Below are 72,089 nucleotides of genomic sequence, written 5' to 3'. Positions count from 1 at the left end.
TTGCCAGTTCGAGACTAATATACTCGGTGTGCTATAGCTCTAATGACAAAACTGTATTGTCTTAATGTGTCTCTCTCTGATGTGTTGTAGTATAATTTGACTAATCCACTTTGTATTGTCAGTTGGATTTTTTTGTTCAATTCTTTTCGTTATATTGTGTTGGGTTTGATTTTATATTGTCAGAGGAAAAGGTTTTCCGCTTTCTTTTCCCCTTTGTTTTTATATTATTTGCAATATGGTATTACCATATTTTTTAACATGTGATTCTCTTTGTTTTTAACAATAACAATAAATTTGTACAAGTTTTTTACACACGTATTGGTTTGTTTTATCTTGTTCAAATGTCAAAGTGTTCAAAATTAATATGTGGGCTTAACGAATGAATTGTGCCAAGGGAAACACTCTATTTTACTTTGAATAAGTACCCTATTCCCCTGGTTTAAAGGGGTCTCTCTCATTTAAATCAAGTTGCAGTGTTGGCAGCCAATAAGATCTCAGCACGAGATCAGGAGGGTTCACGGATCCACCACATCCCTATATATGCAACTAAAAATTCCTTTAAATAACTCCAAAACGACTGAACGGATTTACCCCATTTAACAAAAAATACTTTTTCAGGACCAAGAGCTTTCTTTCTGCCAAATGTGGTTTAATTCCATTCAGCAGTGGGGGCTGTATCTGTGTCTAAAGTTTCCTATGGAAATTTACATGGGGAATACGCATTTTGGGACCCCCACCCCTTTTTCTCATTTAGCTGGCCTGCACTAAATCACAGGTGGTCCATTGGTGCTTGGATAGGTGCTACCGCCAGCTTCTTGTTACACACAAAACGAAACCTCTTGAATTACAGAGAGAGCCTGCACTACAAGCCGTGGAGTAATCCACCCAGGTCCATACAACAAGCAACACAGCAGAATCCATTTCAAGCAAAGCCTCTCAATTTCTTTTAAATCGCCATTATGAATGCCCTAGTGCATGCTCAATATATACTTTCCCTTCATTAGACATGAAAGACACATTCATACATTTTTCCCCATTTTCACAATCATACATATGTTTTAACCATTTCATTTAACAGCATACCTATAATCTGTATTCAACTTAATAGGCTATTTTCAAATAACAATGCACAATGTTTCATAAATTGAAATGTCCATGTTTTATTAATGCCATAGAAAACAGGATGAATAGCAACCTTGTCCTATTGTGCTTGGCTTAACCTTTGCTCCAGAATGTTGCCACAAAGGAGAATATGGCAAACAAATACTCTCAAACACTTTAAACATGCCTATCTCTAAGTGAAATAGTCTGCTAAAACAGTTTCCATGTATTTAGGGCTGAAAAGGAATATTTTAGAGTAAAACAAAGTGGAGCAATAATGCCGCACAATTTCAATTTTTGTGCTGCTAAATTTTTTAATCTATTCCTCAATATCCTGGGGTTCTGACTTCAATAGGGACTTATAGGGTGGTTAAAGTCCTTGCCAATTAGGTGTACCAATTTGCTACATCATGTTTAGGGAGAGAGCACTGGCACTGGGGCCTAGACAGCAGACTCCAGTGCACTTTCAGACTCATAACCATCAGCAAATGGGGCAAAATACTGTGGGTGTGGCCATACAAAAGGGCACTTTCCAACACCTCTATTTATACTGGTCTCAAGCGACCCCACTCCAATCCGTATCTCACTCATCCATTCAACTAGGAAAATGTGTAACAGGCACTCATTTCACATTCCAAACCTATACAGACACAGCACTCCTCGGACCTAAATATGTATTGCACTGTGTAAAATTCTAGCGTTTACACATAACTGCTGCAGCAATTATAGTCTTCAGCTCGTCACCAAACCAAACCTTGTGGCTCTCACGTGTTCAGATCGATTAAACATTTTAAGTTGACAGCAGATCTGTACAAACAAAGGGGCATATTTATCAAATTTTCACACAAGCCACCTTGCTGTACTGCGTTAAAGGGATAGGGCAAGAATGCACCATACTTAATATTATACGGCACATTCCTGCTCTCTGCCTGAATTGGCGCATAACTCAGACACCCTTACACCATGGTGCACGAGTGCCTGCATTGAAGGCAGGATTGTTTTTATGCAGGAAGGGATGCCTTCCTGCAGAAAAACAATCCTCAGAGGCATTTTCCTCTTTCAGAATGCAGCACACGGAGAAAGAGGAAAAAACTAGGCGAAATAAGCATATTTCTCCTCGTCATGCCCCACCTGGGAAGCTGTAGCATCTTTACACATTCATAGGTCTACTACTAATGGTAAATTTAGGAATGCACCAAAATACATAGATGATGCGTGGGTACACTCACCCTCCACCCATGGAATAACTCCCTGGGGCAGAGTAACGCAGCACAGCGACTTGCAGCGTTTTGCTGCATCCTGCATTACTCCACATTTACCAAGCCACACAAGGTGGCCTTGCATGATTTGGAAATTATCATTCTAGGTATTACGTCACCCATACGCCCCCCTGCAAAGCGCAAGGGCAACACAGCACAATGATAAATATGGGCCAAGATTTCTCTTGGTATATGCTTTTACAATGGACAAGTTGCTATAGCAAACATTTCTAGGTTGGATCAAGCTAGTGATCTTCTAAGGCCTAGGAGGTTGATCACACCCCCAGTCATCAAATCTGAGATGCATAGCCACTTCAGAGCCAATCTTGACATTCTCTTTGATGCACTGGAACTGTCACTCCAGAATCCCCCTCCTGGTGTGTGAGCGATTCCATAAGTACCAACAAACATGAGGGTCTGCTTTTAAAAGTGAGGATCCCTGGAAGTGGACTGCCGGTAAACAACCTTTACAACGCAACTTTTACCACGCAAACCATTACAACGCATTGCGCTGGGGGGCGCTCTAGGATAGGGAATGGGTTTAATGTACTATCCAACACCTTCCCTACTATCCACGGGGACTGGAGTTGGAATAGTAAATTAAACAATTCACTATCCAGCGCCTAAAAGCACTATGCGTTGTAATGGTATGTGTTGTAAAAACCGCGTTGTAAAAGCATGCGATGTCAAAGCATGCGTTGTAATGTCATACATCCGGACTGCCAAGTACAGATTTTCATTTAATCAGATACAAAGGATTAATTCAAGCTGTATGATCATGAATGGCAGTAAAATAAATTACATAGTCTGCCCCATAAAGCTGAAAGAAATGGAAGGTCAGATCTGGGGGTGTGTCTTCAATAAGCACTTTCATAAGTATACAGGAACTACTTGTCCTTGTTCCTAGAGAAACAGGGCTCCGCAGTGGTGTCTGTTGTACTTATACTACATGTTTTGCACAGCGCATAATTTAAGTGCTTGCAGCTCTGCAGTCATCAAAACGCACCTATTCCCGAAATAATTGTTCCTCCTCCCTCCCTCTCCTTACAGGATAAACAATCTCCTTACAGCGCGGGGATGCCCTTGGGTCACCAGGCGCTATACAAATCGCTAAAATAAATAAAAAAAAATCAAGAGTGTTAAAAATGATTCCCTTGCTCAATCCTTTGTAGCTGGCAATGAGCAGGCAGGCATAACTTAGGAGACAGGTGTGTAAAGCCTTTAAAAAACAACAATATATTTAATACCTAAGACACAACACACAAAATCCAACTCCAATTTATAAAAATAGGTTGTATCTTTATGAACAAATAGACACCAAAACCACAAAATTCCAATGTAGGGAACCGGAGATATTGGGGTAGATGTATCAAGCCTTTTGCGATTCGCAAAGGCCGAAATTCGCATTTTTTCACATGTATGAAAATTTCGCAAAATAAGGAATCGCTAAAATTTGCGATTCCTTAGTTTGCTTAAGCATTTAAGGAATCGCAAATTTTGTGATTCCTTAAATGCGATGTATGTACCTTTTAGAGTTTGCGAATTTGGGTTAAGAAATCGCAATTTACCACCAACTTGTAGTTGGTGGTAATTTGTGATTTCTTTTAAAAATGCCCTATTTGGCATTTGTGAGGGTGGCATGTGACACACATACATGCCCATAGGGCATGTATGTGCGCCACATGCACACACATGTACATTTCAGGGGTGCAGCAGGGTGTCTTTGAGACACCCCTGCACCCTTGAAATAATTCTCAAATTGCGATTAGCAAATTGCGAATTCGCAATTTGGGAATTATTTCGCAATCATTCCTATGGGCATCCTGGCCCATAGGAATGCATGGGAAATTATTCCTTAATTGCAAATTCGCAAAATGCGAATTCGCAAATAAGGAAGATTAAGAAATCGCTAATAAATAGCGATTTTCTACATACATTCCATTTTGCGATTTCTAAATAGCGATTCCTTAAAAATCGCTATTTATAAATCGCAAAATGGAATCTTGATACATCTACTCCATTATTTTTTAAAGAATAAACACTTTCTAGTGCTTCAAAACCTATAGTGCCTATAGTGTCGAAACTTTTGAAACTCAAGTTCTTCGCTGTAATTGCGCCTGGCTCTGATGAATTCCCCATAGGGGATTGCCCGAATTCGGTGGAACGGGTGAGAGCTTTCAGCATGTAAGATGGTATTACATGATGTTTCCTTCCTATGTAGTCGACTGTGCAGTGTATCTTACTTGATGTAGAGTTCCACATCAAGAAATGTGCTGTTAGAAAAGCTAGAGTCGCTTGTGAACCTCATGTTCATGTCGTTCGAGTTCAGATGTCTACAAAACTCCTCAAGTTTCTCTTGGGACCCTGACCATAGTAAGAGACAATCATCTATGTAGTGTCCCCAGTATATTATAGAATCCACCCATGCAGCCCCTTTCGGACTCCAAATCCAGTTAGATTCTAAAACACCCATCTAGAGGTTTGCAAATGAGGGAGAGAACTTAGAGCCCAAGGCTACGGCTTAGGTCTGTTTGTACCAGATATTGTCCTAAATAAAGAAATTGTTATTGAGAATGATATCCATCATTGCAATAAACATGTTGGTGTTTTGCCATAAGGTGGCTGGTCTGTTTTGTAGCAGGCTAGTGATTGCTTTGAGTCCTAACTCAGGTTCAATCGTGGTGTAGAGAGAGACTACATCTAAGGTGGCTAATATCATGTAGTGTAGTTCCTATATTCCCAATAGGCTCTGCGCATTGGAATAACATAAACAATGGTTTAGACGTAGGACTGAGGTCGACTAGGTCTCTATTGAATATGTTAGACTTAATTATGAATGCCAGCTAGCTCAGAGGTCACTAGAAACGTTCTCGAGTAAACAAGAAGGTGTTAACTTTCCTGAATAGACAAGAAGGTATTAGTTTCTGACAACCGCATAAACATGACAACTTTGCTCCCTCCAGAATAAGGAGTATATATCCAGAGTCGCGGAAACAATAGATAACTATTTTACTCAGTCAATTGTGCAGGCTTAGTTTCACCAGAAGCGCAGAGAAATAGAGAGAGGGCGTTTTCAATAAAAGTGGTTATTTATTGAACAGTCTTCTTTCTCATGAAAGAAAAGTGAGTTGCCACAATTGCAATACTTGTCATAAGGTAAAGTGCGTACAGTAAAAGGAGTATTATGAAATAATACTGTAAAAGCATGGTACGGTTTCTAAGCCATACCGTGTTTAAAATAGATAAGATATATACATATATAAAATCATTGACTAAACTTACTCTACTGGTGCTTCTAAAATACGCCTACCCCGGTGTACCTAACCTAAGCCTAGTACGTGGGAAGGAGTAAGTGAGCTGCAGTTAAGTTAAGGTAGTTTTGCCAAGAATCTGAATCAAGAATTCTCTAAGGGTCTAATCAGCTCCATACCTTGTTTATAGAATGAAGGAGGTCTTGTATCTCGTTCTCAGGACTTGATCTCCCAGCAACCCGCAAGGGTGACTGGAAACACTGGAGCTGGATTTCTCAGCAGGAGAAAAGACAGCGTCTCTCTCAGTGCGTCAATGGGAGGGTCGGCTTCCTTCGGCACTTGCCACAGCAGGGCGTCGGGCAAGTAGATAGCTGATCTGCTCCAAACCACCGTGTGTTTTGCTAGGGCAGCTGTTGGTATATTTATACCTGGAAGGTGCCGAGTTTGACGTAAGGTTGGACATAAGACGTCACTAAGAACTCGCAGTTCTTTCAGGACTCCAGGAGTTCTTGGACAAATCAAAACAGAAGCAGGGGGAATTCCCGGGCTGCTGGAGGCTTGGTTTGTTTAAGAACGCGTTGTACTTTCTAGGAGTCTATGGGAGTAGCCTTGCCGTATTTGGACTGCATTGGCTATGACTAAATATGGATATGATTCTTATGCCTTTATAAGGACATGATTTGTCATAACCACATAAGGGCATACATCGGGAATATTTAAATAGGGTCCTAGATACGTTCACAACACCCACTCCACGTATAATGTCCATTGTTAGAAGCGGCTGTCTCTAGTTGGCAGAGGTATACACTTCTGACAAATAGGGACACACCTTTTCTAGTCAGGGCAAGGGGATCACACACTTAGATAACCCCTGCTCACCCCCTTGGTAGCTTGGCAAAGCAGACAGGCTTATCTCAGAGGCAGTGCGTTAAGCATTTATGACCACATACAGTAATAAAGTGAATACACTACAAATGGACACGACACAGTAGTATTATAAAAATAAGGATTTTTATATAAGGCTTAGCACAAGACCAAATAACGACAAAAATGTACCACAATCTTAATAAATACTCTTGGAAGGAAAAATAATAGTTCAAGTACGGTTTCTTCTTAGCACAAAGTCTTTAGTATCAAAAGCAACTCTTCTTCTTTAAAACACAGTTCTTGGCAACAATGTAACCCACACGGGAGTCACACGACGTCGAGGCAAAGTTAATCCAAAGGTTCGGCGTCGACCGCGAGGAGCGCTACGTCGAGCCCGGAGTCGCACAGACCCCAACAACACAGTACCTTGGAAAAGTGAAGCACTCGATGATCAGCGGCGTCGAGATGTCCGGCGTCGCGTCTTCGGCGTTGATCGGGCCTCGGAGTCGGGGCGATCTGCAGCGGCGTCGACCGAAGTCAGGCGGGAGCAGCGCTCACGAGATGAAGCAGGATACGGCGTCGTCGATGTCGATGTTGCAAGAGTGAGCAGCGCTCACGGCGTCGAGAGGGCTCGATGTTGATGCGATCAGCAGCGGCGTCGACACAGGGTCACTTGGAGCTGGAGCCGAACTCGCTACTCACTGGCGTCGCTACTGGCGTCGATCGGGCCCGGCGGCCGGCGTCGAAGGTGCGGGACACTGGAGCCGTTACTCACGATGTCGAGCTGGATTCGGCGGCGTCCGTCGGCGTCGAGATTGCTGGATTCTTTCAGAGGTGCTGGATTCACAAGTTCCAGCAAACAGCACTTTAAGCAGATGAAGTCCTTTAGCCCTGTGACTTCAACAGGAGACTGGCACTCTTCCAGCCCTTGGAGATTTTCTTAGCAAAGATTGAGAGTACACACACAGTTCCTCTCTCCTGGTTCCTTGGCAAAAATAAAGAAGCAATGCAGGATTCCCCCAACAAACAGCACTCTGGCAGAAGGGGTAGGCAGTCCTTAGATCAGCAGGCTTCTTGTCCTTGGTTCAGGTTTCCTTGTCAGAAGTGATCTAAATTCTTGGTTCAGGGGTCCTTCTCTTATACCCCTTTTTGGCTTTGATCCCTTTGTCCATGCAGGGGAATTTCCCCCCATCTTGGGTTTGTTGTGGGTGTTGCCAGGCCGAAGCACCTGGCCTATTCACTGTGCAGGGCAGAGTCCTCAGCCGCCCAGCAGGAGCGGAGCCAGCATTGTCCCTGGCAGGGGCAGGGCCATCAGTTGCCCGGCAGGAGGTGGGCCAGGAAAGTCCCAGGCAGGCACAGAGCCATCAGTCGCCTGGCAGGGGGGCGGAGCCATCATTGTATCAGGCAGGGCAGGCTATCAGGAGCTACTCTTCCCCTACTCTCAATGCAAATGCCCCACTCACCCCACACTGACTCATTCAGACCTCTGGAGCCACCTAGCTCCTGTCACACGCACACCAGAACCAGCAGAGACCGGTAGACAGTTAGACAAGAAAATAGCTACTTTCTAAAAGTGCTATTTTCAAACACAGAGTCCAAAAACCATCCACACAAACGGATGCGTTATTAAACCCTGAGTTCAGGGATACCAAACTCGACATTGCACCATGCTCCCCGAGCCCGCTAGGATTATAGCATTAATAATCCTGGCAGCCCATTCTAACTGATGGAGAGCAGGTTACCTTACACTAGTGAAAAACGAATATGGCTGTAATTCACTATTAGGACATGCCAACCTTGTCAGGCTTGTCCTACCTTATGCTTACAATGCACCCTGCCCGTGGGCCTACCATAGGGGTGACTAACATGAAGTTAAGGGAAGGTTTAGGGACTGGCAAGTAGGTGTACTTGCGCAGTCTGCGTGACAGTACCAGACTGCACGTGGTCTAGCAATGGTAGACCTTCAGACATACTTTTACTAGGCCGCTCTTGTGGGTGGCACAACACGTGCTGCAGGCCCACTAGCAGCATTTGTATTTACAAGCCCTGGCACTCCTGGTGCACTCTACTAGGGACTGACAGTAAACCAAATAAGCCAAACATGGAATTCAATCAATACAGCAATTTCACATAGGGAGCACTTGCACTGTGGCACTGATCAGCAGTGGCACAGTGCCCAAAGCATTTACCAGCAAAAACATCATAAACAGAGGAGGCAAACAGAAAAAATGGAGGAGAGACTCATGCCAATGATGCCAGGTCTAACACGTGTCCCCTCCAGCTGAAATGTGGGGAGAACTACCCTTACCCTAGGGAGTCCTCATCACTAAGGCGGAAAAATCTGGACAGACCATCAGCATTGGCGTGATCTGTGCCAGGGCGGTGTTCCACCGTGAAGTCCATCCCCTGTAGGGAAATGGACCACCTCAACAGCTTTGGATTCTCACCCCTCATCTGCATCAACCATCTGAGGGGCCTGTGGTCTGTCTGAACCCGGAAGTGAGTCCCAAACAGGTAGGGTCTTAGCTTCTTCAGCGCCCAGACCACAGCAAACGCTTCTCTCTCTATCGCACTCCACCTCTGTTCCCTGGGAAGTAACCTCCTACTGATGAAGGCTACAGGTAAGTCTCGGCCCTCTTCATTCACCTGAGCTAGAACAGCCCCCACGCCATGCTCTGAAGCGTCCGTCTGGACAACAAATTCTTTAGAAAAATCGGGTGCCTGGAGTATGGGTGCTGTGCACATTGCAAGTTTCAGGGTGTCAAAGGCCGTCTGACAGGCGTCAGTCCAGATCACAAGTCGTGGCTGCTTCCTGGAAGTCAGCGAAATCAAGGGGTGCACAATGTTACCATAATCCTTGACGAACCTCCTGTAGTAACCCGTGAGACCCAAGAAGGCTCTCACCTGAGTCTGGGTTTTGGGCGGTGCCAATGCCAGGATGGTATCAATCTTGGGTTGCAGGGGGGCCACCTTGCCGCTCCCTACTTGGTGCCCCAAGTACACCACTGAACCCTGCCCAATCTGGCACTTACTGGCTTTGATTGTGAGGCCTGCTCTGCGCAGGGCCAACAACACTTCCTGGAGGTGGCGCAAGTGTTCCTCCCAGCTGGCGCTGAACACTGCGATGTCGTCCAGGTAGGCGGCACTGAAATCCTCCAGTCCAGCCAAGACCTGGTTGACCAACCTCTGGAAGGTGGCAGGGGCATTCTTCATCCCAAAGGGCATAACCCGGAACTGGTAGTGCCCATCTGGTGTGGAGAATGCTGACCTCTCTTTTGCCCCATCAGTCAAGGCGATCTGCCAGTACCCAGACGTTAGATCAAACGTACTAAGGTACCGGGCAGCCCCCAACCGATCTATGAGCTCATCAGCTCTGGGGATGGGGTGCGCGTCAGTCTTTGTGACTGAATTGAGTCCTCGGTAATCCACACAGAACCGAAGTTCCAGTGAAGCACCAGGCGCTGCAGCCTTTGGGACCAAGACCACTGGGCTGGCCCAAGGACTGCTAGAGGACTCAACCACCCCTAAGGCAAACATTTTGGAGACCTCCTCCTTGATGTATGCTCTGACCTTGTCAGTCACTCTGTAAGCCTTGTGCTTGACAGGAGTGCTGTCCCCAGTGTCCACATCATGGACACACCACTGAGTGACACCAGGAATCAAGGAAAACAGATCAGGAAATTGTCCCAACAGTTGGCGACAATCCTGCTGCTGTTCAGGGGTCAGTGTGTCAGAGAGGACAACACCATCCACTGACCCATCTTGCTCTTTTGCAGACAGGAGGTCAGGAAGAGGCTCACTCTCCTCCTCCATTCCAGCATCTGTAGCTAGGAGCATGCCCACTTCGGACCTTTCTAAGTGGGGCTTTAAACGGTTGACATGCAGGACCCGCAAGGGGTTCCTGGGAGACTCCAAGTCCACCATGTAGGTGACATCGCTCTTTTTCTCCACAACCTTAAATGGTCCAGTCCATCTGTCCTTGAGCGCACAAGGTTCCACAGGGGACATGACCCAAACTTTCTGTCCAGGCTGAAGCTCTACCAGAGTGGCCTTCTGGTCGTACCACCGCTTCATCTCCTCCTGGCTGGCCTCCAGATTTGCCTGAGCAAGATCTCTGAAGCGCCTAGTCTGGTTCCTAAAGGCCAGCATGTAACTGTATACATCCTCGGGAGGTTTCCTGGGAGATTGCTCCCAGCCTTCTTTGACCAGACTCAAAGGTCCTCTTACCGGGTGACCATACAAAAGCTCAAAGGGGCTGAACCCTAGAGACTTCTGTGGCACCTCACGGTAAGCAAACAACAGGCATGGCAAGAGGACGTCCCATTTACGCCTCATTGGTTCTTCAAGACCCATAATCATGCCTTTAAGGGTACGGTTGAATCTTTCAACCAACCCATTACCTTGAGGGTGGTAAGGAGTGGTGAACTTGTAAGTTACCCCACACTCCTTCCACAAAGACTTCATATAGTTGGAAATGAAGTTGGTGCCCCGGTCTGACACCACCTCTCTGGGGAACCCCATTCGGGAAAAAACACCCATCAGTGCCTGTCCCACCACGGGGGCCGTCACTGTTCTGAGAGGGATGGCTTCCGGGTACCGTGTGGCTTGGTCCACCAAGACCAGGATGAACCTGTTGCCCAGGGCTGTCTTGGGGTCCAGGGGCCCAACAATGTCAATCCCCACCCGGTCAAAGGGGGTACTGACCACGGGAAAAGGTTGGAGGGGAGCCTTCTGCTTCCGCCCGCTTTTCCCACTTGCCTGGCAAGTTTGACAGGTCTTGCAATGGATATCTGTATCCCTTCTCCTCTGAGGCCAATAAAAATGGGTGACAAGCCTGTCATAGGTCTTGTCCTGCCCCAGATGTCCAGCTAAAGGAACGTCATGAGCCAAACCCAGTAGGAAGGCTCTGAAGCGCTGGGGTACCACCAGCACACGGGCTGACCCAGGCTCAGCAGCCTTAGGCTCGCTATACAGGAGGTCGTTCTCCCAGTAAACAAAATGTGACCCTGACTGATCACCTGAGGTTTGGGCTGAGGCCTGCTGCCTCATACCCACAAGAGAAGGGCACACTTTCTGTTCTGCACAGAATTCCTCCCTGGAGGGACCACCATCCTGCTGCCAGTGGGTCAGCTCGGGTAGGTCTCCCAGTTCAGCAACTTGTTCACCTGTGGGTTCCAGGGCATACCCCTCAAGGTCTGCCTCCTCCTGGACCACGGGAACTACGGGGGACGGTTTCCCGCGCCCCCTGCCTCTTCTCTTCACAGCTGGGTCCTGGGCCATACTTTCAGGCTCCAGAACCCCATCAACACCCTTACTTGCTGTCATGGATCGAGTGGTTGCACACACCCACTCTAGCACACCCAACATTTTCAAATGTGTCTCCCTCTCCACCTTAGCCCAAGGGGAGTCTTCTAAATCATTGCCCAGGAGACAATCAACAGGCATGGCGGGCCTTACAGCAACTTGAAGAGTACCTGAAACTCCCCCCCATTCAAAGGAAACTTGAGCTACCTCCCACTCTCTCTGGGAGTTGTCAGCAGCTATCACAGAGTAGAATGCGTGGGGAACAACCTGCTCTCTGGACACCAAGTGACACTTGACAGCTGTCACACTCGCTCCGGTGTCTCTGAGAGCTTCCACTCTATGGCCATTAATGGTCACCCACTGCCTATATTTCTTAGTGTTACTAGGCAGCGGGGGTGGAGGGACCAATTCCATGTCTCCTAGAGAGACCAGGGACATCTCTGCGGGACCCTCCCCACCATGGGCAACCATCTCCTCCCCTCCCAGGGCTACACTCGCCAACTGACGGGGAGCTGCACGTGGTGGTGCAGTAGAGTTCTTCAAGGGACACTGAGGATCATAGAAACGGTGTCCCACCTGCTTACAAGCGAAGCAGGTCATGGGGCCCCTACGAACAGGTTTACCTGTCGGGGCCTCTGATTTCTTATCTGGGGAAGGCTGGGAACCCTTCCCTTGGTTCCCTTGGGGATTACTTTGGGGCCCTTTCTGGAACTCCCTCTGTTTACCCTTGTCCCCCCCACTCTTCTGCTGGGGACCCTGCCCACCTTTGGCTGAGTCTCCCACTGGACCCTTGTGGACCCTGGTACTGACCCAGCGGTCCGCCTCCTCAGCAAGTTTTCTAGGATTAGATATCTTGCTATCAATAAGGTGCTGGTGCAGCTCTGGAAAACAGTTATTAGACAAGTGCTCCCAAGCAAACAAATCATAAAGAGCATCATAACTTTCCACTTTGCTGCCCTTTACCCAACCATCCATGGCTCTGCAAAAATATGACACATATTCCACCCACGTCGTACCAGGCAATTTCTTACATTCTCTAAAGGCCTGTCTGTACTTTTCTGGGGTTAGGCCATACCTTAACATTAAAGCATCTTTCATATGAGCATAAGACATCCTATCCTCAACAGGCATGTCTAACAGGGTATCTCTTCCCTCATTCACAAAGCGACCCCACAACCCCGCTCCCCAATCCTTCTCAGGGACCCGGTGGGCCAACAATGCTAACTCATATGCTTTAAACCATTGACCAATATCCTCATTCTTCTGAAAATCTTTGATCACATCTTTGGGAAAATAAAACCTACTTTCTGCAGGCACAGATGGGATGCTGCCACCAGAGGGATTCAATTCTAACTCTTTAGCTTTGAGCTCCAACTCCCTCATCCTGGTATCACGCTCAAAAGCTAACTTCTCTCTTTCAAACTCTAACCTTTTGATCTCCATATCAGCTTCTCTCCTGCCTCTTGCATTCTCTATTTCCAACTGCCCATTTATCTTAAGTTTTGCCATTTCCATGTTGTAAGCTCGCTCTTTCTCCCTTTCTTCTCTTTCTTCAGGAGAAAGACCTTTGGAGGAAACACTGGTGCCAGGAGGGGATGTGGGCCCATTCACTGGCACCTCCTCCTCCCCTTCCCCTGGCGGTACCACCACCGCATCAGAGGGATCTCTGGCCTCTACCCAAGCCTGCAATGCTTTGAGATATTCTGGTTTGTTTTTGCAGCCTGTGGTAGGAACTTTAAATTGCTTGCAAAAGGATTTCAGATCCTTTAACTGATAGTCGTTGATCTTACTCCTATCAAATTCCTCCTCAACAACAGGTGTAGTGCCTCCAGCATTACTCATGGTCAAAACTGGCAGTTTCAAAAATCAAGCTTCAGGAAAGCGGAGAACAAAAATAGAATATCCAAACAAAACAGATTGTGGCTGCGCTATGGTCTGCTTTCACTATGTAGCGCACACTAATCACTGCACATGGGTCATAAATGCAAAGTTCAAATCCCACCGCTGACCCACCAATGTTAGAAGCGGCTGTCTCTAGTTGGCAGAGGTATACACTTCTGACAAATAGGGACACACCTTTTCTAGTCAGGGCAAGGGGATCACACACTTAGATAACCCCTGCTCACCCCCTTGGTAGCTTGGCAAAGCAGACAGGCTTATCTCAGAGGCAGTGCGTTAAGCATTTATGACCACATACAGTAATAAAGTGAATACACTACAAATGGACACGACACAGTAGTATTATAAAAATAAGGATTTTTATATAAGGCTTAGCACAAGACCAAATAACGACAAAAATGTACCACAATCTTAATAAATACTCTTGGAAGGAAAAATAATAGTTCAAGTACGGTTTCTTCTTAGCACAAAGTCTTTAGTATCAAAAGCAACTCTTCTTCTTTAAAACACAGTTCTTGGCAACAATGTAACCCACACGGGAGTCACACGACGTCGAGGCAAAGTTAATCCAAAGGTTCGGCGTCGACCGCGAGGAGCGCTACGTCGAGCCCGGAGTCGCACAGACCCCAACAACACAGTACCTTGGAAAAGTGAAGCACTCGATGATCAGCGGCGTCGAGATGTCCGGCGTCGCGTCTTCGGCGTCGATCGGGCCTCGGAGTCGGGGCGATCTGCAGCGGCGTCGACCGAAGTCAGGCGGGAGCAGCGCTCACGAGATGAAGCAGGATACGGCGTCGTCGATGTCGATGTTGCAAGAGTGAGCAGCGCTCACGGCGTTGAGAGGGCTCGATGTTGATGCGATCAGCAGCGGCGTCGACACAGGGTCACTTGGAGCTGGAGCCGAACTCGCTACTCACTGGCGTCGCTACTGGCGTCGATCGGGCCCGGTGGCCGGCGTCGAAGGTGCGGGACACTGGAGCCGTTACTCACGATGTCGAGCTGGATTCGGCGGCGTCCGTCGGCGTCGAGATTGCTGGATTCTTTCAGAGGTGCTGGATTCACAAGTTCCAGCAAACAGCACTTTAAGCAGATGAAGTCCTTTAGCCCTGTGACTTCAACAGGAGACTGGCACTCTTCCAGCCCTTGGAGATTTTCTTAGCAAAGATTGAGAGTACACACACAGTTCCTCGGCAAAAATAAAGAAGCAATGCAGGATTCCCCCAACAAACAGCACTCTGGCAGAAGGGGTAGGCAGTCCTTAGATCAGCAGGCTTCTTGTCCTTGGTTCAGGTTTCCTTGTCAGAAGTGATCTAAATTCTTGGTTCAGGGGTCCTTCTCTTATACCCCTTTTTGGCTTTGATCCCTTTGTCCATGCAGGGGAATTTCCCCCCATCTTGGGTTTGTTGTGGGTGTTGCCAGGCCGAAGCACCTGGCCTATTCACTGTGCAGGGCAGAGTCCTCAGCCGCCCAGCAGGAGCGGAGCCAGCATTGTCCCTGGCAGGGGCAGGGCCATCAGTTGCCCGGCAGGAGGTGGGCCAGGAAAGTCCCAGGCAGGCACAGAGCCATCAGTCGCCTGGCAGGGGGGCGGAGCCATCATTGTATCAGGCAGGGCAGGCTATCAGGAGCTACTCTTCCTCTACTCTCAATGCAAATGCCCCACTCACCCCACACTGACTCATTCAGACCTCTGGAGCCACCTAGCTCCTGTCACACGCACACCAGAACCAGCAGAGACCGGTAGACAGTTAGACAAGAAAATAGCTACTTTCTAAAAGTGCTATTTTCAAACACAGAGTCCAAAAACCATCCACACAAACGGATGCGTTATTAAACCCTGAGTTCAGGGATACCAAACTCGACATTGCACCATGCTCCCCGAGCCCGCTAGGATTATAGCATTAATAATCCTGGCAGCCCATTCTAACTGATGGAGAGCAGGTTACCTTACACTAGTGAAAAACGAATATGGCTGTAATTCACTATTAGGACATGCCAACCTTGTCAGGCTTGTCCTACCTTATGCTTACAATGCACCCTGCCCGTGGGCCTACCATAGGGGTGACTAACATGAAGTTAAGGGAAGGTTTAGGGACTGGCAAGTAGGTGTACTTGCGCAGTCTGCGTGACAGTACCAGACTGCACGTGGTCTAGCAATGGTAGACCTTCAGACATACTTTTACTAGGCCGCTCTTGTGGGTGGCACAACACGTGCTGCAGGCCCACTAGCAGCATTTGTATTTACAAGCCCTGGCACTCCTGGTGCACTCTACTAGGGACTGACAGTAAACCAAATAAGCCAAACATGGAATTCAATCAATACAGCAATTTCACATAGGGAGCACTTGCACTGTGGCACTGATCAGCAGTGGCACAGTGCCCAAAGCATTTACCAGCAAAAACATCGTAAACAGAGGAGGCAAACAGAAAAAATGGAGGAGAGACTCATGCCAATGATGCCAGGTCTAACATCCATCATTACTAAATACTAAGCAATATTAAACATATACCTATGCATGTGTTTTCCAGCCCACCCCAACATACATAAAATGCATTTGAAATGGTATGTACACGAAAAATGAGTAGTATACTGTACGCTTTTCAAGCAATGATATCATTCAGATTATGCATATATTGTACATTGGATGATGACTGAATGAATCACGAAAATTACATTTATGAAATGGCTCTTAATACAGAAGAGAAGGTCGAGACCATTTCATCACATATTTATACAATACTGTACATGTGCTAGAGGCTGTATCAAAATATTGTCTCTAGAGTTTTAAAATAGAAATCTTGTTCTCTAAGAATAGTTCTACTTTAAGCAGAGTATCATGTGCCAAAAAAAGTCAATATTTTTGGGAACGGGGAAAAATAGTTTCGCTTTCAGGAAAAATTAGTTTCACGCTTTTGTAGAAGTTTTTTGTTTTTCAAAAATGAAGGTCGAATTTAGAGTTCAGGGAACGCTATGTCCTCAAAAGTTATTCTCGTTGTTAGTAGAGAACATTAACTCAGATAGGCTGGCAAAGAATTTGTCTACAACAGTAGGTGAAAGTTGGAACAAGTCCGAAAAAGTAGAAATAGTGCATATATGAGAAGCATTGCCATCATTGGTGTCTAGATCAGCAATGGTCACAGAAGGTTGTACCTGTGTGCTGCTTTCATCTCGTACCTCACCGTCACCTAATCGTAATGGTGAGGTCTTAACGAATGCCGTCATCAGAATAGGTAGCCGCTGGGGACAACACGTTGCATGAGCCGTTACCGAACCAAGCAAAGTATCGATATCCATAGGTACTGCTGATGGTAGTGTGAGACAGACGTCCAACACGCATTCTTCTCCGCATAGCAGGCATCGTATGATGCAATCTTGCCAGATTGGTCTGAATGAAAGAAACCATGTGGTATTCAGATCTCTTAGCCGAGCTAAGCCGAGTACTTTAGTTATTCTTTCTCGGTATCTCATCGCTAGGATCATTTCTTCCATGGTTGCATGAGTTTTGTTTGTGGCTGGATTTGCCATATCGGAGCAGAAGGAACAAAAATAAAATTCCTGCTACGAGTCCCAAGATGAGAGGCAGGCCGCCAAACACAGAGTGCACGAAATCCGGGAAGATGCTCAGGACTGCTTCAAAGGGTGCTACTAGTCCCGACAAAAATTGTCTTAAATACATGTGTGATGCCACTTGTATCAGACATGTTTAAAATTTGACCTAACATTTCTACGAAATGCACGGGGCAATGTGTTGATAATAATGCATGTATCTCTGCCGCTGTCCTTGCAACTTGCAGATCATACGTTTCTTTAGACGAGGTTAAAGGCACAGTTGTTTGTAAAAGAATAGACTTCATTCTGCTTAAAGTATCAATTCGAATAGAAGAGATATTCAGAGAAGGCCATATTGCTGCCTCCTTGTCTGGTTTTCTGTTTGGATACAATACTTGCATACAGCAAATGACCCTGGAAGTAACGCTCACGAGATAGGCTGTTCCTGGCACCATGCCACAACAGCTGTGGTCACTAATTATAACCTAGCTGCCGTTGGAAAGTTGTCTGAAAAAAGGCTCTATCTGTGTAGCAGGGGTGCCGTGCAGGTGACATGAAAGGTTATTTGATGAACCTTCGCAGGCTCCATGCAAGTTAATACCTTGACACAGAAGTGTACCGCTTAGTGAATTTTTACAGTTGTTACCACTAAGAAATACCTCTTTTTTTTCCTTCACTGTAACATCTATGTGTATAAGGTAGATTCCAGGTCGACTTGATGTAACCTTTACCCAACCTTTCATACAGGCCTGCTGGTATATGCTTTTGGCAATATTGAAACTGAAAAGTCGTTATCGGAATTGTAATTGTACCATGTATTATCCATTCAATGACAGGTCGTTCTGACATTGTTAATGGTAATTTTTCTAGTTTCTCAATGCTCAGCACCGTATAATCTGCTCCTTTTTGTGCCAAAGAGATTTGTTTGTCTGTAAGGTTAAAGATAGAAAATAATGATGTTGTGTTGATTAGACGCCATGGCACGTAGCCTGAACGCAGATTTTGCAATGTTAAGCCTAACTCTACATTAGAACGTAATTGGGACTGGCTATGTTGTAACATTAGCATATCCTGTTCTATTATATCAATAGCAGATGATACAATGCTGTCCAGTGAATGCATTCTGGAGGACAGAGTCGTTAACCCATTGTCCACTACAGACAGTGATTTTTCCAAATTAATACGATCAATTTCTCGTATTTTTTCAGCAGTTTCAATTTGCATTACTTTCCAAGCTTCGTTGTAAGCAGCGTATATACCGGCGTATATGAAACGTTTTTGACACTGTTTGCGAGGTCCCAATATGAAATCTCGCAAGTCAGCACCTTCTTTAAGTAAAGTCAAGTGTTGCTTAATTTCAGGCAGTGTGGATTTCTGTAGCCATTCGAGGCATAGTTTTTCTGCACTGTATGTTGTAATTATCCCTGGATGTTGTCTCTGGGAATATCTTGGGTCTGGCCTGTTCTGTTTGAACCCCTGTTTGTTGTTCAAGAATCTGTCTTGACAGTTATTAGTGTCTGTGGGCCAGATCAACCATTTTTTCCAATCAGGATTTGTTCTGTTTTGGTGTAAAATATGGGATACGTCTATCTCCACATCCGTAGTGCTATTACTATCAGGTATGGGCTTTGGTATAGACGGTTTGTTTAAGTCCTTTATCTTGGCTAGGCCAAGACAGGTTGTTTGTTGAATGGTGTCATTCAGGAATATTATCTGTTCTGGGATGGTGCAGGCTCTAAATAATGACTCTAGACCTTGTACCTGCCAATCTTTTGTACCCCAAATGGTTTTTGTTTCAATGTTGTTTTTCCAAAATTCAAAACCAAATGTAGACATTTTTTCATAAAATGTTGTGGAATATATCAATTTAGTGTTTGTCAACATGTTTTTCATTCCTGTCTTATTTAACATTTTAAAATAAAACGTTTTTGGATCAGTTGTATTAAACCCTGAGAAGTATGGGAATTTCTCATAAAATGTTTTTGAGCTGCCTGTTGGCGGTGTTGGACAATGTTCCCATTGATTATAAATAAAAACATTTCTAGGATTAGCAGATTTATGCAAATAGGGATGACCATAATGATAATAGCAATACATTTCTTCATAATCTGATGAGCCTTCTAAATAATCATGCTTTGTGAATTTTGCTGACATTCCTAAATCTGACATCATATTATTAATATATTCAAAGTCCCAATCATCAGAGAAAGTACTAGGTGATACAAAATCACTTAATGAAACCTTGAACTGATGTAGATATTTCAAGAGTACTACCGGGCCATAAATTTCGTAATCAATAGCGTCCCATGCTACACCACCAGGTATAGGAATGGCTGTGATGTTCACTGATGATAGTTCTCTTTGTGTCAATGTGAGAAGATCTGTGAGGTTTTAGGACCAAGTTGATGTTCTGACTTGCTGTGTCCATTGTACTATAATTTCCATCAATTAATTTTCCCAAGCTTAAAACCAAAATGAGCCAGAGTAGGAGGAAAAGTACACCTAACACAATCCATAATTCAATCCATGGTGAAATCAGATATGTTTCATTGAGTTGATGAAAGAGTTCAGTCATTTTTTCTTTGAAAGTTTTAGTTGCTGGCGTTTCTTCATGTTCACTTGGATCATCAGAAAAGTAATCAAAATTGATGTAGTAGCCAGATGCAGTTCTGTCAATTGTTGGAATCGCTTCCGGATTTTCATTAATCTTCGCACTTGTGTAGTCAGAGGTTACATCATTGTAGATCGGTGTTTCTTGATGAACTGTTGCAATTTGGGTTTCAAGAGGCACAAGTTCCATGGCTTTGTTGCATAGTCCTTTTTTATTCACAGCAGGTTTATCAAATGTGATTAATCTCTCAGTTTGAACCTCTTGAATTGTTGCAAGGTTTGGTCTTCTGCTTCTTCTTGGGAGTCCACTGGGCCTACTACTTATTATTGGCCACATGATTGTGGTTTTACCAGGTCGATTGATACAACTCTGTTCTCCTTTTTACCAGCAAGGGGCAGTAGTACTACTGATCTTGTTCCGCTGACAGCTAAGACAGGTACTGCTTTTCTGTAAGAAGGCCCAAATTCCTTCTTCACCGCGATCTTTTCTCTGACCAGATCCCCAATCTTTGGAATCCAGACAGGTCTTGCTGGGACAGGTGGTTTTTCTGCAGTGGCCGTTGGCTTTAGCTTTATGTTACTTAGACTTCTTCTTGATTCATTTAAGTCCTGTAAAACAGGCAAACAATCTTTGATATCAAAGGTTTTTTGTTCCACCACTGAAGTCTGACAATCGAGGCCACTGATGATCATTCTAGTACCAAACAAAAGTTCATACGGAGTGATTCCCCCCAGAGAATTTCTTGGCAGATTATTAAGACTATGTTGGACACTTGTTAGATGTTTGACCCACCCGTCACCCGAACCTAATACCCTCGCTGTTATAGATTGCTTTATGTCACGGTTTTTTCTCTCCACTACCGCATTTCCTTTGGGATGGAATGGACTAGAGTAACGCAATGCACTGCCCAAGCTGGCCATGGCCTCCTTGTAAGCTCGAGAGCTAAACGCAGGACCCTGGTCAGAATGTAGCATGCCAATTGCGTATGTGCTGAAAAATACTCGCAAATCTTTTATAACAGTTTTGGCGTCAGCCAAGCGCTGGGGCCACATCTAAATGAATCTCGTCTTAACAATTATGGGATCGCATTTTTCCTTCTGGATGTCTGCGTATGGATAGCCTAATGCTGTCTAATAGACGTGTCTGGCTGGTGTCTGGTCCGGTTCACAACTGCGATCTCTGTTGCAGTCCTGACAATTCATTGCAAAGTTGTAAATGTGCACACTGATCCCCGGCCACCAGTATTGTGATTGTAATTCTATTAGAGATTTCAAGATCTCTTGGTGCCTCAGACCCATTCCCATGTGTGCTTCTTGAATCAAGTAAGCTCTCCGGTTCGTGTTTGGAATTACTCTGTCCCCCACTCCAGGAATTCGAGCAAACGTAACGGAGTTCGCATCAATTATGTATATATTTCCGAGTGGATAATTTAGAGGTAACGCCGCATAGTTGCCTTCCATTGAGGCTTTTACTGCTAGTAGCGTTGCTCCATCTATTTGTTTTTTAGAACGCTTTTTTGTAGCTACGGAAGCCGGTTTGACAGCTGCCGCTGTGGCTCTGTTAGCCAATGAATTCCCCGCAACGTGAATGCCATCACATTGATGACTCAGTGTATGTATCACGTGAGTCTTTTGTAGTTCTTTCTGCAAAAGAACTAATTGTTCCCAAAGTTTTTTATGCTTTATTGTGGCACCTGTCTCATCTTTGTAACTGCTTGTGATCCAGGTCTGCATGTCATTATTGTAAGACTGGACGCAGTAATGCGAATCGCACACTATTAGTGTGGGGAATCCGCGATTGGCATTTTCAAGCGCCATCTTTAAAGATCTTATTTTAGCTCGCTGAGCTGTACAGTTTCTGAGTGATTCAGTTTTAGTGACCAAGGGTCTAAATTTACCTAAGCGCCAGCGACCTTTAACAATCGCGCATGCTGCATTGTAAACTTGTTTTTCCACAACGTAGTGTTGTGCAAATCTGTCCGTGTATATTACACAGGTGTACTGTTCGAGAGGCAGAATTTCGATTGACAGAGGACAAGTATGTTCATATTCCAGATCTTCTAGTTTCTTCATTTTTGGATCAAATGAGTGTTTCACGTCTGTTGCAGTAAGAGAATTTTCCCATTGTATCCATTTTGGATCTAATTCCATAGCATTTGGAATGCTTGGTCTTGTTACTGCCTCAAGGGCTGATACTGCTGTTATAACAGATATGCTCTTCCCTAGGGCTGGGGCTCTTTCTTTTGCTACAGCAGTTTGAACCACAGTTAGAATTTTTTCAGTAGAACTGAATTTCATTTCAGCTTGTGTGTACAAGTGTGATTTATAAGCTATTGGTACCGTTTCTCCCTCATTAGAGGTCAGGTACGTAAATCCGCATCTTCCTGGGATGACTCGGATTACAAGATTGCGTTCGTTTGCACGTGTTTGTAGTTTTGTTTTAGTTAACATGTCTGTTTGTATTGATCTTAAAATTTTTGTGTGTTTCTGTGTCCAATTAATTGGTTTGAAATCAGGTTTTATTAATTCCTAGAGTGATTTAACCCTCTCTGCGTAGTTTAGAATATAAGTTCTTCCGAAATTCAGGAAACCTAGAATTTATTGTAAGTTTTTCAGCGTTTTTGGAGCTTGGAGTACTGCACACTTCTCTAAGAAGTTGTCTGCTAGGCTTTTACCTTCACTTGATAACTCATATCCCAAAAATAGGACAGTGAGGTGGGCAATTCGTGACTTCTTAAAGTTGAATTTATACCCTTCAGCTGCGAACCCAAGTATAATGGTGTTCACTCTTTTCAAGTGTGTCTCCAGGTCATCGTCTGTAAGATAGATATCATCGACATAAGATAATGCCTCATCATCATACATTTGTAGTAATTCTGTTACCCTGGGCTGTTCTTGAATTCCTGTGGGAGACGACAAAATTGTTTTTGGGCCCCCATACAGGAGAAAGCGGTCAAATACCTGCTTTCTGGTGCAATATTTTGACAAAAGAAACCATTTGAAATATCTAATGTCGTTTTATATTTCTTGCGCACAATGTTATTCATTAGTGCTGCACTGTGTGAGTTTTGTACTGCAAATGTTTTGCAACAAGAGTTTAGGTGTCTGTAGTCCAAAACTAGATGATATGAATCGTCTGGCTTGGAAACAGGAAACAAATGATTGTTCATTTGTGAGGTGCATGTTTCAATCACCCCCTGGTATTCAAGTTGATCTAAGATCTCCCTGACTTGTTTTTTAGCTTCTTGCTTAACAGGATACTGTCTTTGTGCAGTAGGTTGATTTTTTACCTGGATTTTATGTTGAGGAGAATCCTCATCCCATCCTACATGATTTTTATATAATGCAGGTGCTTGGGCCACTGCCCATTTTCTAGCATATGTGTATTTTTTATGGATTGGAATGTGATTTGAGAAGGCAGGCATAATCATTTCTTAGCCATGTGGGCACTCCCTGACAAACTCTGGTGGCCAGTCTTTCTCTGCTAGAAGGATATCATAGCCTTTTGATAGGTTCTCCCAAAAGAGACCTTTATTTTCCTAGTTTTGTCCCCTTCTATACGTAATGTTATTTCATATAATTTATGGGGTACACTAACCCTGGTGTCTGCAGTTTCCACCTGAATGTATTCATTTGTGTCCACTGTCTCCAGAAGATTCATCAGGATCTTGCGAGCTATGGTCACTTCTGCTGCGCTGTCTCGCATTGTCTGGGCCCATTCTCCGTTCTTGAGTTGTGTCCTCAGAATCCTCGGCATGTTTTATTTTAATACTAGCTACCTTCTTTTTTGGAAATTGTAATTTTTTACTTTGATGAGCAGGTTCATTGTCTTTGGACTTGACGTGCTCTTCTTTGTGTTCTGACCGTCCTCTTCTTTCCGATTTCTGTGAGGAAGTCTGAAAAGATCGAGAGGGACGTGTATCAATATCTTGATATCTGTCAGGTTTCCTTAATTTATCCCTATCTCTAAGGTTGTATCTTTTCTCAGAGGGCTCCCGTTGTGGAGACCTGCCCCCCCGTTCTGGAGATCTATTTCTTCGTTGGGGAGACCTTCCTCTGGACTGGAACTGTTTTTCTCTGGGAGTGGTTTGTTTGTTACCCTCCCACTTCTTTTTTGGAGTAATGAGATTATTCTTAATAAAGGTTTTTTCAGGATTTTCAGTTAGTTGTGGTTTTAGTGGTTTCCCACCCAAACTATCTCTACCTAATTCTTCGTAGGATTTTTCAATTATTCTGGCAAGTTCAAAAGATTGTTCTGCTATATCTGTTTCTTTAAATTTTTGGCGTCAGGTTGTACCGTCAAGTGTCAATTGAACTAATTGTCTATATTCTTTTGTTAATTCTTTTAGCTTAACTAAAAGTTCTCCGCTTAATATTTTTTCAATGTCAGGATGTGGTGTATAGCTGGCTAGAACCGGCCATGTGGCTCCTGGTCTACGTAGTGGACCGAAGCCTGGTGTAGTGATTTTGATGTTTTAGGGCGCCATTAAACCAGAGCTGGTGCTCTTGGTATGTTAGTGGAATTTCAATGTCCTCAAAAGGAATGTATTCTGTTGGAGATTCATCTATTTTGTAGTAGTGAAAATCGCATGTCACAGCATGTGCTGCTGGAAAATGTATCCAGGAATAGAATACCTCTGTCTGCCGATATTCATGGGCCTCTACCACAAATATGACTGTACCACCTCTTGATGATACTCCATTTTCTATAAGTTTGTAAGTTACACTCTTCCTTACATTGACTGGTATTAGTATAGCCTCCGGGTCATCTTGCCGGAGACTTGTGTCTTCCGCTAAGAGTTGAGCTACTATTTTAGCTCTCTCTTTTTTGTCGTCACTTTCTGACTTGTTTTCAAGGAAACAAAGATTAGGTGCACAATATTTTGGAACACTGTATCCTTCAACGTTGACTAAACCAAAAACTAATACATAGGATTCTCATCCTACTAAGCTTTGGCGGATATTAACCTTTCACCCACTCCAGACGTCTATTGGAGTTTTTACGGGAAAAAGGGGTCTGTGTGAAAAGCACGACTGAGTTACTCTGGTATCTAGCGTTAAATTATCGCCTTACCAAACGTTGGGCGCCATGTAGTGTAGTTCCTATATTCCCAATAGGCTCTGCGCATTGGAATAACATAAACGATAGTTTAGACGTAGGGCTGAGGTCGACTAGGTCTCTATTGAATATGTTAGACTTAATTATAAATGCCAGCTAGCTCAGAGGCCACTAGAAACTTTCTCGAGTAAACAAGAAGGTGTTAACTTTCCTGAATAGACAAGAAGGGATTAGTTTCTGACAACTGCATAAATATGACAACTTTGCTCCCTCCAGAATAAGGAGTATATCTCCAGAGTCGCGGAAACAATAGATAACTATTTTACTCATCGTCAATCGTGCATGCTTAGTTTCAACAGAAGCGCAGAGAAATAGAGAGACGGGCGTTTTCAATAAAAGTGGTTATTTATTGAACAGTCTTCTTTCTCATGCAAGAGAAGTGAGTTGCCACAATTGCAATACTTGTCATAAAGTAAAGTGCGTACAGTAAAAGGAGCATTATGAAATAATACTGTAAAAGCATGGTACAGTTTCTAAGCCATACCGTGTTTAAAATAGATAAGATATATACATATATAAGATCATTGACTAAACGTACTCAACTGGTGCTTCTAAAATACGCCACCCCGGTGTACCTAACCTAAGCCTAGCACGTGGGAAGGAGTAAGTGAGCTGCAGTTAAGTTAAGGTAGTTTTGCCAAGAATCTGATTCAAGAATTCTCTAAGGGTCTAATCAGCTCCATACCTTGTTTATAAAATGAAGGAGGTCTTGTATCTCGTTCTCAGGACTCGACCTCCCAGCAACCCGCAAAGGTGACTGGAAACACTGGAGCTGGATTTCTCGGCAGGAGAAAAGACAGCGTCTCTCTCAGTGCGTCAATGGGAGGGTCGGCTTCCTTCGGCACTTGCCACAGCAGGGCGTCGGGCAAGTAGATAGCTGATCCGCTCCAAACCACCTTGTGTTTTGCTAGGGCAGCTGTTGGTATATTTATACCTGGATGGTGCCGAGTTTGACGTAAGGATGGACATAAGACGTCCCTAAGAACTCGCAGTTCTTTCAGGACTCCAATAGTTCTTGGACAAATCAAAACAGAAGCAGGGGGAATTTCCGGGCTGCTGGAGGCTTGGTTTGTTTAAGAACGCGTTGTACTTTCTAGGAGTCTATGGGAGTAGCCTTGCCGTATTTGGACTGCATTGGCTATGACTAAATATGGATATGATTCTTATGCCTTTATAAGAACATGATTTGTCATAACCACATAAGCGCATAAATCGGGAATATTTAAATAGGGTCCTAGATACATTCACAACAATCATGCCCGGTTGCCCTTGAACATCAGCCAGGATACTGAGGATGGGTTTCGTGTCTTGGATATGAGATGGTACATTTTTGACCATCTATGCTCACATCCTTGAAATTTGATCTTAATTACTGTTCTTTTTTTGACATACCCTTCTCCAATGATTCTCTGGAGATTACCGACTTAGCACTTCGTGCCCGAGTAGTGTGAGTTTAATATGCACACGCTTTTTTACTTTAAGACAATTTATTTTTCCTTACAGGTCAACTGACCGTATAGGTCCTTTTCTAGTGTTTTCAGCCTAACAGGAATATGTCTCGCTTGTAACTTGTATAAAACATTTGTATTCAACTCAGAGATTACACTTTAGTGTGTTTAATACATACATGTATGTATAATTTTGATTGTACACTTCCATTCACAGTTTGATGTCACTTCAAATACTTTGTTTCACCATTTGCCAAGTTTGTCTCACCTCGTTGTCCCGCATTTGTTTCTTTCACATCCAACCTTGCGTTTTCACGTTTTAGACTCCATGGAACATGCTCCTGGAAGAAGTCACTTTTGCATTTATCCTGTGCACTTTTTCCTTATGGTTTCCACATGCCATTGGTGATTCTGACCCCCCCCCTTTTTTTCCTTTAGGATGTTTATTCCGATTGATATAATCAACCATATTTTTTTCCAGTTTTTTACTCATTGTTTTGTATCCTCCCCAGCCCTGAAGAAACCACGGGATACTTCCCGCATGTGATGAAACACTTGTCGACTGGTTGCTTTTCGTTGTTTGATTTATTAAATAACATTTATATACCATACTGGTGTTGAACAAAGATTTTCACTTTATACAAGACATTACCACTGTGGTTCTATCCTCATCACGCCATCATTGGTGTGGGTTTTTCGACTCACACGTTTGAAGGGTTACAGGGTACTTCCCCCAACCTGTTGGCACCCTAGATTTTTAGAGCATAATAGACACAACGCTAATAAGGTTGAGCGCCAATCTTCCTGTCTTGACTAAAAACCGTACAGAGATAAAGAACTTCTTTTCTGTGTTACTATAAATCTGACAGTACAATTTGTTGGATTTATCAGAACCAGCATCTTGATACCTTGAATGACATTGTGATCTCGCTCCTGTCAATAATTATACTTAAATAAAATATTTCTATGGCGCTCATTATCAACAATGGGGAAAAATGGATTCGGCAGTTTTCCCTCACCAGGGCTTACAAAACATCTTTTATAATATCCCTGCTTACAGGTACATGGTACCCTACGCCTGAGGTACCGGGGGAGACCTTAGGAGTGACATGTGTAAACAGAAGGTAGATTACTACATTGGAAGTTCCTTTAATTACAAAGTCGAATTTGCATATAATTTAACTTTAAAGACAGTCTTCAAAGCTAGGCTGCCTTTAAAACGACAGCAGGCAGCACAGCAGTGTACACTCCAGTGCAGGAAATTTGCTGGGCCTCTAAACCTCCCTGCCCTATTATAGAGTAGGGACTTATAGGTAGTTTGAATCCCCCTTGCTTTAGTATATACTAGAGACTTACAGGGGGTCTGTCATTGCCAATTGTAATTATACCTAACCACCATATAACTTTACGGCAGAGCACTGGCCTTGGCTTTGTTAAGCAGGACACAGTCAGAGTCAGTTATAACAGTAGCAAGCAAAAAATGGGGGGGATAAGGGCCAAAAGGATGACTTTCTCACACAGCCCACCCAGACGAAAGGTGATGGGTAACTAACCTACACCCTGGTAGTCCTCATCAGCTAAGTGGAAAAACCTGGAAAGTCCATCTACATTGGCATGGGCAGTTCTGGGACTGTGTTCCACTGTGAAGGCCATTCCCTCTAGGCAAATGGACCCCCTCAACAGTTTAGGACCCCCCTCCCCTTTATCTGCACGAGCCATCTGAGAGCTCTGTGGTCAGTCTGAACACGGAAGTGAGTGCCAAATAGGTACGGCCTCAACTTCTTTAGGGACCAAACCACAGCAAAGTCTTCCCTCTCAATGACACTCCATCTTTGTCCTCTGGGAAGACGTTGCCTACTGATGAAGGCAACTGGCTGATCAAGGCCCTGTTGATTTGCCTGTACCAACACTGCCCCAATCCCTCACTCTGAAGCATCTGTCTGAGCCATACATTCTTTGGTGTAGTCAGGGGCAAGTAGCACTGGTGCTGAACATAAAGCCACTTTCAGAGTGTGAAAAGGCTTCTGACACTCTGGGGTCCAAATGATTTTCCTGGGCATCTTCTTAGAGGTGAGTTCTGTTAGGGGATTCACAATGGTCCCATAGTTCTGAAAAAACTGTCTAAGGTACCCAGTCAGGCCAAGGAATCCCCTAACCTGAGTGCGGGTGGTAGGAGCTACCCAATCAACATTGTATGTATCTTGGGCTGGAGAGGTTGTACTTGACCTCCATCTAAAAGGGGATCACCACTGAACTCTGCCCTATTTTGCACTTACTGCCTTTAATAGTCAGGCCTGCCTGCTGCAGGGCCTGAAGCATTTCCTTCAGGTGGGACAAATGATCCTCCTAGGTGGAACAGTGAAAAGCTATATCATGCAGCAGCAGTAAACTGTTCCAACCCATACGGGACCCAGTTCGCTAACCTTTGAAAGGTGGCATAGGCATTTGTTTAAGCCAAAGGGCAATACTTTAAATTGATAATGTCCCTCTGGTCCGCAGAATGCTGACCCCTCTTTTGCTCCTTCAGGGAGGGCAATCTGCCAGTAGCCTGAGGTCAAATCAAATGGACTCAGGCACTTAGCAGCCCCTAACATATCAATGAGCTCATCCACTCTATGTAAAGGGTGAGCATCAGTCCTAGTAATTACATTCAGCCCTCTGTAGTCCACACAGAACCTTTACCCCTTATTTCCTGCTGGGATCAGGTGTGGGCACCTGCACCATTGAGCTGGCCCATGGACAGTTTTTTTTTGACAGGTAGGTTGTCACCCGTGTCAATGTCATATGTACACTAAATGGTAATACTTGGGGCAAAGAGAACAGATCAGTAACCTACTCCAGCACCTGCTTGCAGTCTCTGTTCTGCTGGTCTGTCAGTTTGGGAGGGAGTACAACTCCCGCCACTGACTCATCTTGCACATTGTTGGAGAAGGGGTCTGACAATGGCTCAGTCTCATCTTCTCCTCCCTCATCTGTGACCATCAACATGGTCATGTCTGCCCTGTCTTGGTGGGGTTTCAATCTGTTGACATGCAGGACCATGTTGGGGTTCCTGGGGGTGTTAAGGTCCACCAGGTAGGTAAACTCACCCTTCTTCTGTAGGATTGGGCAGGGCCCAGTCTACTTGTCCTAGATGGCCCACGAGCTACAGGCTCCAACACCCACACCAACTGTCCTGGAGAGTACTCAGGCATGGCAGCCTTCTGGTCATACCAGTGATTCATGAGCTCCTGGCTTGCCTCCAGTTTCCTGTTTGCTTTAGAATTGAATCTCTTTTTTATTGGCAAAGCCCTTAATAAAACCATTACACAGCAAGCCACCTACAACCCTGTTGGGTCGGCCGCGATGACAATTCCAACAAGGCCAGCATACACAGCAATCAATGGGTGTGTAATAATAAATAGGGGTTACACAGCATGCCACCTACGACCCATCATGAGCCGGCCGCGTCACTAAAGGAGCAGGAGGAGCTGATTTGATGCCTGAATACATTCAAATAACAAGCAATACCCATTAACATTGCAGTGCATCCCCAAGTAGGTGCCCTCGTACAAATATAGCTGCTAAGACAGCCAAGTTACCAATTTCAAACCTAAAACAAAGGAAAATACCCCAAAAATGAAATAAGAGTCTTGAGAACCCCCCATTCCTCTTCCCAGCACCGTGTGAGCGAGCCAAGATACATGGGATTGTTGCACCCAGGGAGAAAACAAGGTTACGGTGTTCATGCAGTGACACTAGTGGCTACATCCACCTCCTGATCATCTGGAATCAACCTCAGAATACGTAAATATTTTGGGCAGGTAAGCTCCTGAAACTCACAGGAGAGGATAGAGATAAAGGGGGCTCAGATTTTGGTGTAGTCTGATTTGTCGCCTAGGGTTGCCATCAACAATCGTTCCATACCAAGCAGAGACCACAACTTATGAAGCCACTGTTGGTGATCCAGACAATATCACTCGGTGGGCAGCGTTTAGTGCCAAGGCCATCTGCCTACCTTTTATTGAGCGAAGCTGGAATGTTATTGTATTGGGAAGTCCTAAAAGTGTATATGCGGGAAATCTAGGGATGGCAGTATTGAAGCCCCCATCAACCTCATCCAGGACATGCTCCCTGTACCTAGAAAGCTTCGGGCAGTGCCCGAAGAGATGAAGTAATGTGCCAGGACTTCCACAGCCCGGCCAGCACAGACCGTCACACTGAGAATTCTATTTCTGTATACGGAAGGGAGTGTAATACCAATAGGAAATAATTTTATAGGAAGTTTTGCCCCATTTCCTCCTCCCACTGTTTCTGGCCTGGGGATCTGCCTTTGTGTAACATCTTAGTCAAGTGTGAGTACATTTCCGAAATGATTGTTTTATCGTCTTTCTTGATGAACAACCATTTTTCAAATGCAAACATTGGTACACTTGCCTAAGGCCGCGTAGACGCGCTAAGCAACCAATACAACATTTGCGAATGGATACATTGATCCAATTCTGAAAAGCCATAATCTTCCTCAGGTTGGGCGAATGGCATAGGGCCATTGTGATCAAAGAGACATCCCAAACGCCTACACCCACCCTTCACCGAACGTCTGTCGACGACCTTAGCCATGCCCGGAGAAAAGTCCAGGTTTGAGAATAAGGGGGTCAAGGGAGAGGGGAATGTGGTAAGGCCTGCGAAGATTGAGACCCTATCCCAGACTTGGAATGGCAGGCGTGTTACAGGGGAAGAATAAAGCCCCCATGCTCTAGAGGACCTAGGCAGCCACCCCTTCCTCCAAATATGACTTCCCGCGACCGTCTGGTCCATGAAGACCCAGTGCTTTTTCGTGAGTTGATGGTTCCACTCCACCAAATATTGCAACAGCGCGGCCTGATAGTAGCGTGTCACATTGGGTATCGCGAGGCCACAGTTTTGCTTCGAGCGTTGCAGAAGTTGTTTCTGCAGCCTCGGTTTTATGGTCCCCCAAATGAAGCGATCGATCGATCTCCTGTTGGAGCTTATGGGAGGGAGGGGGTTTGTAACGGAAGGGTCTGAAAAATGAATAGGGCTCTAGGAAGGACATTCATATTCACCGCAGCGAGTCTTCCAAACCATAACAAAGGGAGCCGCTGCCACTGTACAAGTCCTTACGGATGAGGGCAAGAAGCCTGGAATAGTTCGGCTCAGCGGTCTTCAGCAGACTTCTGCTAAGGACCAGTCCGAGATATGGTAGGTCCTCAGTGACCCAAGCGATGCTGAACTGAGAGCGCAAGTTGCCATCTGTGTGCAAGTAGGAAGCCAGATTCAAAATTTGTGATTTTTGCATATTGACCCGGAAGCCTGAGATCTGCCCAAACCCGTGGAGTTCCACAACAATAGCCACGAGTGAGGTCACAGGATTATAGATGGAAAAAATGACGCCGTCCGCTTAGAGGCTGACAAAGTGATGATCTGCCCCAAAGGGGATGCCCTTAGGGTTAGGGTTGTCGTGGAGTTTTTGCGCAAAGGGCTCCATGTAAAGGGCAAAGAGGAGTGGCAAAAGAGGACAACCCTTCCTCGTGCCCCAACCAATAGGGAAAACGCTAGATCTGACCCCATTCACTCTGAACGCTGCACTGCGAGAACTGTAAATACTCAAGCTCCAACTTCGAAAGCGAAAGCCAATGCACCCTATTAAACGCTTTTTCCGTGTCCACTGCCAATAGCAAGGCTTCTTCGCGGTAAAGCTGTACTTTATCTAGTAAATGACAGAGGCGTTTAGTATTTTTCTCCAAACTGTCGCCCGGCGATGAACTCTGCCTCATCAACAAGACCGGGCATTAGGGGATTTAGGCGCGGGGCTAGAATGCTAACAAACAATTTTGCGTCAATTTTCAACAATGAAATCGGGCGGTATGTACTACAAAGCTTAGGGTCCTTACCGGGCTTCAGGATGACTGTAATTGAGGCTTGAAGCATTGTTTCTGTGAGCGTGCCTGTGTCAGCAAAGGAGTTAAACAAGAGTGTGAGTATGGGAGCTAATTCCGGACAGAAAGCCCTGTAGAAGGCGGCACTGAAATCATCCGGGCCAGGCGCTTTTCAGGGGTTTCAGACGAGCAGTTGCTGAGATCACTTACTCAGTGCAAATAAGCTCATCTAGGGCTGCAGAAAGGGGAGTAATCACTTGCATCTCTGACGAGATCGAAGAATCGGTTCTGTACAACTCAGAATAATAGGCCTGAAAAGTGTCTGCTTATGTTGCTTACTACGAAGGCGATGTGCCAGCATTCGCCCACCTTTATTAGTACCTACATAGTATTTATGCTTCAAGCGTACTGTCGCATGCTCTGTTCTATCTAGGGCAAGGCGTTTCAGGTGTAACCGCTCTCTTTCAAGTTGTCTCCAGATCCAATGGGCCCAGTGTGCTTATGGATGGATTCGAATTCCCTCACTCTCAACTCTTACTGTCCCCTCTTAGCCTTCCTCAGTTTATTTTCATGCACTGCTTTAGCTGTAGGAGCACCTTGGACAACCAGCTTTAAAGCCACCCATATTGAGATTAGTGTTGTGGACCCATCGTCATTGAGCGTTAGGTACTCCTGAATGGTATTTTTAAGCGCAGTCGTTGTCGCTGGGAACATCAGCATCATCTCCCGGAGGTGCCACGGGGCGCCTGAGTTGGACAAGAGAGATTTTCATTGTCAATGTTATATGCACGTGATTTGAAAGCAAACGGGCCTCAATAGTAAACGGACGGGGAGGCTAGGAAACGGTCCAACCGAGCATATGTTTTATGGGCAGTGGAGTTAAAGGTGTAATCCCATTCCCCCGGGTGTTGGGCGCACCACACATCCCTTACCCCACATTCTTACAGCCACTCCCGGCCCCCCGTTGGCAGCGCACATGTGCCACCAGCTCTTAGGCCAGAACGGTCCAACTCAGCATCCATCACTACATTTAAGTCCCCACCAACCACCACAGCTGCATCCGGAGTATTTAGTATGTTGGCTAGGGCGTCCAATAAAAGGGCCTCTTGTTGCTCATTGGGTGAGTAATTGGAAGCCAGAGTAAAATGGAACGTGTCTATTTGCAGCGGAGGGCTAGTAAGCAGCCCTTAATTTCCACTATAGGACCCAGGACAATACTTGGGAAATAAAATAGCCACTCCCACTTGTTTGCCCTTCCCAGAAGACCAGTATTGCTGTGGAAATATCTTAGTATGCATTCTATATATGTCCCTAAAAAGTAAGTGTGTCTCCTGGAGCAAGCATATATACCCCAATGAGTGCTCCAACAGAGAGAGCACTGCCCTCTTAGTAGGATTATTAAGGTCTTGAACGTTGAGGCTAACTAGCTTAGTCTCCATGGGCATGGGGATAAAAGCAAATCGTGTTGGGCCAGTTTTGTGTCTTGTTAATCCCTGGGAGATGTTGAAAATGTGTGATATGCAATAAGTTCTGCAAAAGATGTGCATCAGTGGGTGGAATAAAAATGTTGGCTACCTGGACAAGGACCCCAAACAACTCAATATAAACCCCAACATTACAACAAAACAGAGGAAATTGTTAACTAATGAAAAATAGACAAAGTCCATCGCTGAAGGGAGGCCGGTATATATGGGGGCAACCAGGATGGCAAGAGATATTCACCAACACCGAGGACCGCCACACCCATCCCCACCAGGCCCAACACAGCAAATCGACCCAGCAACCTGGAAATACCTCAACTGGGAGGATCGGTGACTTCTCCTGCGCAGAGAGAGAGCGGATCACCGCCGACTTTTCTTTAACAATCATAGCAGGGTCAGGGCGAAGGCGCTCAAGTCTGAATCTGGCTTTTGAGCCTTGATGGCCAGAGTGGAGCCCTTCCCCCATTGGAAGAACCCTGTGGAGCCTGATCACTGAGGCCCAAATTGAGGAGCTTGCAGGTCTCTTCCAAGGAGCGAAGCTGATGGATCTTGCCTTCATATCGGAATATAAGATGAAAGGGTGGCCCCAAGAGTAGACGATTCCGGAGGAGTGCAGTTGATTTGGTTATGGGCAGAAAGTCTTTCCTCTTCTGCAAAGTGGTTGCTGCAAAGTCCTGAAAGAGCTGCGGAGAGTGATCTCTAGAATGTAGTGTTTGGGCAGATTGGACAAGTTTAAGAATGTCTTCTTTTACTTAAAGTCATGCACACAAACCAAAATGTCCACAGGGGGTGGTTAGGCTGGCTGTTAGAACCCACACGGTGACACCGATCCACTTCGCACTCTTCGCTGAGGTGCCCAGAACAGAGCTGAACAAGGCTTGCACATATCCTTCCAGATCAGCCCGTTCTGCGCCAGTAGGAACTGCACGGATGCAGATATTATTCCGACTTGACCTATTCTCCAGGTCCTCTGCGTGAGATTGAAGATCAATTAGTTGGTCCAGTAATCAAATGACCTTTAGTTGGAGCGCAGGGATTTCTTCATCTCTATTTACTTTGCCGTCCTCCAGGGCTACCACCCTCTCTCTGACAGCATCGACATCCTGACACACCTCCCTCAGATCTGACTGCAGATCCGTCTTTACAATCAGTGTATCTTCTCGAAGAAAGGTGAACAAAGACTCCAAGAATTCACTGGTCACTGCGCTATCAGCACCCTCACCAGCACCGGCCTGCTCTGGGTCCCCAAACGGCACCCAGCCTCCTTGGAGCTCCACCGTGTATTTCAAAAGTAGGTCGTGAACAGAGCGCTACTTTTTCGGCTTGGTCGTCGCCATGCTTCTGTCTCGGGCAACCCCATGTGAGATAAATGGCGTCCGGGGTTAGGAAAGGCAGCCTCAACTATGTCCACTCTCAAATTTCATTAGGACGTCAATTAGCACCAGTGCCGTGAGCATCAGAAGGAGAAAAGGGGGCACGGGCATCAACCCTCATACCATAGTTCAGGCCAGTCCTCTTCGATCCAGGGTGCTATAGGCTTGGCTCCAGAAGTCAGGGCCGACTCGCCGAGCAGAGTTCGCTCATCCCCCTAAATCCGATGCCTCAATCGGCTTATGCTCCCAGAGGTTGATCTATACCAGTAGCTGTGGGCCCTGCTTCATCTAATGGAATCTGCATAGCCCAATGATGTGTCTCATACAGCCCCAGATTGCAGTCAATAGGGGAGCAATAAGAGACTCCCCACCGGAGCCTGAAGGGATGGATTTAGAGCCAGGTCAAATATGGACCCACATCTGTTCTCCTGATAGGCGGGGGCCCACCGCGCAATGTAAAGCCTCCACAAGGTTTTCCAAGGCCTGCTGTGAGGTGGTAGCACCAGTCACACTCATGGACCCCCCTCTCCTCCCTCACCTTAGTCCGCCGACACCTCGCCCCAGATGGCGACTCCTCCGTAGGCGAGTAAGCGCTGTCGTCTCAGGGGGCGCTATAGACCGAGGTCCGCTCCGGGCCACGCTCTGGTGAACAAACAGGCCAATGCAGGCCCGGTCAGGTCTGCAACCCTCCAGCGACTGTGCTGCCAATTATTAGGAGCAGTGCTCCGAAAAGTGCTCCCAAAGTCCCGGGCACAGGCCCAGTAGCTATCAGGCGGCGTAGCTCCCGGCCAAGCCGCCCCCAAACTGTTGTTCCAAGTAGTCTGCCCACAGGACGGTATTGCCTCTTCTCTCCGGCACCAGCGAGTTCCGCAGTCCAATTCAAACAGGACCAGGCCTGCTACCACTGTCGAGGTGCCGGCGTAACAACCGAATGTTGCTCGCCTCATCCGGCCAGAAACCTCTTGCTCTCCTCAGAGCTGCGCAATGGCTGCCAGCGGCAGATCTGCGTTCCTGTCTATGACCTCAAGAAAGGGGGTCAGGCTCTGTTTGTAAATTTCCCAGTGGAGACACTGACGCCCTGTAGCAGGTGAATCCTCTGGTGCCTAAATAGAAGAGGCTTGGGCGCTATGGTGATGCTATAGGCCCGGCGGGGACAGAGCGCGATTGAGGCACGTCCGTTCACTCCGCCATCTTGGCCACGCCTCTGTTCTGTTTGCTTTAGACATGTGCTCTGCCATGCAAGATCTCAGGCCTAATACATAATCCAGCACATTGTTCTTTGCTTCCTTAAGAGGCTTTTCCCAAGACTCTTTCACCAGGCACAAAGGCCCTCTCACAGGGTGCCCAAACCACAACTCAAAGGGGCTAAATCCAACTACTTTCTGTGGGAACTCCCTGTAGGCAAACAGTAGGCATGCGAAGTGAACATCCCATCTCTTCCTCAGTTTGTTAGACAAACCAATGATCATGCCCTTCAGGGTCTTATTGAACCTCTCCAGCCGATCATTAGTTTGGGGGTAATATGGGGTGGTGACCTTGCAGGTAATATCACATTCATCAACTTTGCCTTCAGATAGCTGAACATAAAGTTTCTGCCTCTATCTGAAACCACCTCCTTTGGGAAACCCACTCTGGTGAACACACAAAGTAGGGCCCTAGCCACTGAAGGAGCAGTGACTGTCCTAAGGGGTGTTGCTTCAGGTTATCTTGTGGCATGGTCCACTACCACAAATATACACTTATTCCCTGATGCAGTTTGTGGTTCTAGGACACTAACAATGTCCACCCCCACCCTCTCAAAGGGAGTCCCAACCACTGGGAGTTGTATCAAGGAAGCCTTTGGCTTGCCCCCTGTCTTGCCACTGGCTTGACAGGTGGACCAGGAGCTACAGAACTCCTTTACCTTTTCAGACTTATGGGGCCAGTAGAAATACTTCAACAACTGGTTCCAAGTCTTATTCTGCCACAAATGACCTGTTAAGGTAATATCATAACTTAAGGTCAGGATGAATTCTCTGTATTTCTGGGGGCCCACCAACCTCCTGGTTGCCCCTTCCTTGAGGTTTCAGGCCTTTTTGTAGAGGGTGTTGAGACAGAATATCGAGTACGAAATGTCGGCTTACACAAATATTGAGTTGGAGATATTGTGATTTAGAAATATCGACAGCAAGAATATCATGGCCAAGTCATTAATATTGTTTGCAAAAATATAGTTGTTTAAAATATCGATTTTTTAATTAGTGTTATCTATTTTAGTTTATATTTTAAATGTATGTGATGTAAGTTTTTTGTATAAGTATTGTTTATGTTTTTTAATATATATGTGTTACATTTTTAGTAGTTATCAATTTTATTTTAATTATATGTTTTCTTTTTTTAGTTCTGTAGCGGGTTGGGGGTTTATAGGGGAATAGGGTGGAAAGTAATTGAATTACAATAAATTAGTGATTCTTTTTTATTTATTTAATTTAGATTGTATAGTGTTAATTGTGGGAGGTAATTTATTTAACCCTGGGCATAGGACTACGCTCTGCTAGCGTAGTTTGCTCATCTACGCGCTACCTGAATTGCACGTAGCACAGTGCAAAAACGCGTAGTGGGAATTTTTTGCTTGCTCACGACCCTCAACGTCAGGTTGGCGACCACGAGCGAGCAAAATAACATCCTGGCGAGACTTTTTCCTTATTCGCGATCAGCAACATCAAGTTGCCGATCGAGAGCGTGGAAAATAAACCTCCCAGCGAGATTCTCAACACGGGAGGCCAGGTTTCTTTGCGAGTGGTCACGTATTCTTGCGACGGCTCGCAATGAGAAACTACCAGTCCGCATTGAGAAAGCTGCCGCTCGAGTACAAATCTACTCGAGCGGCAGAAAACGACCGCTTGCACTGTGCAAGATGCAGTTTGCAATGATTGCACAGTGCGGACAAGCATCCGGCACTGTGCAAACAGCGCGAATAGCATTTTGCACAGTTCACTTCGTAGTTCGCATAGCTTGCGTAGTGCGAAGTGCACTTCGCTTAGCTATGTGTAGCGGTACTACGCGAACTAGGCCCAGGGTTAAATGTATTTGTAATTGATTATTAATTGGTTGTTAATTAATATTTATTAATTTATTGATAATTAATTATGGTAATTGTGTAATTATTTTAGGAGTGGGTTGTGGGGTTTAAAGGGGTAAAGGTGGGAAGTAATTGATTTGATTAATTTAATAATTAGTTTTAATTTATATTAATTAATTGATTGAAAATTAATGATTAATTTTAGGTGCGGGTTGTGGGGTTTATAGGGGTAAAGGGTGGAAAGTAATTTATGTTCAATTAATTAATAACTAGTTGTTAATTTATAATAACTAATTAATTGATCATTAATTATGGTAATTCTATGATTACATTTTAGGTGTGGGTTGTGGGGTTTATGGGGTAAAGGGTGGGACAGAATTTATGTTTAATTAATTAATAATTAGTTCCTAATTAATATTGAATAATTAATTGAAAATTAAATATGGAATTTGTGTAATTAAGTTTAGGTGTGGGTTATGGGGTATATAGGGGTAATTTGTGGGAAATAGTTTATGTTTCATTAATTAATAGTTGGTTGATCATTAATATTATTAATTAATTGATATTTAATTAGGGTAGTTTATATTTGTTTGTGTGTGGGTTTTACTTTTTCAGGGGTAAAGGGTGGAGAGTAAATATTTTACTTTACAAATAGTTTTTATATATTATTCGTTTTTTAATTGAAAATAAGTTTTAATTGCGTACTTCATTTTTTTACAGGTTAATTTTACCAGTGGTTTGTGGGGATTATAGGGGTAAAGTGTGGGAAGTTTATTAATTTTTATGAGTTTTAATTTGTTTTTTAATTAATAATATTTCTTTAATTGGTAATTTATTATGTTAATTATGTAAGTAAATTTTTTTGTAAAATGTAGTTATGGGTTGTGAATTGTATGGTGGTATATGGTTTGGAAATAAAAAAAGTTCATTTATGTAATAATTAATGTTTTTGATTCTAAAAAAATTCTAATTAAACATATTTATTTGTTTGAAATTTTTTTTATTTTTTATTTGATATAATATTTGTAGGTATTTGTCATATGCATTTACCATTATATTACGTTTTTTTAATTTGTAATATTAAATATATTTGTGTTTTAATTTTTAATAGATTTATATATTTTTATTTATTTTGTTTTTTAAATATTTTTGTGGTTAATATTTTGGTTTTATGTTTGAACTGACTAGAGTGAGAATATTAATTGTTACCCCTTTGCAATCCAACATTTTCCCTACTGTTGCACTAATTGGAGTGGGAACAGTAAATGTTATCCTGCCACTATCCAACATTTTCCGTACTGCTGAATTCACTGCAGTGGGAATAGTAAGTTTTACCGCTCCGCTATCCAACACTTTCCTTACTGTTGCACTCATTTGAGTGGGACTAGTAATTTTTACCCGTCAGCTATACTTTCCCTACTGTTACACTCACTGGAGTGGGAATAGTAAGCTTTACCCCTCCGCTATCCAACACTTTCTCTACTGTTGCCCTCACTGGAGTGGGAATAGTAATTTTGACCCCTATGTAATCCAACAACTTCCCTACTGTTGCACTGACTGGAGTGGGAATAGTAAGTTTTACCTCTTCGCTATCCAACACATTCCCCACTGTTGCACTGATTGGAGTGGGAATAGTAATTTTTACCCCTCTGCTATCCAACACTTTCCCTACTGTTACACTCACTGGAGTGGAAACAGTGAGTTTCACCCATCCGCTATCCAACACTTTCTTGACTGTTGCACTCACTGGAGTGGGAATAGTAATTTCTACCTCTCCGCTATCCAACACTTTTGCTACTGTTGCATTGACTGGAGTGGTAAACTTAAGTTTAAAGATTGTTAAAATAGTTTAATGTTTTAATTTATAATAGAATGGTTTTTAACTAGTTGCGTGCTCAGTCACGGTAGCCGTGTGCTCATGACGTCGTGGAGCCTTCATGCCGCTGCCCTAATTTCCCGCCCGAATTAATGAGCGGGCAGAGTAATGACGGCACCACGTGACTCATGACAGTTTGGTGCCGTCATGAGCACCGATAGGTAAAACAAACAGTATCCCAACAGGTATTGTTTTAAAGACAATTATGCATGTATGTTGAAAACATTACCGCAAAAGAAATAAGGAGACTTGATTTCATTTTTAGATATTAGGATTGTTATTCATCAATTATTTAAACAAACAATAGTAGGTAGGGAAGAAAACAGTTAAAGCAGCACTGTTATAGGATGAATCAAAACAACCCAAATTTGCACTTGGTGCTAAAAATGTGCAAGTGACATAAGTGGCGACGCAAGTGACAAGGTGGACAGCGTGAACGGCGCAAAGTGAACAATAGTGTAGATTATATACAGTGAATGGGAACCTATGACTCAAGAATGATCTAAATTGTACTAGTGATTAGTATTAATTTTGCAATGAGTCATAAGAGAGGGGCGCCATATTTTGCGCTGTGTCGTCGACGGCGTCTCGATCCTCTTGAGTTGGGATCATCTTCAGGACAGGGCTGTTCAATTTAGCTGGTGTCGGGAATCTAATTCAACAGTCAGCGGTGAGGCAAAAAGCATGGCGGGACGACAGGTCCCAGTCTCTAGACGTCCAGCGTGGGATCGAAGATCCTGAAGGAAACCAGGTATCTGCGGCGGATCAAGAATTTTGTATTGGTTCAAAATTGGCCGGCCCTGAATGAATCGTAGGCCAGCAGAGGAGTCAGCCCGGGGGCCGTGATCAGCACGGCCCCCGGACCGACTCCTCTGCTGGCCTACGATGACATGATAGCTGGAAATATATCAGAAAGCATTGCGCCCATAATGGGCGCCAATTAAAGTGTGGGTGTGGCAGCACAAACTCATTTGTCGAGCCTCTGATGAGAACAAGAAGTTCAGAAACGCGTCAGGCCAATATCAACGACATGAGAGCTGGAAATATATCAGACTGTGGTGTTCGCTCTTATCCGTGATCTTGCTGTTTAGTGCATCCTTGCCTGTGGGTAATTTGGATGGAGATGTTAATGCGGCAGCCCGGCCGCGAAGGTTGCACGACCCCGTGATCCCTGGGGGTCACGGTGCCCGGAAATTCTGCCGAGCCCAAGAAGTGAAACAGCTGACAATATGGACTTTATGAGTGGCACGCATTCTGAGGCCCATCCAAGGGCTTTGAACAATGGCAGCTTGGTAATTAACGTGCATCCATCTGTGGATTAATGATGACACACACTACAAAACTCAGAAAGCATTGCGCCCATAATGGGCGCCAAACAAGGTATTAAAGTGTGGGTGTGTCAGCACGAACTCATTTGTCGAGCCTCTGATGAGAAGAAGAAGTTCAGAAACGCGTCAGGCCAATATCAATGACATGAGAGCTGGAAATATATCAGACTGTGGCGTTCGCTCTTACCCGTGAACTTGCTGTTTAGTGCATCCTTGCCTGTGGGTAATTTGGATGGAGATGTTAACGCGGCAGCCCGGCCGCGAAGGTTGCACGACCCCGTGATCCCTGGGGGTCACGGTGCCCGGAAATTCTGCCGAGCCCAAGAAGTGAAACAGCTGACAATATGGGCTTTATGAGTGGCACGCATTCTGAGGCCCATCCAAGGGCTTTGAACAATGGCAGCTTGGTAATTAACGTGCATCCATCTGTGGATTAATGATGACACACACTACAAAACCCAGAAAGCATTGCGCCCATAATGGGCGCCAAACAAGGTATTAAAGTGTGGGTGTGTCAGCACAAACTCATTTGTCGAGCCTCTGATGAGAACAAGAAGTTCAGAAACGCGTCAGGCCAATATCAATGACATGAGAGCTGGAAATATATTAGACTGTGGCGTTCGCTCTTACCCTTGATCTTGCTGTTTAGTGCATCCTTGCCTGTGGTTAATTTGGAGCGAGATGTTAACGCGGCAGCCCAGCCGCGAAGGTTGCACGACCCCGTGATCCCTGGGGGTCACGGTGCCCAGAAATCCTGCCGAGCCCAAGAAGTGAAACAGCTGACAATATGGGCTTTATGAGTGGCACGCATTCTGAGGCCCATCCAAGGGCTTTGAACAATGGCAGCTTGGTAATTAACGTGCATCCATCTGTGGATTAATGATGACACTGATCCAGCGCCCCTATAGAAATTCTGTCTCAAATATATTACCCTACATCAAATACTCACCATTAATCATAAATCACTCACAAGGACCATTTACTAACGAGACAGATTTTGGGCAACTGAATCATGTGATCTAATTAATCAGAACCTTTTTACAAACTATTTACACATTTATATACAATAACCATAGTTTTGCGTATAAACATTATAATTAGATCACAAAGGTAAATGGATCTACTAATGGCAACATAAATAACAAGGCCAGCTTGTTGTTTTAGAATTTTATTTTATTAGCTTTATTCAGGAGAGTGTATTTTATTAAACTTTATTGGCAGATTTAGCAGTTTTTATTGAGGATTTGCACATTAGACTGTCAATTCAAAGTAAAATCAATTAGCATGATTTGAAGTAAATAAGCAGTTTCCATCACCTAAATTCTATTTTCCCTGTCTAAAACTCACTTAACTAAAGAAATAGTCAATAACCCTATTGATCCTTACGTGCTCCAAAAGTCCTACAGCATAGCACGCCACACAGGATTCGGAAAGCGAGAGAGACGCCCTCCTGTCCAAAGGGGCAATTTTTATACCTTTTTCCCTAGCTAATCTAACTAAAAAGAATACTTTTTCCCTGCCATCCAAAGTCCTGATTGGCTGACAGATGTCAGTCCACACATGGTGTCATCATCTTTTCGAAGTCTAGTTCCGACCTTTCTAAGAGTCTATTGTCTCTTATTCACAAGTCACGCAGCTTCCTCAAAGAGAAACATTTTTGTAAATGACAGTCCGTGACTTCCTTAGCTTAGCAATCTATGCCGGTTTCCGACCTTGGCTTAGCTTTGTCCTTCCATGAGCTTGTATAACACATTCTTCAATTGAACTTGCAAAATAATGCCAACGTGATAAAACTTTCCACGCAGGGCTCTTGCTCTTTCTGGACAGGACCCGACAACACCATTTTAACAACGTTAGGCCTCAATTGGTGGAACAATATGTTGGAAGTGCCTGAACCACCGCAGACTCTGAGAAAAATGGAGCCTTTCGACACACAGTCGTCACTACCAGAGTTTAAGGTCTAATTGGTTACCAAACCAATACCTGGGGGCACCTGCCTGAGGAAAATCAGGCACAGGGCGAGGAACCAACATCATTTATGGGCTACAACTGGTGATTGAATGTACTTCAAATATTAATGAATGCACAACCAACGTGTTTTTACTAAAGGGACAGCGATTACTGAAACATATTTACAGGTGTGCATCCAATTTCACTTAGAAAAAGGACATCTAAATATGGCGGACATAAAAAAGCTAAAAAGGTTAAAGCCCGTTTTCTCTTTCTCTTTTTTTTCACCAGTGATCACCTGTCCAATGGGAAGGAGAGCAGGTCATTTAAATTGAAGCCCTGAGAACAGAATTGTGAGAGGCATTGAGAAAAGGCTGTGTTGCCGAAACGTGTTTGCCAAAATAAATTATGCAATGATGTTCAGACACCGCTGAGTGCACCGATGTTTTGTTGGTTATGCGATTGCATGGTAAGCCACTACCATGAATGGGAGCACCTGAACGCAAGCAGTTTGGCAAGATGAAGTGGCAATTGGTGGAACAATATATAAATACATACCTAATATATACTCTGTTACAACAATGTAGTATGGTTTTACTGTCTATGAATGATAAATTGCAAATTTATTGGGCAAATATATTCATCCATTTGGATAGCATGCATTTTAATATGTTGCCACAATATTTGCATATTTATTGAGCTGTGTAAACATGTCATGCTAGTATTGAAATGTGTTTTCACTGTCAATAAACCTCAAATTGTATTTCTAAAGGCGATTGAGCACATGTCATCCCTTGAGAAAGTATTCGCCAAAGCGCATTGTTGGTTGTGTTGTGTGTACAATAAAGGTTATCTCTCCTCAGGTGTGCCGCTGTGTTCTATATTACCTACTGGCGATCATCAGTAGGTAGTTATAGTTAGAACCTAGTTTCATTGGGAATAGCATTTTTTTGATTTGATAATAACTTTGGCGTCTTTTGATGAATCTTTCCGAAATTCTCAAAAAAAGGTCTATCCAGGTTAGCTCTTATCCTGAAAGTTTGGGGGTGATTCATCAAGCGGGGGCTGAGAAAAAAGGGGGGTCCCAAAAAGTGTTTTATCAATGTTAATTCTAAGTATGGGCGGATCTAGCGGATCTCGTGTACGCAAATTTGCGTATTTACGGATTCGCAATCTGCAAAATCCGCGAACTCTCGCGGATTTGCGGATTTTTGTGTTTTTTGTGTTCGCGAGGATTTGTGGACCAGTTTGCAATTGCGAACTTACTTGTCGGCTCGCAACGGCCGCGACTATGTTGTTTCTACGTCTGGTTTATCATCACAGGTTCACAGCACCCTCTGTTTCACCACTGCCACCCTCTGGTACACCCATGCCACCCTCTGGAACATCCTCACTGCCACCCATTAGGTTTGTTTATCACTGTAGATTATGGGGGTGAAAAAAGCAAGCTAACCTACCCTGCTTCAACTGCCATGAATTAATTTGGGGTTGATTAATGTGTCAGTGATTTTGAAACTTCCAGTCTGGCTGGCACCTGCTTCCTTCCTTATCTGTAATTTGCTTTCTGTTGCAGTGAAAGCAAGCACACCTGCCCTTCTTCAACTGCCATGAATTAATTTGGGGGTCATTAATGTGTCAGTAATTTTGAAACTTCCAGTCTGGCTGGCACCTGCTTCCTTCCTTATCTGTAATTTCCTTTCTGTTGCAGTGAAATTTTTTTTCACAGGACCTTTATGGTCTACTTGTAGCTATTCTATGAGCCTGCTGTTTGGGTCATAGCAGGGTCATAGAATAGTTGCAAATAGGCAACTGAACTCTGGAGGGGCCCCTCAGGAAGCACTAGAGTGAATGGTTACTAATGTTAAGTTTGAACTTTTGCACCTGCTGATTGCTTTCAGTTTAGCAAAAATCGTTTTTCTGCAATTTCGCGCCATTTGCGGGGCGCGAATCCGTGCGAGATCGATTTCGGAAGCCGCGAATGCGTGCAAATACACTATTTTTTTTGCGGCGTGTATGTTCGCGTAATTTTTTGCATGTTCGCAAGGCGCTTGTAGTGATACGTTTGCGAAGTTACCCTAGCGGTCGTACACGGGCACGGCCATCTTGTTTGCGTGACGTAATTCCGTTTCCGGCCGCTATGTGTAATCTAGCAAAGTGTGCTGCTCGCTAGTACAATTTCGCGCGTGATCGCGAGGAAAATCTCGCGCGAACTTACCCATGCGGTCGTGAACGGGCGCGGCCATCTTGTTTCTCATTCATTGCTATGGTTCTGGGCATGCTTTCTGTATCCTCTCTGAATCTCTGCCATCCTTTGCTTGTTTGAAGTTTTTTTGATCTATTTTACTTATTATCTATCCCTCTATTTTTCTAGCTCTATATTTTTGTGTTTTCTGCTACTTTTTGTTAATTTTAAACTACTTTTTTAAACTCTTTCCTTTTCTTCTTCCCTATTCTATTTCTTCTTTATTATTTACATTCATTTCTGCCCAGACCATGGTAAAGGGAGCCGGGAAGCACCCTGAGAAGGGGAAGGGTCCCGCACCCCGTGCCCGGCTCCCGTGCGGGCGTTTGAGGGGGGAGCTAGTGATGCCACGGGAGATCTTTAGCGCGGAGGAGGTGGTCGCACTAATATTCCACATCCAGCGCCGCCTCCCCAAGACCATCCTGGGAGGCGGCAAGATCGCAACCGGCTATGGCATCCGGGAGCGCCGGAAGCGGTGGGAGAAGGTGTGCCGGGCCATGTTTAAGCTCTCTGGGGTCCGGCGCACCTATAACCAGGCCACCCACCGCTGGAGGGATGTCATGGACCGGGAACGCGACTTGCTGGACGCGCTCGGCGTAGAGGTCCCCGGGCTTGGTGAGTAGTAGTAGCTATTTCTAGCTATTTCATCACTACTCTGTTTTATCCGGCTCTGTTATTTGCAAATCTTTGTTCTTTACCAAGAGCAATAATGCTGCCGATTACATTGTAGGTAAATTATATTTCAAAATCTTCTATGCATTTCAGGTGCACTGCTCTCCTTCTCAGTAGCCTTGCTTGCTACTATGCTTATTTGTTTTGTATTTTGTGTTCATTTCATTGGCCTGAGAAATTATGTATGAGTGTAGTGTAAAGAACTGCGTAATGCTAGACACTAAGGGTCATATTTTCAATTACCGGCGCATCCCTGCAAAGTAGCAGGGATGCGGCAGTAATTGTGCGCCATGCCACCACCACCACCCATGGGCCCAAAACGTCACAGAAGCCTTACGCATCTGTGCCGTTAAGGCGGCGCATTGCTGGAGTTGCATGCCAACGATGGCGCAGCTCCAGCAATGCTCTGGGGTGCCCTATCTCCCCAATGCTGCATCAAGCCGTACGTCGGCTTCAAGCAGGCGCAGTGTTTCAGTCACGCATCATTGTCCTAAAAGTGACTGATTGACATCTTGTAGATTTCCCTCAGCCACTTTTAGGATTCGTTCCGGCGCAGGAACGCCCTCCCTTGCGCCGGAACGCCCCCTGATGGCGCAGGGCTTTACAACGTGATGCATCTCCCATATGCGTCATTTTTTTTTTAAATATACGCCGCACCATGGCGCCTCTTTTGTTCTGCCGCTGCGTCACAAAAGTCACGCAAAAATGGAGGAAAATGAGCCGCAAGGGACTTCTAAATCAGCCCCAACAGACTGAAGTCCAGTACTTCCTTTAGACACATGGCTATAAGAAGAAATAGTGGTGGTGGTCGGTGGATTGATAGTTTGAGTATTCACTGATCTGCAAGCACGATGGACTTTGTCTGTCACTTCGCGTGCTGCGGACTGCTGCCTGCCAGGCCTAGGCAAACCTTTTTAGTAGTCTGTTTAGTGAGTTACATAGGAACTTTCAAAGTCAATGGTCCGCAAATCAGGCAATACGAATAACGTAGTATGCCATATGAGATTGGTCAATATATCCTGTGGAATAGTTGTCTATCTATTTGCTATTTCTCCAAAATATTTTGTTATTCTTTTGAAATGTTTGATTTGGTTGACAAATCTCATCCATGTTTTCTGGTCTTTCTTTCTTTCATGTTGTACATCAGCTCCCCCCAAGGGCAAGAGGACACAGGAGGAGGAGGAGGGTGCTGTTCAGGAGGATGCAGGCCAGGATCGGGCAGGCGAGGGCTCCTTTGCTGGCCCCAGTAAGTTTTAATTTTAATATAGAGTACCTATTTTTTCCTAGCGTTCCTCATTCGATTTTTTCTAAATCGTCTTTGATCTTCTTGTAGACTGGATCTAAATTCTTATCCTGCCTCGACTATGACTCCCTGTGGTATTACTAGATTATTCTTATTAGTCTGTCTGTGTAGCTAACTAAGATTGCACATTTGGCAATTCCATTGGACTCCCATTCTAGTCAGCAATAGCTCTATGCACTGAGTGCAGTCCTCTGGGATTGTCCATAATGTCTTTTCAAGTCTTCTAAATGTTTATGCTTTGACAATTGCCAACAATAAAAAGGTGAATGACCACCAAGAAAGAATAAGATACTACTTTACTTTTGGTTTGGATAGGAGGACAATCCATTCTACTACTGTTGCAGGGACAAATCTGCACAAACCGAACTATGAACACTAAATAGTGCATTGTTTATCAATTATAATAGGCGCAGGTAGACTTTCTTTCCACATACCTCAGTGATATCAGACTTTGAAGAACCCCCAATCTCCTTACTGACTAGATAGTGTGGCAGAGTCATTTAGCTCCCAAAGTCACCGATGATTGATCCCCAATGATGATTAGATTATCCAACGCAGGACAAGAGTACGGAGTCAGTCAAGAAGTGTCAGAGGCACTCATGCTTGCAAAAATTCCAAAACCTTTAGCTCATCCACTCTAGTCTGGATGACCAAAAACCACAGAGTCTATTTAAGTTTAAAAGCTTTATTAAAACTAAACACATTTATTAAAATACACTTTGTCATAAAAGTAAAAGTTTAACTGAAAATGGAAAAGTGCTTAGTGCTAACGATTAATTGGACACATTTCTTGTGGTCGAGCTGAGCTCTCACCTGGTTTGAACTTGAGCTTGACCCTGATCGTGTTCTTAGAAGTCAAGCTTCTGTTAGGAGAAAAAGTGGCGTGTGTTAAAAATAAAAAGCAAGCATTCATCAGTTGTGCCAAAAAGTGCAGCAAGACAACAGCCTTCCCTGGAAAAAGGGACATTTTTACTTTAGAGTATACAGTTACAAATTATTACATTGTATTTCGTTTTTTTAACATTTCTTTATTCCTCCTAGACCAAATATTATATAGTAGTGAGTGGTGTATTTCTAACATTCTTAAATGTACTTTGTAGGTGTAACATCTGGTGGCGGGGCCAGCGCGGAGGTGGTGGTGTTGGACGAGGACTCTGGGGAGGATGCGGTGCAAGTGCCGGACGTTCCTGTGAGGGTTCACACGGTGGTGGCGGGAAGAGGTAAGCTATATATTCCTTACTTATTGAGATTGAAGACTGCATAGTGTGCTTTCTGCACGGGTGTATAATAAATCAACCAGGTAGTAGCCTCCTCTAAATGTACTTCGACTTAGCTGTGAAGTTTTTGGTGAGAAGAATCCCAATAAGATCTTAGATGAACTTGATGGATGGGATGAACGAAAAGCGAAAGAAGGGTGGAAGTAAGTGTGGAAGGACGAGAAATTTTATGACGGCTGGCAAAGAAGAATGATATGTGTTTGCTTGGTCCCCGAGGTGGCTGGGAAGGAAAGAATATGGTATGGTGCATTGCTGGGTCAATGATGAAGCAAGGATGGGTGGAAGGAGAACAGCCTGGGTGGGTGAAACAGAAACTGTATGTGTGCATATACTTTGAATGGATGGATGCCTGGAGCATGGTATTATCTGACTCTTAGATAGCATATGTGTCTCTAGAGAGAGTAGATGGTCACTGGATGAACTAAGTGTTACCTTGAAGAGCATGTAACACCGCACCCACATGTCCGTTCCAGTGTAGGGAAGGCAACTGACAAGGAAAAGAAATTGTAAATTTGTCCAATACTACCATGAATAGTAGCAGTAGTTTGTATTGCAACTGCATGCACAGCATATATCCGGTTGTTACGGTGGACACTCCGTACCTCTCTTAATAACTTTAGTTTAGTAGTAGTACGTCATTCATGTGTGGGTGTATCACTGTTAAATCAATAATAAGCAAAGCACCTAAAGTCATCCCATATGTCATCAAATACATCCCATGTGAAGTGATAGATAATCAAATTATTTAGCTTCTTCATTTTCCTTTTCTAGTACTCATTTGCACTGTAGGGTGAAAGGTAAATTAATTAAGCAGTAGCCCTTGTAACAGAGTATTCTCAGTGCCACCCGTAATAGAAAGGTAATAGCTTCACAACCTGCATGTACTGGACCGGTACAGTAACGCAAGTCTGTCTCACTCATCATGGTGTGCGTCTGTTTTTCTCGGGTGCAAGTTCACTGCGCTGGCATTCTGCCGGCTTGCATAAGATAACGTACCAATTTTCCTAAACAAGAGAGAAGAAGAAGAATAAGACTGGTGTACTGTCATAGTCGACTGTAATGGAAGTCCATAGTGGTCGTAGAATTTGTTCATTAAACTCCCACTAATGTTAGAGCAAGGATGCAGAAGTGGGAGGTTAGATAGATACTGTCCTCAATAGTTATGTACTGTGCTTTCAATTTGCTACTTGTACTGTGACACAACTTTTGGCTCAATCACTTTGTGTTATTAATGTTAAGGAGCATTGGTTACAGACTATGTCTTTCTTTCTTCATATAGTTGCTCCTTCCAAATCGACATCACGGAGGGAGCAGGCTCGAATGGCCCGGCAACGGAGGCTGGATGCCACTGTCGCCGAATATCGGCGGCTGGTGGCCCTGGAGGAGGAGGACACGCAGTCAACCGGTGGAACCACAACATCCTCCACTGGGACAGCTGCATCCTCCTCCGTGCCCCCACGGGCTGCCAGCCAGCGCAGTGCTCCAGCGGTACGGAGCCGGGCTACCAAAGCCAACCGCCACCGCCAAGCAGCAAAGACACCAGCTGCCCCCCACAGGAGTTGCAAGGCACGCCAGCGCCGCTTAGGACTCCGAGTGTCCTACCTGGAGCAGGAGGTCCATAACTATAAGAACTTGGTGGAGGGCCTCCGCTTCGACCATGCCACCCTCCGCAAGGAGTATGATGCCCTGGCCGCTAAATTCACCAGCACCCTCCAGTAGTGTAGTGCCCCTTGCCCTTTTTTTTTAGACTTTTGGGGGGTGGGATTTGGGAGTTGGGTTCTTTTTGGGACTTTTGAAAGACAATCATTGGGGTTAGGGAGGGTCTTGAGGGAGATTATTTTGTTAGGGCTACATAAATATACTTTTTTAAACTTTATCTGACCATACCTGTTTTTTACTGCTTTTGAGTCTGGTGGGTGGGGGTTTAACAGTAAGTTTGTTTTCCTGAAGAGTCCTAGGACTCTAGTAGTACTACTGTCAATCTCTCGTCTAGTCCTAATACTCCATTATACTACCTCCCACCAAACGCTTATCTTACCTGTAATTTGTGTTTGAAATTAGGGCTAGGCCCAGGGCTGGCTCCACGGGAAATGGGGATTAAGGTTGGCAATCCTGGGCGGATGAAATGTCCTCATTGCGGTGGTACTAGTGGTGTGACACAGTGGCAGTTGCATGCCTATGGAAAAAAAGAAAACGAAACCTGGTTTGTCCTTACTGTAGCATTACAACGGTTACGGTACGATAGAGAATATAGCAGGTGACAGTACACTAGAACAGTGCCACAATGTAGCCTAACAAATGGTAAAGTATTGCAAGTATAACTAGTACTTGCGTTGAATTTATTTGACATTGGCTCCTACTACCACAAGAAATAGTACTGAAGCTGAGTAAGTCTAGAATATATCCTCGGATTCCTTCACCAGCCTGTTGCTATGACCTTATCCTCCCCAGCAAGTGTGTGGAATTATTGATGTCATTTAGTCACACATCAAGCAAAACCACACAGCCCGGGGGAAGAGGGTTAGGGTTTGGAAAATGGATGGGAATGGGGGTTTCTTTTTGGGTAGGTTTTGTTGAGAGAAGAAAAAAAAAGCACAGCATGGACAAACAATAATTGAAGATAAAGAAATCTTTGGGTACACACTAAAGCTAACCACAAATCTTTTAAGTGACATAAAGGAAGTGCATGCCCTACTGCATGCATTGTTACTGAAAAGTAAGTAGTACTAGAATGCGACAGTACAGGGCTGCAGCGTTTTGACTAGCCTATCTCTGCACTCAGAGAAACACTTCTTACATTAAACTAGGTTTAAAAATTAGCCGAATGAAAACCTATAGAATGGCTGTAGGGATCAATTTAGAAGCAGAGAGAGATCCAAGAAATGCAGTCAGACTCGTAGAAGAAAACAATGGATACTGCATCTGTATGTTGTTGGAGTTGTCCTGTTGAATTTGGTAAGTAAGTTGCATGCAGCAAACAATTCCTCTAATTAGCGGCACTCCTCCATTCCAGCTGACGCTTCGTCCATCAATGTTGGTGACCACTGACAGAAGACACCCTGTCCACTGCCTGCCTGGCGGATGTTGACTGAAACCCGGCCTGTAATTATTGAACGGAAAACAGGAAGTGCTATTACAATACCACTGATAAATAAATATACGGTATGTATGCTGTGTGGTGCAAAAAGTCACACTTTGATTTTCCTAATAGACAGTACAATATTTTTGAAATTGCGTACTCTGTCTGAGTCACCTTTTGAAGGATAAATAAGTATGGCCAAATTAATTTAGCGGATCTTTCCCCTCAAGCTAGGTGTACTGTAAACTGTGTTTTAGAACAAAATTAGACCTTCCCAGCAATGCTCCCACCAAGACCCTTACTAAAGCCAGTCGCAAAAATGTAGAAGACCCCCAATCAGATCTCAAAAAACGAGGCCTAGCAGAAAAATGGTGACAAAACGTACTTTGAAAGTAAAAGTAGGCCCAAATACCCCCTTACCCACCGTGGATTGTATTCAAACCACTTGCAAGCAAGCAAAAGTGTCCATAGCCAGTTGCAAAAATCTAGAACACCCCGAAACACATGCAATCCTGCTGCTAGGGCTAACCCTAACGAACCATAAGTTACAAAAAGTGCCAAAAGGCTTTTCCTTATGGATTTTGTCCAAACCACTTCTATCCGGTATTAGACCTTCCCAGGAATGCCCCAGACCCGCCAACCCACCCGCAAAAAAGCACACAACAACACCCCCAAACAGCCAAAAAGCAAAATCTCATACTTACAATATCTCTCGGCCTTCGGTCTAAACGCGCTGTGCAGCTAGGTCATCATCATAACTCCTGTTTTCCACCACGGATTTCCTGAAAAGCAAATGCAATCAAGATCAGGCTGTCGCAGCAGTGCTCCGACAGAGACACCAAAACCCACCCACAAACACCAGGAAGCCCCCCAAACAGGCCCCCGAAAACTCTACATTGAGCAAGATGTCAGAAGAAATAGCAAAAAAAAATTCTGCATGGATTTTGTCCAAACCACTTCTATCCGGTATTCGACCTTCCCAGGAATGCCCCAGACCCGCCAACCCACCCGCAAAAAAGCACGCGACAACACCCCCAAACAGCCAAAAAGCAAAATCTCATACTTACAATATCTCTCGGCCTTCGGTCCAAACGCGCTGTGCAGCTAGGTCATCATCATAACTCCTGTTTTCCACCACGGATTTCCTGAAAAGCAAATGCAATCAAGATTAGACTGTCGCAGCAGTGCTCCCAGACCCCAAAAGTCACCCACAAACACCCAGAACCCCACCAAAGAGCACCTCAAAGGCAAGCAAGTCAGCAAAAACGGCAAGAAATTTCCGCCTCATATTTGGTCCAAAACACTTTTATCCGTTATTAGAGCTTCACAGCAATGGGCCCAGAGCCGTCAACTCACCCGCAAAGAAGTAGAACACCTCCACAAGTGCTGAGTCTTTCTTCATTGGGCGTAATCCAGCCCTCTGCTTTGAGGGGAATAGGAGTCTGGAGGAGGAGGATAGAGGAGCATGTTCTTCTGAACTTGTGAACCTGAGGAATGTAGACTGCAGCACCTTCAAATCAATAAGCAAACAAGTGAAGACAGTTCTGCTGATGGGCTTGTTTTTGTGATTAGGTGATTAAAGTTTGAATTAAATTAACTGTGCAAAACAAAGAAAGACAGACACACAGGAATAAAAGTGAATAAGGACGAAAAAGAAAGTTATTGATTCATTGTCTCATTTTCAGGGCTCGGTGTCAGGGAATAAGAATAAGAGTTCGTCATCATACTCTGCGAATTCAGGCAGGATGAGGTCAGCGTCACCGAACAGAGAACAAATTCCCTCATCTGCGTTGCTGTCCTCCTCGTCTTCATGCGGCGTGCTTTCTCGTACTTTGTAATCTGGTGGTATGAGGTGCTGATTCATCTTGATCATTGTTAGCCACTCCACATTTTTGGGCGAGAGGCGGCTCCGTTTGGGAGTTACAATGCTACCAGCAGCACTGAAAACACCTTCAGAAGACACACTTGCGAGTGGGCAAGACAAGTAGTTTATAGCCAGGTTGGAGAGCTGTGGCCACAAATGTTTTTTCCCATGCCAATACTGCAATGGCTCATCATTAAGAAAGACCTCTGTTGAGTCATTCAGATAGTCCTGCACCATCGACTCAAGGTCCTCAACGGTTCCTCCACTTTGCTTACTTTTTGCTGTGCTTGTGACCTTTTTTCGAGAACCATACCCAAGCAAAGTTAGCCAATCCTCTTCAGCAGCCAATGTTACTCTTGTGTGTGGTGCAGATGATCCGGTTGCCGGTGTCTTTAATGGCTGAGAGGTCACTTGTGCCACAGCCACAGGTGCAGAAGTGGATTCTTTTGACTGGGGATGGCCTGCTGATGCTGATGCTGATGTACTGCCTTCTCCTTCAATATCCTGCCGTTCTTTTTCAAACCTCTTGGCTGACCAGGCTAGCCAACGTTTGTACTTTTTAACATCTTCATCAGCAAAAGGAAAGAATGCTTGGCCTGCCAGCGCCTTTTTGTAGCGTGGATCCAGAATAGTAGCACAAATGTAATGCTTTTCTGAGTTGATCATTTTAAGACGTTCATCACCACGTAGGCGCTCTAATAATTTCTCCGACAAAACAAAAGGGTCTTTGTTTTTTCATCTTTTTCTAACTCAGAAGACACCGCCTTCAGTTGGTGCTCCAGCATGCACAACAATGGGATAGCTTTTCCCAAATTACAGTCCTCCTTGCTGACTGCACGCGTGAAGACCTCAAAAGGACGAAGCATTTCTGTCAGGCTTTTAACTATTTCCCAGTGCGCCGCATCCATCCTCAGGTCCTTCTGAGCTGTACCCAGTGTTAAGAAATAGTGATCGAGTACCGTATACTGCTCATACAGATGCTCAAGCATGTAGAAGGTTGAGTTCCAACGTGTTGCCACCTCCTGGATGAGTGCTTTCACTGGCATTCGACGTTCATGTAGCAGGCTCCTCAGATGCTTCCGGGCCTTAAAAGAATGGCTGAAATGGTTGCACATTTTTCGGCAGGTGGCCATTACCTCGCACGCTGGACTGTCTTTATCACTCAAGAATTTTTTAACTACCAGATTGATACAGTGCGCCAAACACGGCACTCTGAAATAGTCACCCAGCGCCATGGCCTTAACTACATTGGTGCCATTATCCATGGAAACATAACCAATCTGGCGTTTTTTTGGGGACAGCCAGTGAAAGACCTTTTTGTTAAACTCGTCCAAAATGTTTCGTGCTGTGTGACTTTTCTCCAAGCCAAACATGGCTAGTGTTGCATGTTTCCGAGCAGCTTTAAAAACTTGGTCCGGGTCAACACCTGCGTTTAGCTTTGCTTTAACCCCTGAAAAAGAGACCCAGTGTGCAGTGATGCACATGTAATCAGCGCCTGCGCCACTGGTCCACATGTCTGTTGTCAGATGTATAGTGTGAACAGCACTCTTCTGCAAAGCTGCCCCAATCACCTCCAGCACATCTTCATGTAGTGCTGGAACCGCAACACTGGCAAAATAGAACCGGCTAGGAACCTTCCATTTAGGGCAGAGCGCTGCCACTAATTCTATAAAACCTACCGCTTCTACAAAAGAAAAAGGGAGAAGGTCCACAGCTAGCATTTTAGCCAGCTTAGTGTTATACAGACGCGTCAGTGGGTGGTTGCGTTCATATGGCGCGTCTGAACAAAACATGGTTCTAATGTTGCCCTGGACCAAGCATTTACGGGATGATAATGACTTCTTTGACCCAATTATGCTCGCTGGTGAACTTTTTCGCGTTGGTGTCTCACTCGCTCCAACACTCTTAGTGTGCCTCACATGGGGTGTGCTGCTGGCAGGGGTACTGGGTGTAAGTGAAGTGTTTGACACGTCTTCTTCCTCCTCGTCATCATCAGATGAAACATCAACATTTTCTTGACTTCCAATTCGGGCTTCCTTGATCGCCTTTAGGTGCGCAAACCATTGGACAGTGTGCTGTCTCCTAAGATGACCTCTCTGGCCTCCGGTACCATAGTTGGTACCAAACTTACCACGACTAACTGCAACCTTACAAATGGTACAAATGGCGAACTTTTCCCTTTTTGGGCAAACAGTAAAGAAGTCCCAAACTGGGGACTTGAAGTGTCTGTGGGGGCCGGAGGAGGCGGCGATACTGGTGGTGGTGGTCATGCTGCTAATGCCAGATGAAGTGGAGGATCTGGATTGCCCAACTTTTGTACGTTGTGCACTTTCACCGCCACTAATTAAGGTCGAGGTGGATGGAGGTCCCTTCTTGTGAGAAAGAAATATGGAAGCGGTACGAGTTGGTGTACTACTTAACTCCAATGATTGTGGTGTTTCCACTGCCTCCTCGTCGACAACATCATCATCATCATCACGCTCAGCAGCTTTTCGGGCTAGGGTCAAAATGTCTGTTTGCTGCATGCCCGCTGGGGCTGCAGTGACCTTTATGATGACTGGGTCGTCGTTGTCAGAGTCTTCATCAGCAGCAGTATCCGCCACTTCTTGTTGAGCCTCATCATCGCACTCCATAACTCTGAGACTTTGGACGAGCTTCCTTTTACGCTTAACTACCTTTGTCAGATCATGTGCCTCACTCTCAGACGGCAGTGGTGCTGGTTCCCAATTTTGATCCGTATCATCAGAAGGAGGTGTGCTTGAAGAAGATGTAGACACCACCCTTGATCTCTTCCTTGCTAGGGGTGTGGAAGACAATGAATGATCATCAGGAGGAGTGTCTTCCTCAAATGATACCTCGCCTTGATTGTCGATTTCCTGATGTGCCCCTACTTCGGGAGGAACAACTATTGTGGGCACTTGTGACCCTCCATGCACCTCTGCTTGCGCATCTCCTTGCGCTGCCTCTCCTTCCACATGTACTTGGGCTTGTACTTGCACATGTGGTTTTTGTTGCGGCTGTGGTTGTTCAACACTCGTCAGATGAGTTACAACAACCTGTGTTGATTGAGGGATATTGCTGCTACTTTCTTGCGATGAGCCAACATCACTGGTCGATGGTGATTGAACAACTAGACTAAGTGCCTCTGCAGCAGTGAAGGGCTTGGACTTAAGTTGGCGTGGTGGTGGTGGTGGCACTGAGTCCAATGGAGCGGGGGTGCTGCTCCCAGCTTGGTCCCCAGCAGATCCCGCTGCTGCTGCAGGCATACTTTTTTTTTTTACTCCCAAAAAAAGGGGCGGCCGGCACACCAGTCTCCTTGGTAACTTGCTTCTTCTGCTCCTTACTGGCAACTTTCTTGCTAGAGGAGCTACGGGTAACTTTTTTTGGGGCCATCTTCTTCAGAGCAGGTCAGAACAGCAGGCAGCAGTTGCACGAGTTGCAGAGTTGTCTGTGTCCAGACGTGACGTCGCGTGACGTTATGCTGCACACACACACCGCTGCAGGACTTCTTCCTGGCACTGGTGGTTCTCTTGAGTCTTGTGCACCTAAAAGCAATGGAAGACAGAGGAACATCAGTTCAGTTATACACCCCAAAAAATCGAAAAACACAGAAAAATCAGCACAATCCCATGCCATCCATGATGTTTACATTCAAGACACCCCACAGAAAGACTAGGCCCATGCAACACTCACTACCCCTGGGCATAATGGATGAAAAGTAGGCAAAATAAGTGCAGGCCTCAGACACTGCCTCTCTTCAAAATGGCCCCTTGCACCCCAAGCACATGTTGCCTGTACCAGCCAGCACTCAAGATGGCCACCACCACCCACATGGCCAGTCCACATCAACAGTACACCCCAAAAAAAACGAAAAACACCCAAAAATCACCACACTCCAATGCCATCCAGGATGTTTACATTAAAGAGAGTGAGACCCCACAGGCACACTCAGTCCATGCACCACTACCCCTGGGCAAAAGGCCACACCAGCAGCCCCAAAAAAAACGACAAAAAACACAAAAAAACAGCACAAACCCAGCCCATCCATGGCCTCAATGGTGTTTAAATTCAAGAGGACACCCCACAGAAAGACTAGGCCCATGCAACACTCACCACCCCTGGGCAAAGGGCCCCACCAGCAGCCCCAATAAACGACAAAAACCACAAAATTCAGCACAATCCCAGCCCATCCATGGCCTCAATGGTGTTTAAATTCAAGAAGACACCCCACAGAAAGACTAGGCCCATGCAACACTCACTACCCCTGGGGATAATGGATGAAAAGTAGGCAAAATAAGTGGAGGCCTCAGACACTGCCTCTCTTCAAAATGGCCCCTTGCACCCCAAGCACATGTTGCCTGTACCAGCCAGCACTCAAGATGGCTACCACCACCACCACCCACATGGCCAGTCCACATCAACAGTACACCCCAAAAAAATAGAAAAACACCCAAAAATCACCACAATCCAATGCCATCCAGGATTTTTACATTAAAGAGAGTGAGACCACACCACAGGCACACTCAGTCCATGCACCACTACCCCTGGGCAAAAGGCCACACCTGCTGCCCCAAAAAAACGACAAAAAACACAAAAATCAGCACAATCCCAGCCCATCCATGGCCTCAATGATGTTTAAATTCAAGAAGACACCCCACAGAAAGACTAGGCCCATGCAACACTCACTACCCCATGGCATAATGGATGAAAAGTAGGCAAAATAAGTGCAGGCCTCAGACACTGCCTCTCTTCAAAATGGCCCCTTGCACCCCAAGCACATGTTGCCTGTACCAGCCAGCACTCAAGATGGCCACCACCACCACCACCCACATGGCCAGTCCACATCAACAGTACACCCCAAAAAAACTGAAAAACACCCAAAAATCACCACAATCCAATGCCATCCAGGATGTTTACATTAAAGAGAGTGAGACCACACCACAGGCACACTCAGTCCATGCACCACTACCCCTGGGCAAAAGGCCACACCAGCAGCCCCAACAAAACGACAAAAAACACAAAAATCAGCACAATCCCAGCCCATCCATGGCCTCAATGATGTTTAAATTCAAGAAGACACCCCACAGAAAGACTAGGCCCATGCAACACTCACCACCCCTGGGCAAAGGGCCCCACCAGCAGCCCCAAAAAACCGACAAAAACAACAAAAATCAGCACAATCCCAGCCCATCCATGGCCTCAATGGTGTTTAAATTCAACAAAACAGTTGTATCATGCACCCATAACCAACCCTGGTCCTACTGGATACTGTGGCTACCCACAATATATTTTATTTAATGTTCTGAAAAAGTTCCAAAATTGTAGTTGCAGCAACTGTAATGCCCCAAACAAACTTACTTGTGAAAGTTGATTTCTAATCCAAAAGTGATCCAAAGAAAGTCAAAAAGGCCTCAAATCCAAATATCCAGCAGCACCCACAAAAAGTAATCCTTCCAGGTCAAGGTCCAAATGAAAGTGACCAGCACATGAAGAAAGCACTGGGAGGAGCCTGCTGGACAGGAACAGGAAGTTGGAGACTGTGGGGCAATTCCTCCCCCCCCCCCAAAAAATGGACTCCTTGCAAAAAAAAGGCCATGCAAATGTCAACCTGAGGAGTGATTCTGATAAAAATCATCATTTTCTGAAGGTTTATCCTGTTTGCTGGTGGATTTCTTGTGCAGAATTGCAAAATCTCTATTTCGCGAGTGCGAGATTGTTCCTGTCCACCGCAACTACGTGTTCGCAATTGCGAACTCTCGCGAGGCGTGCTGTGCAAGGTGGCAAGCCGCGATTACGTATTCGTGGGCGCCAAACTCCCACGGGATCCCGCAGCAAGATCCAAAATGGCGCAGCACTCGCAAAATATGATCGAGAAAAACAACTCGGCAAACGCTTAATGAAGGAAAGTGAACGCCGTGCACCACGCCGCGCGCCGCAATATTGTATCACCAAGCAAAAAATCTGCCGCGAGCGAATTCACGGATTTTCGACAAATTCGCGAGAGTTTGCGGATTGCGAATTTGCCGAAAATCCGAAAAATCCGCGAGCGGAACGGATTTTACGCCCATGCTTACTTAATTCCCATAGGAAATTTTATTACAGGCTACAGCCCGAACTGCAGAACGGAATTACACCAAATTTGGCAAAAAGGTAGAGCTTGGTTCAGAAAGTGACCTTTTTTGTAAGTGGTGTAAATCCGTTCAGTAGTTGCTGAGAAATTAAAAAAATAAAAGTGAAAAAATAATTTTCGCATAGGAAACTTTAGGCAAGGCAACAGCTCGAACTGCTGAACGGAATGATACAAACATGGCTAAAAGGTAGTGCTTGATTCAGAGAGTGTCTTTTTTTTTAAATGGTGTAAATCCGTTCAAATAAAAGTTTTGATATCTGGGGCAGCGGTGAGTTCGCGCACCCTCCCGACCACACGCTTGACTGTGATTGGCTGTCACAACCACAAGCTTCACTGTGATTGGCTGCCAACACTCTAAATCAGGAAGTGTTGGCAGCCATCTTGTGACTTGCCAGAACCGAGTTACAAGAAAATAGGCAAAAAAAGATTCAAAGAGAAGAAAAGGGGGCAGAGTAGAAACACCCTGACCCCCCAGTCCTGCTCCAGGAAGTCCCACAATGATCCGCAGGCCTAAAAATTATTTTAAAAAACCATCAGAATGCATGCTGGGTGCACGAATCTGGATGGTAAAAATGAAAAAAAAATGGAGCAGGGTCGAACCCCTTCATTTAAATGAGCCCCCGAGTGGGCCAGGTTTCGAGGGCAATCCTATAATTATATTTCGGGGGCTTGCGGGGCCTTCACAGCACTGGGGACCGCCACCTCCCATGTAAATTAGATGCAGGAGGGCACACAGACCTCCCGCAGTCCAGGGTATTGCCACCTCCCCGGGGCTTGATTTGTAATTGTTCGGGGAGCTTCGAGGCCATCCCAAGTCCCATGAATCGCCACCCTCCAGGGCTTTAATTAAATATGCAGGGTGGGTCTTGCGGGCCCTCGAAGCCTTGGTGACCACCTTCTCCCGGGGTCTGTGGAAATAGAGGGAGGGGGGCCGAGCGGTCCCCCTCCTGGAGTGCTTAATGGTCCTAGGACTGCCACACCCCAGGGTCGGCTCCTGCAATGTCCCAGGGTGTGCATCCCAGGGACATTTCCGTTTGCTATGACAAAGCGGGAGCATGGCTTCCACCTTGTGATAGCAAACCCTGGTTTGCTTAGTTGAAGCAAGAGGAGGAAAACCTCGTCTCGCTTCAATAAAGCGAATCCAGATGGTAAACATGAAAAAAAAATGGAGTGGGGTCTCACCCCTTCATTTAAATGAGCTCCTGGGTGGGCCAGGTTCCGGGGGCAATTCAATATTTATATTTTGGGGGCTTGTGTGGCTTCCGCAGCCGTGGGGACCGCCACCTCCCATGTAAATTAGGTGTAGGAGGGCACACGGACCTCCAACAGTCCAGGGGATCGCGACCTCTCCGGGGAATGTTTTGTAATTGTTCGGGGGCTTCGAGACCACCCCAAGTCCCAGGGATTGCCACCCTCCGGGGCTTTAATTAAATATGGAGGGTTGGCCTCGCGGGCCCCCGAAGCCTCAGGGATCACCTCCTCCCCGGGGCTTTGAAAATAGAGGGAGGGGCCATGCGGTCCCCCTCCTGGAGCACTTGATGGCCCTAGGGACCGCCACCCCCCTGGACTGGCTCCTGCAATGTCCTGGGGTGTGTATCCCCGGGACATTTCTGTTTGCTATGACAGGGCGGGAGCATGGCTTCCACCCTGTGATAGCAAACCCTGGTTTGCTTCGTTGAAGCAAGAGGAGGGAAACCTCGTCTTGCTTCAATGAAGGAAGGACAATTGCATTTGGGCAAGGGAAGCTGCATGTTAGCAGCTCCCGTTGCGCAAAAGCAATGCCGGTTTCCGTAGGAGTCGGGGAGCTAGCGGGACCATGGGGACAATGGGCTGTCCCCACGGTCCCCAACAGAGAGGGCAGGCCCTGGGGATGGGGTCCCCGGGGCCAGAAGTGGCCTGGGAGGTGGTCACGCGGCCCCCTTCCCCTTTTTAAAAAGAAATTAATGAAAATGTATGTTTTAAAAAAAAATTGGAATGGTGACTCCAACCCCCGTCCACCCTACACAAATAAATGTGATAGCAAGCTTTCGAAATGTGTAAGGTAGCAAATCAGCTGATGTCGTTCAATTATAAAATTCAAGATGCATGTGAGGTTGGATAAATGAGAATCATAGTCATCTATAGATTTACATATAAAACATTTTATTTACACAAAACAACAAAATAAAAGTAGGTACAGCCATGGCGTGTCATCATCCCTTGCCAATCTGTAAATCACAACCTGCAAGACAAAAAGTAAGATAAGGTTGTGTGTTGTGTGCCCATTAAAAGAGAGATAGAGAGACAAAGAGTCAGAGAGAGAGGAAGAGAGAGAGAAAGAGAGAAAGAGTGAGAGAGAGGAAGAGAGAGAAAGATAGAAAGAGTGTGAGACAGGAACAGAGAGACAAAGAGTGGGAGAGAGGAAGGAAGAGATAAAGAGTGAGAGAGAGAGGAAGAGAGACAGAAAGAGATAAACGAGTGAGAAAGAGGAAAAGAAAGAGTGTGAGGGGAACAGAGAGAGAGAGAGAGAGAGAGAGAGAGAGGGAGAGAGGAAGAGAGAGAGAGAAAGAGTGTGAGAGAGGAACAAAGAGAGAAAGAGTGAGAGAGAGAGGAAGAGAGAGAGAAAGAGTGAGAGAGAGAGGAACAGAGAGAGAAAGAGTGTGAGAGAGGAACAGAGAGAGAAAGAGAAAAAGTGTGAGAGAGAGAGGAACAAAACCCTCACAGCTCGCCTTTCCGTCACTGGTGTGTCTCCAACCACGTACAGGGACATACTGCAGCCGTCAAGCTCACTCATCTGAAACATAGTATAGAATCAGTAATGGCAGAGTACATACGACTACACACGCCTTCATCTCTATCCCACCCCTCCGCACCCAGGCTGCAACACACCATCCACTCCCACCGCCCAGAGGTGTGTGCCTGCCCCTGCGCACCCAGGCTGCTGCACACCATCCACTCCCACTGCCCAGAGGTGACTGCCTGCTCCTGCGCACCCAGGCCTCACTGCTCACCTTTCTGCCACCGTTGTGTCTCCAACCATGTGCTGCAACATACTGCCACCCTCCAGCTCACTCATCTAAAACATAGTATAGACTCAGTAATAGCAGAGTACATACGACTGCACATGCTTTTATGGGTGTCCCGCCCCTGCGCACCCAGGCTGCTGCACACCGTCCACTCCCACCACCCACCGGTGACTGCCCACCCCTGCGCACCCAGGCCTCACTGCTCACCTTTTGCCACTGCCATGTGTCGAAGAGGGTCCACCACGTGCAGAAGCAACCTCCTCAGCCGTGGCGTACACGCGGTCTAGCCGAGCTCACAATTCACATTGGGTTTTGATTGCTAGGATGGTGTATCGAGGCCACGCATCATCGCAGTCTGCACACCCTCTGAGCTCTTGTGGCACTCTGTGACCAGCGAGGCCATGCCACGTGGCGGTAGGCCCCAGTTGTTTGATAGCTTAGGCCTACACTGCCGTCCAGCAGGGCACACAAAAGCTGACCTGTCCGGACCGCTGGGACGGGGAATCCTCGCAGGCTGCTCAGCCCTTACGGTGCCCCTACCTCAGTGGGCCAAACTTCACTGTCCCGTGGTGGTGTGCCTCTGCCGGCCGCAGTGCATCCGGTGCCAGCGAGTCTGAAATGGCATAGAGCACGTGCGCCCGGTCTTTTTTATTGGTAGGGTCACCTGTCCTGTGACGCCTGTGCTGGATGGGAGTGGTGTGGGTGTATACCAGCCATGAGGGAGTGGCTGTGGCGTACTAACAACTAGGCCTGTGACCAGCCGATCACTGCAATGAAAACGTGGGCCATGTAGCATTGTCGTCCCTCCCTGTAAGCGTGAGCGGAGTAGGCTGGCCTGGCTTATGCCAGTGCTGCGTGAGGCTGTAAAGAATGACTCTGGAGCTATGGTTGTGGTTCCGTCCTGGGCTGTATGAGGAATCAACTGATGCGGGTGTCCCTGTTGTAGTATTGCCGTCACCCAGGTTGCAAGCGCCAGTGTGTCACTCTGTGACCCAAGTCCCACAACATGGCCAACGTGGAAGGTATGGGGAATCACTGACCCTACATTCATCCATACTTCCACACATGAAAGATGGTCGACATGACATATCTGTGTACATATGAATGTTTATTGCACATTCAGTGGAGTGTTGCAGCTGTAGCAATACAGGGCCATGCAAAGTTGAAGTTTCAATTTTTGGCATATGGAGGGCAGGCAATTAGAACCAAGCTCATACTCTGGGGTTCGGCTGCGCCAACATATATACTTATACAATCACTCCGCCAATTCCCAAGCACTTATAAATTCACTATACACTCTCCTTGCAGTACTCTAATATCAAGTCTCTACCTACGTACTTATACAATGACAGAGACAAAGTTAAATACCCGATTTTTTCCACACTGCCAGAGGTAACATGGTTGCATATGCTGTCTACAGCACAATGTAATGTGGTAGGGCCCAAGGGTAGCATCATGCATACATAATGAACACACAAACACAGTTAGATAGATAGTGGAACTGGGTACGGCATGTGCGCTCGACTCCTTTTTATTACCAGGGTCACATATCCAGTGACGTCTGTGCTGGAAGCGTGTGGGGTGAGTGTAAGCCAGTCCTCAGGGAATGGTTGGTGCTGGCAACAAGTACAACAGTAATCATCGGATCACACACACAGATTCAATCATAAAGGGTCAATGATTTGTGCTGTACTAAGGTAGGGGCACCAGATGTGAAATAATACACAAAAGATTCTATTGTAAAGGGTCCATGACTTGTGGTACACTGAAGTAGGGGCTGCAGATCTGAAATTATACACAACAGATTGTAATATAAAGGATCCATGAGTTGTGGGGCACTGAGATAGGGGCTTCAGAAGCATTCATTGTGTGCACAGCCAGCGATGAGCCATGGTCCGGGCCGGCCGTACTGGGAGCAATGTCCGTTACCTACTGGACTGCGTCATCTGCAATCTCAACTCGATCTGAATTGTGAGCCTTGCTGTCCGCAGTGTACATGAAAGGCAGTAGTCTGTACAGACATAACTCTGCGGTGCTGTGTCGCTCGGTTCGCAGGGGGCCTGTGTCGAGGAAGCACAAGGTCATGGCGGCGGCCTCGTGGCAGGGTAAGGGCCGCCGCTCTGGCAGGCGCATTGGCCTTCACAGAAGTGAACCACGCCCAGAGCCCAGGCCTATTTATTCACACTTCTATGCTGGAGTGGCGTACGTTGGACCAGCCCACTGCGCTTCTGCTTACAGGGGACGACGACACAGGTACATGACCGATATCTTCCCCACTGCCTGAGGTAACATGGTTGCATCCACTGTCCACAACACTGCAAGCACCTGCAGTGTATGTCCACATGGAGAGGTTTTTGCTCTGCATAGTGAGGTCTGTCCAGCACATCACTGCTACACTTGGTATTGTGTGCATTATTATTGGTGGGTGACTTGCGTCCTTCACACATGTTTGGTTGCCACATCTCCCAACATTCAGCTATTGTGTGGCTGAGGGGCCATGCCGTTTTTGGAAGGTATGCTGTGGTGTTGTACGCTGCCTCGGTGGTAGTAGGGGGATGGTCCGGGGGGGAGGTCCTGAGAGTGGTGGCAGTGGGTGTTGTGGCCTTCTTGGGTGTCAGAGGTGCATGATCAGTAGCTCTATGACATGGGTTGGTCTTCAGATGTGATTCTGGGCTGGGGTCCCTTTCACACTGTAGGTAGTCGTCCTGCTTTACACCAGTAAAAGGCAGATGTTTAATTCCTACTGCTAACGCGTCTTATCGCCTGTTTTTGGATCACACTGCAGATTTGGCTGCTCGTTGAAAATATCGGGTAGTGGTGTTTTCGTATTATTTTTGCACTGGAACACCTACTCTGCATAATATTAGCGTTAGTTGTTGCTCTCATTTGTAGTGATTTTTTTGGTGGAAACTATTGCTGGAAAACTGGCGATATCAGCTGTTTTCACCAGGTTGAGAATAGAATGATCATTTAAAATCACTGAAAAAACTATAGGTTTAATGAACATTATAATTAGAAATTAGCATTTAAAAAACCATTGAAATTCACTGAAAAAAACATAGGTTTCAGGGATGTTATTGTTTGAAATGAGCATTTAAAAAACCTTAGAAATTCACTGAGAAATCCATAGGTTTCAGGGACGTTATAGTTAGTAGGACATTTTACGCGTACAAAACCAGAGAAATTCGAACGTTATAGTCATAACTCGCGCCCCTGCAATGCACTGCTGATGACGTTGCATATTACATCACTCATGACATGTTCAGTGACATCACTCATGACATCACAGATGACATCTCAAATGGCATCACCCCCTGAATTGTGAATTGTGAGTGCCTTCAGTTGAGCTGCCTGTAATGTTTTCTTCAAGTAACCTCTCACTCTAAAGCAACCCAAATTCTGAGATGCCGCTTCAAGATAGTCTTCTGGCCTGGAGCTGTTCCTCTTGATCTTCAAGAGCTCCCCATAGGGGATGCTCTGGATCAGATTGCGTGGGTGGCTACTCTTCCCATGAAGGACCGAGTTGCCCGCTGTCTCTTTTCTATGCAATGCTGTATGCAGTTTATTGGCACTTACAATGACTCTTAGATCCAGAAAGGTTACTTGTGTGGTGCTCATTTCCCCTGTAACTCCATATTGAGGTTTTTCTCATTGAGGCTGGAGACATATTGCTTCGCTGATTCCATCGACCCTCTCCAATTTATGAAGAGGTCGTTGATGTAGCGTCTCCAGCACACAACATGATCCACCCACTCTTCTGCCGTTTCGGCCCAGGCCTCCTAATTCTCCCACCAGCCAACGAAGAGATATATTTATATAGTTTTAAAATTATAAAGTAAATTAAAATTAATAGTTTATTAATTTTTTTAAAGTAAGTATATATATATATATATATATTGATTATTGTGTGTGTGTTTAAATTTTATTTAATTAAGTTTCTTGTTTTACTGTTAAAATGTATATTAATTCCACTTTATTTTTTTTACATTTCTTTTATTATTTAATATATGTAATATTTATTATTTTATGTTATATATATATATAAAAATCGATATTTTGTACAACTATATTTTTAACAATGATATTTTTTCGAGTATTTTTTTTGTACTTATTTGAGTATAGGTAGTTGATATTTTTGCATTCTATATTTTTTCATCGATATTTTTTACTTCTATATTTTTTACATCAATATTTTGTCAGTGAACTGTTGTAGAGAACTCCATCCTCCCTGTAGACTCTGTGAAATAAACTGTCATCCCCCTCCTCTTGCTTTGAAGCGGTCTGCCTCAAGCACTCAAGGGATGGACACTCTCTCTATCCCTGACAAAACCCCTTTCCAGAGGATCCACTGGTTCCTGTCAATTCTGCTAAATACGACTGACTTTGCAGGGATGGAAGGAATCTCATCCTCTGCCCCTCTGGAGTCATCTTGGCTGGCTCACCAGACCCATTTCCCTTTGCCTTTCTCTTCTGGATAGTCTGCGACCTGGTCGCAGCACATACCCACACAGGGAGGTCCAGCATCAGGGAGGACCATTCTCTTCACCCCTGACCAGTCAGGCACTTCAAGTCCATTTCCCAGTAGATACTCTACTGGGAGTGCAGGAGACACAACTACCTTCTTAGGGCCTGTCTCACCTCCCCTTTCCACACTAACCATTGCCATGGGATGGAGTTTGGCTCTGCTGTCTGCATAGGTTACCTGGTGATACACCCCAGGTATGATATGCCCTGGAGAAACCAGCTTCTCTGCGACCATGGTCACACTGGCTCCTGTTACTCTCAGAGCCTCAACCTCAGTCCCATTGGTTTTAAATTCTGCCTGTACCTCTCCATCCTGGGAGGAAAGTCAGCCAGAGTTGCAATACCCACCCCACCCAAGGACACTAAGGTTGCACCTGTCAAATGAGATCAAAGAGCCTACTAGGTTTCCTTGAAAACCCCTCCCTTTGAAGTTGGATTGGCTTGCCCCCACCCCCTTCTTGCGCAGGTGTTTGTGGGTCTTGTGATTTTGACCTTCTTTCCCTTGGGCTTTACCCTGGGGGGAACCTGTCCTCCCTTCTTCTGATCATTCCCATGGTGCTGATTGGAACCCCGGGTTTTCAACCACTCATCAGCTAGCTAAACTTGCCCTCTGGGGCTATTCAGCTTAGAGTCCACTAGGTACTGGTGAAACTTCTCTTGTACACAATGAGATATGCATCTCCACTCCGCGCCACTTGCACTCCACTGTCTGCCAGCCCACTCAACACCAATCCACTCTACGCCACTCCACTCTACAGTATTCCTCTCTACGTCACTCCACTCTACTCAACTCTATGCTACTCCAGTATACGCAATTCCACTCTATGACCCATTTCTCTACGTCACTCCACTTTACGCTATTCCACTACATGCCACTTCACTCTAATCCACTACACGCCACTCTACGCCAATCCACTGTACGCTATTTCACTGTATGGCACTCCAGTGTACGCTGCTACACTCTATGTCACTCCAGCGTACACAACTCCAATCCACACCTCTCCAGTCTACACTAATGTATTGTATCACACTCCACCCTATGCCACTCCACTCTACGCTATTCCACTGTCTGCCACTCCACTTTACTTCATTCCGCTGTATACCACTCCAGTATACGCAATCCAGTGTACGCCACTCCACCCTATGGCACAGCACTCTATGCCACTCTATTATACGCTACTCCAATGTATGCCACTCCAATCTACACTAATCCACTGTACGTCACACCGCTGTACTCTGTGACACACTACTCAACTCTATGCCACTCCACTCTACGCCACTCCCCTCAACGGTAATTCACTGTGCTCCACTCCACTCTATGTCACTCCATTCAACAGTAATACACTTTACACTACTCCACTCTATGCTATGCCACTGTATGCAGCTCCAGTCTAATGCCACTCCACTCTACGCTATTCCACTGCATGCATCTCCACTCTATGCCGCTCCACTATGCACCACTCCACCGAACGGCATTCACTGTATTCCAGGCCACTCTTTGCCACTTCACTCTATGCCACTCTCATCTATGCTATTCCAGTGTACAACACTCCACTCTATGTCACTCCAGTCTGCACCAAAACACTGTATCCCACAACACCATACGGCATGACACCCTACAACACTCCACTGTATACCATGATACTGTACACAATGACACTCTACCCATAACACTGTATACCGCGATACTCTACAATACTACACTGTACGACACAACAATACACTGCACTGCATTATATGTGGCTCCACTCTATGCTACTGTCAACTCTGCTCTACAACACTGTGCTCCACTCTATAACCCTCTAGGGGGCATATTACCAACAAGTAGCGATAATTATCGCTAAATAGGCTTAGCGACGATTTTTTTATCGCTGCCTATCGCTGGATATGTTAGCGGAGAAAACATGCTATTAGCAACGTTTTTCTCCATTGTGCTAAAATATCCAGCGATAGCGGCGAAATGCGTGAATATCGCTGAGAATACAGCGATATTCACGCATTAGCGATGAAATGCTCTTACCCATGTTATCCACCTCCCATTGGATAACATGGCTAAGAACTGGTCTGAGCAGGCGTTGGTTTTTGGCGATAGCGGGAATATTTCCATCGCTACGCCTGCCTTGCTAATAGGCGATAGCGACGTTAGCGACTGCTTTCAGTCGCTAACTCGTTGGGTACGCCCACTTTGCATGTCATTAGTGATAAATATCGCTGACATGCAAAGCGGGCCCCAAACCGCTCGCTATCGCTTAAAAACTGTCACTAACATCAGTTATCGACAGCTTGCTAATAGAGCGATAGAATTATCGCCGCTTAGCGGCTGAAAACGGCCGCTAAACCGGCGATAATTGCCTATCGCCACCCTTGGTAATATGCCCCTACATCCCTCCAGTCTACCAAACTCTATTACCCTCCACTGTAAAACACTGTACTACAGTCTATGTCACTGTACAACACTCTAGTACGCTTTGTGCCATGGTACAACACTGTACTCCACCGTACCAGACTCTACTCAGCTCCCTCAAAACCACTTCCCAATTTACTCCACTCTACTCTATGAAACATTACTCCAGTCTACTCCACTCTATTCCATTATTCCACTCTACACCACTCGACACCACTCTGTGCCACTAGACTGTACGACACTCTATGCCACTCGACTGTACCACACTTTACTGTACGATACGTCACCCCCCTCTTCTCCATTCTAACACAGTTTCTGGCACTCTACTAGATGCCACACCATTCTACTGTACCAAATGCCACTCCAGTCTACGAGACTTTACTCCACTGTATGCTACGCTACTCCACTCTACTGTACTCCACAGCACTCTACTCTGCAACACAGCACTCCACTCTATGTCTCTTTACTCCACTCTGTTACAGCACATCGCTCAACTCCACTATATAAGACTTTACTGCACTCTACATCATTCTATGACATGCCACTCTACTCCACTCTATGACACTTTCCAACACTCTATGAAAAGCCCCTTCACTATACGGCACTCCTGTCTATGGTATTTCACTGTACGCCACTCAACTGTAAGCCACTCCACTCTGCGCAACTCTACTATACGGCAATACACTGTACGCCACTACACTCTGTGCTACTCCACCTTACGCTATTCCACTGTAAGCCATACCCCTCTACTCAACTCCACTCCACACCTCTACACTCTTCTCCACTCTATGATACTCTACTCCACTCAACGACACTCTATGCCCCTCCACTCTACCACACAATAGCACTCCACTGTGTAAAAGTGTACTTAATATATGCACGCGTACAGCACTCTAGTTGACTCTATGCCACTTTATGACATTCTACGAAACTCCCTCTATGCCACTCCACCCCATTTGACTCTATGACACACTGCCCAACTCTACTCTAATGTACTCATCTACACAACTCCACTGTACGCTCTTCTATGCAACTCCATCCTACCATTCTGTACTGCACTGCACTCTACTCCATGCCATTCTACAACACTCTAATCCACTATGTGGCACTCCACTCTACGGCACTTTCCAAGACTCTACAACACGGCAGACCACTCAACTCTATGACACAGCACCCCACTACATGACACTTTACGCCACCATATGCTACACCAAACCCCTCTACTCCACTCCACCCTACTCTACAACATAAAACCCCACACTATAACACTTTACTCCACTCTATCCTATATGACTCCGCTTCACTTTTCTCTAGTATACGATAATTAAACCCACTCACGCTACTGTTGGACACTTCACTCTAGACCTCTCCACTCTATGACACTCTCCTCCGCTCTGTGCAACTCAACTATACAAAACGCTATTACACTCTGTAGCTCTATACGAGACTCTACATTGCTCTATCCCCATACACTCCACTGTACAACTCTGTATTCCACTCAGTCTGGGACACTCCACTGTAGAACTCTCCATAGGACTTTCCAACACTTCACCACACAGCACTCCACTGCACTCTATGAGAGACCATTCCAAATTATGATACTTTAATCAACTCTACGCTACACCACTTCACTCTACTGCACTTAATGCCACTCTACTGTATGAGTTGCTACGCCAGTCTGTGACATTTTACTACACTATTCGCTATACCGCTACACCCTACGACACTACACTCTACGACACCAGACTGTCCAACGTTCTCCTCCACTCTACTGTACAACACTCCACATAACTATACTCCACTCAATGACGCTGGACTCTACAATTTTAAACACATTTTTATTAAAAAGAATAAAGAAAATTGTAATACAATGAAAAAACAAAGATTAAAACTTTGTCATGGTTAGGAAAACGTTATGTATTCTTTCTATACAAACCAAACGTAAACTACACAAGCTTTAGAAATTCTAAAGTTATAGTTATACCTTTAATTTATAATGTATGCACAACCTTTATATTACTGAAATTTTATCTATTCTTTCTAAACAAACCAAACTTTAAACTACACAAAAATTATAAATGATAAATATATACGTATACCTTAAAGTTATAATTTACCTGAAACCTTCTAATTAAGATAACTCTGGCATCTACATACTCAGTACATTGAACTCGGTAGCCACACTACATTCACTATAACTTTTTAGGTTGAAGCAGTTTCATGTTTTAAGCAGAGGCAA

This window comes from Lissotriton helveticus, chromosome 10 (genome assembly GCF_964261635.1).
Source record: "Lissotriton helveticus chromosome 10, aLisHel1.1, whole genome shotgun sequence".
Taxonomy (NCBI): Eukaryota; Metazoa; Chordata; class Amphibia; order Caudata; family Salamandridae; genus Lissotriton; species Lissotriton helveticus.
This window is presented reverse-complemented; position numbering follows the sequence as displayed.